Source organism: Mytilus edulis, chromosome 14 (assembly GCF_963676685.1).
Source record: "Mytilus edulis chromosome 14, xbMytEdul2.2, whole genome shotgun sequence".
In the NCBI taxonomy this organism is placed as follows: Eukaryota; Metazoa; Mollusca; class Bivalvia; order Mytilida; family Mytilidae; genus Mytilus; species Mytilus edulis.
The window spans coordinates 11,761,643-11,833,731 of NC_092357.1; the positions used below are offsets into that span (position 1 = coordinate 11,761,643).

General features: G+C 31.5%; 2 protein-coding genes and 1 long non-coding RNA gene across 3 annotated transcripts; 2 read left to right on the top strand and 1 right to left on the bottom strand.

Annotated features, from left to right (window-relative positions):
- Positions 1-19,699: 19,699 nt before the first annotated feature.
- On the top strand, positions 19,700-30,542 carry LOC139503980 (protein mono-ADP-ribosyltransferase PARP9-like). The gene is made up of 4 exons (XM_071294028.1): positions 19,700-19,825; positions 20,418-20,856; positions 28,615-29,217; positions 30,322-30,542. The coding sequence occupies exons 1-4, from the start codon at positions 19,787-19,789 to the stop codon at positions 30,540-30,542; spliced, it is 1,302 nt and encodes a 433-aa protein (XP_071150129.1). The 5' UTR covers positions 19,700-19,786.
- Positions 30,543-40,918: 10,376 nt separating this feature from the next.
- LOC139503120 (uncharacterized) lies at positions 40,919-47,299 on the bottom strand. Its single transcript, XM_071292848.1, has 5 exons — positions 47,225-47,299; positions 46,220-46,279; positions 45,269-45,346; positions 44,267-44,326; positions 40,919-43,711 (listed from the first exon to the last, which is right to left on the bottom strand). Exon 5 carries the CDS (start codon positions 43,704-43,706, stop codon positions 43,101-43,103), a length of 606 nt encoding a protein of 201 aa, XP_071148949.1. The 5' UTR covers positions 43,707-43,711; positions 44,267-44,326; positions 45,269-45,346; positions 46,220-46,279; positions 47,225-47,299; the 3' UTR covers positions 40,919-43,100.
- LOC139503121 (uncharacterized) lies at positions 41,300-44,566 on the top strand. Its single transcript, XR_011659032.1, has 2 exons — positions 41,300-41,368; positions 44,288-44,566. It is a non-coding gene; the product is annotated as an uncharacterized lncRNA (long non-coding RNA).
- Positions 47,300-72,089: the final 24,790 nt, after the last annotated feature.

Consider the following 72,089-nt stretch of genomic DNA (forward strand, 5'->3'; position numbering starts at 1 on the left):
TATCTCCAACCTATTTCATTTCAGGTCTAATCGCAATAGTGTTCTTTTGAAAAGTAATAAAGGTAAATTTAACATTTAAGAATTAATAGAAATCGAGCTATCAAATAAAAATTCAATGACAAACCTGACTTAATTTTAATAGTTGTGATGTAATTGTCAAATACTTTGTGAGGTAAGTGCTCAACTAAATATGACAACTTTCTCATTCTATTTATCAGAAAAGAAGATAAATACAATAGTTCAGAACGATACTCATGGTAATATGAGACATTGTCTGCCAATGAGTAGAGTATTACTTTTTCGGTTTAAAAAATAACGATACGAACGGACAAACATGCATATAAACTCTCAATATATACATGGCTTGCTATTTTTTATTTGCACAAAACGCGTGTTTCGTCTACAAAAGACTCATCAGTGACTCTCGAATATAAAAAAGGCTATATACATGTAAGGTACGAAGTTGAAAGAAATTAAGGTAAATAATAACACACTATATATAAATGAAGATAAATATTGAGATATATACACCGTGTTTATTCTTGGTAATCTACTGCTTTAGGGGAAGTACCAGTTATGTTGAGATATAGACACCGTGTTTATTCTTGGTAATCTACTGCTTTAGGGGAAGTACCAGGTATGTTGCTCATGGTAGTTACTTTAACATTACCACAAGGAAAGTTAACTGTCCAATGAAAGCTTACTTTATATCAAATATAGAGTTTTTCATCAACACGAATAAAACAATTATTTCAGATAAAAAGAACACTTTGATTTGATGCGGGACAGACGACAGAAAAAATGCAACCATAGATCAGTTAACACAATGTTTATTTATTTTCTATGCTGTTGTTTAAAATTTTGTGTTTCACCACTATATGTGACCTCTACGTAATAATAGCTTGCAGTTTATATTCAGTGCGGGATTTGAAAAGAACCAAAAACCTTCAATCGGAAAACTGGCAATATTCGATAATCAAAATCAGAGAAGAATACTTGATTCAACTATGGGGTTTTAACTTAAGATTTCCAATTTAACTGACAACCCATGTTAATAAATAAACTAGTTTGAGCAATTGGCCACACAAGACTCAAGAATGTTTTTAATTCACCCTGATCAACATTCAGACCCGTATACTGAAATTTTACTTGCTGAATATCAACCTATCAATACTAGATTGGCTTAAAATTAACACAAATAAAATAGAGGTTAAAGAAAAATGTAAAGTAAAACAGTTTTATATGCACTGAACTGATAACAATCATATATAAACAGCAATAAACAAATATTCTGTTTAAATTGTCCGTCTGTACATGTTACTTCTCATCTTCTTATTAATGTTCTCAGGCATGTTATACATCACATCTCTTGGTATAGAACGTTTGGCATTATATGTAGTTCAATAAAGAATACCAACCAAACCTCAATAACGTTTCTATTTTATGAATATCAGCGTTAAACATCTATAGTAGATTCAACATGTTGCATTTGTACACACTGTAACCGTGTAACCAGTGCCTCTTACAGCTTTTACGTTCTCTTTCGTCTCTTTGTGTTACACTCGTTTCTTGATCTGTGATGCTCTAACAGGCTGATAATTTGACGAGACTCTCGCATAAATCCATAGTGAAATACAGTCAGGCCACGTCCATCTCTGGATTTTATATTTGCACCATTGTCGAGTAAAAGTTGAATAATTTCTGTATTTGATGCTAAGCATGCTTCCATTAGAGGAGTCAATCCTGATGAAAATTTGAAGTTTACAGAAACTCCACCATCAATCAACAACTTTAATAGCTTCGTTTTGTTAGTGAGAAGAGATTCGTACAATTTCAGTCGGATTTCGCCCAATTCCTCTTTAATATGCGTTTTCATGATGTAATAGAATCTACAATGCTATTAGTATAATGTCAAATAGTCTAAAATGTCTTCAATTTATAAGTAGATGAAGGTTAGGTGATAATTGTCCGTATTGAATAGCGATCTTGATTGGCTGATTTTAAATGATATTAACCAACCCTTTAACGGAAACTGAATGAGATGTTAGAGGAATGGCTGAATGACAATGGATAGATAAGGTTTTAACTTTTACTAGGTTTGAATTTCAATTCAGGGAGTTTAAACATAGCAGAAGCCAGATCATCTGTAGATGCTCTATTCTCTTTGATATTGTCCAATTTCCGTCGTGTTTTTTAGATACCGTGATCATTTCTCAATTTAATCAATACATTTGAATTTGAACATCGATACATTGCTGTTCTCCTAAATATACAAATGGTGCCATAACATTTGAAGAACGACAATTTCCGCAATTTAAAATAGAAAAACATAGGTTTCAATATATTTCTGGTACTTATATTCTAATTTATACTTGCATAATACCTATCCAAGCTTGTTCGAAATTGCAATGCATGCAACATATTTTTCAAATATATTTCCCCAGGAATTGAATGAACAATTATAGCATGTATTAACCAAACAAGCAAATTCGTCATCCGTTTTCAGGAGGAATAAAGTACGGTTTTATAGCAACATTCCAAGCAGAAATATAACTGTTATTGATGTAGCTTGTACAAATATTTCTTTTGACTAACACGTTTGGGTCACAAGATTATGTAGTTTGTTTCACTGTCCCAAACCCAGATCCCGTTATCACGTGACATTTCATTATTTTGAAGCTAAAGATGATTGATTTATTTTCAGAAATAAGGGGAAATGAGACAATATACCACCAAAGACCAGGAACAAGAGAAATTGGTGATCATTATCCGACTTTTCACTCGAAATAGGCACCGATGTCTAAACTCACTAGCGACATGCTTACAAGTCAGGAGCCTGAAAGTCAGTGGTTGTCTTTTGTTTATGTGTTACATATTTGTTTTTAGTTCATTTTTGTTAATAAATAAGGTCCTTAGTTTTTCTCGGTTGAATTGTTTTACATTGTCAGATCGGGGCCTTTAATATCTGACTATGCGGTATGTGATTTGCTCATTGTTGAATGCCGTACCATGACCTATAGTTGTTAATGTTGATGTCATTTTGATCTCTTGTGATAAGTTGTCTCATTGTTCTGGTATTTTCATCAAAACACTAAGTTTGCTAATTTATAATTTACAAGCTGCAATAATTTAATGTCTATAAATTGTTAATTTTGTCCTGTTGACAGAATCAGTCGTTACGTCAAATATGTCATTCAGCCTAATTCACTGGTGAAAATTTGTATTAAGTGTTCCTAAATTCCATCTGCACCAGTGGTGTCTTTTCGCACTTTAAATATATTGCCATATAATATATTATTTTTTCTTGATTGGTGATAATCACCTCTCTATCATCATTCGATCTTGAAACATTACATGCATGTCTTGCCGGTGTGAAACATAACTTGTCAAAGTAGGAAAAGCAACCTGTTCTAGATATACAGTAAATAAACATGCATTATCAAATAAAAAGACGACATAACTATTTGATTTGCTTTCCTTTCAATACGAATGTGTTTTTAATGTTTGTAATAAGGTTCCTTTGTCAAGCCAAAATTCATGGAAACATGTGTATCTATGATATTATAGGTTTGATGTAAATTTTGGTAACAAAATCATTAACTTAATTATTCGACAGTTAATTCAAAGATTTGCTTAATCAAAATCCAAAACTTGACCACAAACACAGCATAGCAAACGAGATGGGATATATAAACATCATAAAATGAGACAGAAAGAACCTACCATCCACAAACTCGAAATATATCGTGCTTTTTATGTAGGTGTTTCCCATGCAAAAAAAAAACGGAATTAAGAAAAACCAGGAAAAAATAGATATTGCTATTTATATATGATTTAAGTACTTTCTGGGATGTTCGGCAGTTTCGTCTTTTGAATGTAGTAAAATTCCACTTCCAATTAAAGGAAACAAGTTTATTTCATATCAATTCACAGTTTTATATATAATTCCTTGTTTTAATGACTAACAACTAATGTATCTGTGTTGAATTCGTCGGTAAATCAATTCAAATAGAAACATACATCATTTTCGAAATAACAAGATCAGGTATTTAGTATAAATGAAGAATGTGATATGTAACAAGAGTAACTTAATAAGATTTCAGATCTAGCCTTGAAACGATAATTATATTTAAAAAGAGTAATTTAATAAGAACTAACTTTTTTTTCAGGTCTAGCCTTGAAACGCTAATGATATTTAACAAAGGTAACTTAATAAGAACTAAATCATGTCAGGTCTAGCCTTGAAAGGCTAATGATATTGAACTAGAGTAACTTGATAAGAGCTAATTCATGTCAGGTCGAGCCTTGAAACGCTTATTATATTCAACATGAGTAACTTAATAAGAACTAAATCATGTAAGGTCTAGCATTGAAAAGCTATTAATATCTAACAAGAGAAACGTTATAAGAACTAAATCATACTAGGCTAGCTTTGAAACGCTAATGATATTTAAGAAAAGAAACTTAAAAAGAACTAAAGCATATCAGGTCTAGCCTTAAAACCCTAATAATATTTTAACAAGAGTAACTTACTATGAACTAAATCATATCAGGTCTAGCATTGAAAAACTAATGATATTCAACAAGAAAAACTTAATAAGATCTAAATCATGTTAGGGCAGCCTTGAAATGCTAATGATATTTAGCAAGAGTAACTTAATAAGAACTAAATCATGTCAGGTCTAGCCTTGAAAGGCTAATGATATTGAACTAGAGTAACTTGATAAATGCTAATTCATGTCAGATCAAGCCTTGAAACGCTTATTATATTTAACATGAGTAACTTAATAAGACTTTAATCATTTCAGGTCTAGCCTTGAAACGCTAATGATATTTAACAAGAGTAATTTAATAAGAACTAAATCATATCATGTCTAGCCTTGAAACGCTAATGATATTTAACAAGAATAACTTATTAATAAATAAATCATGTCAGGTCTAGCCTTGAAACCCTTATGATATTTAACAAGGGAAACTTAATAAGAACTAAATCATATCATGTCTAGCCTTGAAACAATAATGATATTTAACAAGAGAAACTTAATAAGATCTAAACCATGTCAGGTCTAGCCTTGAAACGCTAAAGATATTTAACAGGAGTAAGTTAATAAGAACTAAATTATACCAGGTCTAGCCTTGAAACAAAAATAATATTTAACAAGAGAAACTAAATAAGACCTAAATCATATCAGGTCTAACCTTGAAACAATATTGATATTCAACAGGAAAAACTTAATAAGAACTAAACCATGTCAGGTCTATCCTTGAAAGGCTAATGTTATTGAACTAGAGTAACTTGATAAGAGCTATTTCATTTCAGGTCTAGCCTTGAAACGCTAATGATATTGAACAAGAGTAATTTAATAAGAACTAAATCATATCAGGTCTATCCTTGAAACGCTAATGATATTTAACAAGAGTAACTTAATAATAACTAAATCATGTCCGGTCTAGCCTTGCAACACTAATAATGTTTAACAAGAGTAACTTAATGAAAACTTATTCATGTCAGGTCTAGCCTTGAAACCCTAATGATATTTAACAAGGGAAACTTAATAAGATCTTAATTATGTCAGGTCTAGCCTTGAAACGCTAAAGATATTTAACAGGAGTAAGTTAATAAGAACTAAATCATGTCCAGTCTGGCCTTGAAACGCTGATCATATTTAACAAGAGTAACTTAATAAGATCTAAATCATATCAGGCCTAGCCTTGAAACGCTAATGATATTGAACAAGTGTAACTTAATAAGAACTTAATCATATGAGGTCTAGCCTTGAAACGATAATGATATTTAACAAGAGTAACTTAATAAGAACTAAATCATATCAGGTATAGCCTTGAAACGCTAATGATATTTAACAAGAGAAACTTAATAAGATCTAAATTCTGTCAGGTCTAGCCTTGAAAGGCTAGTGATATTTAACAAGAGTAACTTCATAAGAACTAAGTCATGTCAGGTCTAACCTTGAAACGCTTATGATATTTAACAAGAGAAACTTAATAAGAACTAAATTATACCAGGTCTAGCCTTGAAACAATAATAATATTTAACAAGAGAAACTTAATAAGAACTAAATCATATCAGGTCTAGCCTTGAAACATTAATGATATTTAACAAGAGAAACTTAATAAGAACTAAATCATATCAGGTCTAGCCTTGAAACATTAATGATATTTAACAAGAGTAACTTACTAAAAACTAAATCATGTTAGGTCTAGCCTTAAAACGCGAATGATATTTAACAAGAGTAACTTACTAAGAACTACATCATTTCAGGTCTAGCCTTGAAACGATAATTATATTTAAAAAGAGTAATTTAATAAGAACTAACTTTTTTCAGGTCTAGCCTTGAAACGCTAACTGGCTAATGATATTTAACAAGGGTAACTTAATAAGAACTAAATCATGTCAGGTCTAGGCTTGAAACGCTAATGATATTTAACAAGAGAAACTTAAAAAGAACTAAATCTCTCATGTCTAGCCTTAAAACCCTAAAGATATTTAACAAGAGTAACTCAATAAGATCTAAATCATGTCAGGCCTAGCCTTGAAACGCTAATGATATTTAACAAGAGCAATTTAATAAGAACTAAATCATGCAAGGTCTAGCATTGAAAAACTAATGATATTCAACAAGAAAAACTTAATAAGAACTAAATCATGTCAAGTCTATCCTTGAAAAGCTAATGATATTGAACTAGAGTAACTTGATAAGAGCTATTTCATGTCAGGTCTAACCTTGAAACGTTTATTATATTTAACAAGAGTAACTTAATAAGATCTAAATCATGTGAGGTCTAGCCTTGAAACGCTTATGATATTTAACAAGAGTAATTTAATAAGATCTTAACCATGTCAGGTCTAGCCTTGAAACGCTAAGGAAATTTAACAGGAGTAAGTTAATAAGAACTAAATCATGTCCGGTCTGGCCTTGCAACGCTGATCATATTTAACAAGAGTAACTTAATAAGATCTAAATGATGTCAGGCCTAGCCTTGAAACGGCTAATAATATTGAACAAGAGTAACTTAATAAGAACTAAATCATATCAGGTCTAGCCTTGAATGCTAATGATATTTAACAAGAGAAACTTAATAAGATCTAAATTATGTCAGGTCTAGCCTTGAAACGCTAGTGATATTTAACAAGAGTAACTTTATAAAAACTAAATCATGTCAGGTCTAGCCCTAAAACGCTTGTAAGATTTGGCTTAATTTTAATAAAAAAAACCTCCACACCCGACACACTTTCTTATTTCACGTTTTATTTAGCAACACAGGGTATTTAGCCTTTTAATGTCATACTTGTTCAGAATGTTACATATGATAATTAAACACGCATTAAACTCATTTTAATGGTTTAGCCCAGTTTCCTCATGCGGTTTTTATCAAGTTTTTTTTAGACTTTCAACAAGGTGACATATCAAATGGTTTTAAAGGATAACATGTTAGATGGAATCACGTTATCAAAGTACCATTTTCTGACTTTTAAATTCATAATTCAGACTGTTATCACATATAGTAATGCTAATGATAGTTAATTTAATTCTTTGACAAAGCTAATATCAATAAAACTGGTATTGTTGCATGTAACAACTTAAAATTTCAAATTTTCGGTTATTTATAATTTATCTTTTGAAAGTCTGTTATCAGTCATGTAATATTGTCATTTCACCGGTTTATTTAAAATTGTCATACAGCGCGAGATTCGGTTAACCACAATACCAGGTTCAAATAAACTCATCATATATACCATCATCTTTTACTTGAAATGTCCTGTACCATGTCATGATTATGGCAGTTGTTATCTAATAGTTCGTGTCTTTGTAAGTTGCATTTCGTTTGTTTTTGTTGCACTTCTGTGTTTCTGTTTTACAGTTTTTTTCCATTAACAGTTGATGTGTTTCCCTCTGTGTCAGGACATTTCGGCAGTGGGATTTATTGACAGTGATCTTATATATCATATCTATTTTAACTTCCTTATCAACTTAATTTTAGCATAACTTTGTGATATTTTATATCTGGAGAGTCGATTTTTATAAATTTGGTCCCAGTAAAAGGATCTTTCTAATGAAAAAAAACCAAAACAAAGTTATATCAAACCATGCACGGTTTTATATATAATTCCATGTTCTATTTATTTTAAAAGATGTATCTTGCTTACTGTGAAGAATTGGTCGGTAAATCAATATGATTAGCGAACTAAATTATTTTCGAAATCGTCAGTACAGTGACAGCTGTAAATATAGAATGTGTCTTTTACAAGGGTAACTTAAAAGTACTAAATCATATCAAGTCTAACCTTGAAATGCTAATGATATTTAAATTAAAATCTTTGTTTGAAAATTAACATACATATATTATTTTAATATACGTGTTTTTTAGACCATATACCAGTTATACGTCAGATCATGTCATTGCAGATAGGTATTTCATATAAAAAAATGAAAATAACCTAAGGATTTTGCTGGATATTAATCATTATATACCTATAGGGAGTTATTTCCTTTCAGAACGACAGGTCATTCTTTTTCAGAATCAACCATGTTTCAATGAAATATGCTCAAAGGCATACAATAATGACCTGTCTGAGGTCATTATTATCCTTGATAAAAATGCAATCCATAATTTACTTCAAAACTTTATTCATCTGATAGTTTTTTGTTGCCGATTTGGAAATTTATTTTTTTAAAGTTCAATCGAAAATTGATGTAAAAGAAACCTTCATTGCCCGCATTTTAATTTTAGAAACAAATAACGCGTGAAGTTTTGTTAATTTAACGCTACAATAAAGAAATATTATCATATATGTAAGATGAATTTTAATATAGACTTTCATAAATAAAAAGCCAGATTTAACATACTCGTGTGTTAGATTTTGCAAATCTTATTGAGTCTCACTGAATAGGTTGGTTGATTTTTGGTTGCTTGCTTAACGTCCTGTGGAAAATATTTCATGCATGTTCAGGACGATAAACGCTGAATAGGAAATCATACTGTGATCTACATGTAGTTATATTCGCCTTTGTGTCAGTTCTTAACTGTTTAAAATTTATGTATTCCTTTTACTCTATCAAATGATCAACTAATAAGATAATCTTATATTCTATTGAATAACATAAACGTAACTCAGAAAAAGGTCGGGTGCGGAGGGTATATAATTATATCCTGATTATCGGTTAATACAATGTATTGCTATTCAAAAGACAATCTTTCTGATTTTTTCATTCGATTCAATTAAAATTGTAAAAAAAATAACCACTTTTCCGCGATAGAAATAATATTACAAATAGAAAAAAAAGCATACCCCTCCCCCTTTTCCATTAACTAAGTGGTACAATAAATTACTTACAATGTGTCTTGTATTTGTCATACACCCTTATCGGATGGTAACAATACATTTGTGTCTTACTTCATGCAGTTACAGTAATTTTTTTCTTGTGTATGGATAATATTTTTAAAAAGGTTTATATCTAGATTAAGTAGTGAGTTTTATTTCACATTCTAAATAAGCCGTAGGGCGTATTAAAACCTGAACGCATTAGAAAGGAATATCCCACTTTAGTGTTGTCGGTAATATAGGATACTACAATTTTGCAAATCTTTATAAAAAATAATATTTTTTTGACGGTATATAAGTCAGATAATGCATATTTTAAGGTTTTTCTTGTCGTAGAACACACCTCGGGGTGTCAGGATTGCTCAAAGAAAGACCTCCCTACGGTCGGTCTTTCATTTGATCAATCCTGACACCCCTCGGTGTGTTCTACGACAAGAAAAACCTTAAAATATGCATTATCTATAACAGAATGCTCACAGCTGAAAAACTTTCAGATTTTATATTGAATTCACCGATAGAGAGATTTAACCTTTTAATGTCATATTTGTACATTACAAATGATAATTTAACAATCATGGATTAATTTTAATATCTTAACTCAGTGTCCTCATGCTGTTTTTTTTATTAACTCTTTTCTCAAGGTTTAATTTGACTTTCATCAAGGTCTTGTGAAATATCATATGTTATTAAATGGTAATAACTTAAGTCGAATTGTACTGTATGTTGATCTCTGGAGGTTATAATTCAGATTTTCATCACACCTAGGATAGATAATGTGACTTCCCGAACTACACTATTCACCGGATTTGTTATCACATAAGCAACACGACGGGTGCCAAATGTGGAGAGGATATTCTTATCCTTCGGGGCACATGAGAACACCCCTAGTTTTTGGTGGGGCTCGTGTTGCTTATTCTTTAGTTTTCTACGTTGTGTCATGTGTACTATAGTTTGTCTGTTTTTCTTTTCATTGTAGCCATGGCGTTGTCAGCTTATTTTCGATTTATGAGTTTGACTATCCCTCTGGTGTCTTTCGTCCCTCTTTTATATGTTTCATATCACACATGTGAGAATGCAATAATGCTTGATATCAAGTTATTTATAATTTCATTATAATGATAAACGAGCCATCGGTCAGTTTATCATTACTATTTAAATAATTAAAAATAGTTCTTATATAATCAAACATGTATGATACATGTGATAGTGTAGTCGTTTCATATTATACAACGATATGTATACTATGTAAATGTGCATGTTATGAGATATGACTTCACCCATAATTTGTTTTTACAATGATCAACACAACGGATGCTACATGTGGTTTATTGTCGATTGTTTTATCATTCGTTGTAGTAATATTATGGGTTGTTGAAAACAACAGCAATTTATCTTTGTTCAAAACCTTATTAATCGTTTCAAACGCAAAGAAACCTTACGAAATCACGCACATCGAAAATGAGTGCAACCGGTTGCATCTACGTGTCTCTAAATCCCCTAAATTCAAAATATCACCCTTCACAATTTAATTATCATTCAGCAATCCTTTTAGGAACTTTTTTGCTGTAACGCCTCAATCGTTTTCCTTTAAGGATTGCTTGAAATAATCTAGAATCATCCAATGGAAATCTCTATTGAAAACTAGAAATAAATACCTCAACTTCTAGACATGCATGTATAGCAGACATTTAAGTATATTCTACAATCTACTGACAACACTGTGGATTCTATAGCATGATGAAAAGACATATTAAAGAGGAATCTAGCGCAATCCGACTGAAATTGTACGAATCTCTTTTAACAAACAAAACTAAATTATTAAGATTGTTGATTAATGGAGGTGTTTCTGTGAACTTCAATTTTTCCTCAGGATTGACTCCTCTAATGGAAGCTTGCTTAACATCGAATGCAGACATTTAAAATCCAGAGATGGATGTGGACTGACTGTATTTCACTTTGGATTTATGCGGGAATCTCGTCAAATCATCAACCTGTTAGAGATTAAGAAATGAGTGTAGTATAAAGAGTACGTAAGCGAACGTAAAGTTTATGTTGACTGAAGATATGAGAACACCTTTGAATAAAAAAATAAGTTTCGGAGAACATCGCTAGATGGAAATGAGATTCCGGTTTTAGATCAAGAAATTATTGTAATACAAAGAGACGTAATACATCGTAACGCTTTTGTTACAAGGAGCTATAAAGACACTGTTAACAATACATTTAGATAACAGAACATCTTCGACTGAAAATAAAATCCTGAGTTCAGATGCAATCAACGTTATAGGAAATATTGTGCAAATGCTACCAATTAAATCTGCTATGATTATTCAGCGCTGACACCTGTGAGAGTTGTTTGCTCTATGGTCGGGTGGTTGTCGCTTTGACATATTCACCATTTCCTTTCTCAATTTTATTTTATTGCATTGAATTTTATTTGGTCTGCTGTTAGACAAACATATGCCAAAAACAAATGCATAGTGCTATACAGAAAAGATATGGCACAGAACATATGAATACAAAAATGAACTTGAAGTTACAGTTGAAGACGTTATTACTGTAAATAATTGATTTTAATCAGTTTAATGAAAATAAAATTGTTTTATTTTACTCCTATTGTTTACTTCTTTTTTAATGTGTGTTGCTATTAAGTTAATCAGGTATATATATATATATATATATATATATATAAAATGACTGAATAAATAGTCAACGATCAATATATATATATATATATATATATGTATTCCTTTTGTCTCCGTATATCTTATATAAACATTTTAACAAACTGACCACACTCTAATTTATAAGTTGGCGCAAATCAAAGTCGTGCTCCAATGGCAAACAATTTTGTTGCAAACGAAATGAAACAACAGCAAAATTATTTGTCCTTTTCATCATTTTAAATAAGAACAACACATTAATTAAATATTTGAAGCATAAATCTTTTCGATACAATTGTTTTAAATCACTTAAAATGAAAAAGATCGTCATTGTTTAATCAGTTGCTATATATATATGTTATTTGGCACGCGTCAAACGGTTCATTGATTTTCGGCATATCAAAGAAAAACCGGCACGTGTCTAAATAATGTTGAATATCTCGTTTATTTATGATTATTTTTCTGTAAAATTTGAAATTTATGCATTAAATATCAATCTCTAACATGATATATAAAAATAATACATATAAAAGCACTCCTTCTATTCCTTAGTGGCATTGTATAGTCAAAGCCTTAGTGCACTAAGGATTCCTTAGCAGTGTTAAGACGTACCGAAAAAAACACAACATCCGTCATTCTTTAAGAATCATAGAAGGTTAACAACTAGTTTGTTTCCCGGCCGTTATTGAAATTCTTGACAATACCTAAATGTTTGTATGTTCCGAAGGCATACTGAATGTTTTACGGAGGGGACCAACCTAGTCAGTAACAACGTACTATTGTGAATTATTTTTCTGATAATAATCTTTTAGACATACATTAAAAACGGTGTCATTGATAGGCAACCATGAACACAATGAAAAATGAATCCGTGAAAGTGTTTCATGTTTATTCCATTCAAGTAAAGACTTGTTATGATAATACCATATATTTAAGTAATTTATAAAAAAAAAAAAAACTAAAAAAAACAAAACAAGATTATATCTTTAACTTGTAAATCCAATTTCAAGTTTTAAAAGTTCCTCAATTTAAAATAATACATGATATATTTGCGTGATCTTATATTTGTTTAATTAAAATAATGCCTTCAAATACATGTAATGTTTATTTTTATTCAATTTTCCACAAAACATTTTAGCTTAGTTTAAATGAAATTCAGAACAGAGAATTCGAACACTGTTGAAGAGAATATACATATTCGTGTTAATTCGCCTCAGTTTAATTTGTTAATTCATGTTTGACATTTAACATTTTAATCCGCAATCCACATTTACCCGACAATCTTGTATATTGTATTTTCTCAATGAAATAACATAACGTGCATGTGACCATCAGAAACTAAGACAAAAATGATATTTATAATGGTATTTATCAAAACTTAAATATTTCGAAATATCTTAGTAGCATAGGAATTTGACCAATAAGCGAAGAATTATAATCTACCTAGGATTTACAACCAAGGATTTGTATAGTTTCTTTTCAATAAAATATTGTTGGTGTTTTTGGCGACTATAGCAGCAACATTGACGTTATTAAATAAAAAAATTAAATTTTTGCTATCTGATAATTATAGCCGCGGGTTAAAATGTTCATTAAAATGTATAATATTATACTATAATGGGCATTTTAGAATGGCATGAAGTTCATCTTCAATAGTAGAGCTGCAACACATGTCATCTCGTGGACTTCTTTTCTTTCATACTTTCCAGTTTCTATTTTTTTAGTGGAGCTACCCCACATTTAAATTTTGCAAAAACACATTTGTTTTTAATTGACAGAATATTTTTAACAAATACCAGTTGGCCAACAGTATATTTTTAAGTCCATTTTCGCTCAGTTGAATAGAAATTCCAATTTTAACTCTTCTGTCGTAGAAATGTCAATATCATGTTATTGTTTGTACGTACAACATGTATCATTATATCAAAATGTGTCAGTCCCAGCCAAGATTCACCGAATAACCACAAAATCTTTACAGATGATAAAATATTTACACAAAAAGTCATGAATCTGTATGAACGTTATGTACGATGAAGTTAATTAAGAGTCTACAAGAAAGTAAGTATGACTGTAAATTTTATTTAAAGTCGGAACATACATATATATTATATATATATACATATACTTTAACCGCTCTATAACCGACTATCATATAAAAACCGCAATGTATGAACGTTACACAATTAGAGATGAACGTTTCACAAATGCACGTTATCTGATCTACACAATTATACACGATTGACGAACGCACGATACACGGTTAAGAATGAATGTTTGATGAACGCACGATACAGGCACGATACACGCACGATACACGATTAAGAATACACGATGCACGCACGTTACACGGAAAATACACGGAACGATGAATGATGAACGCACGTTTGGTACACGCACGATACACGCACGATGCACGCACGCAACACGCACGATGCACGCACGATACACGATGAACGCACGGAATAATGGTCAGTTTGAATTTTAGAAGGTCTGTATCAAGCATGTGGATTTTTTTTCAGAAGAGATCTATGTAAATTCAATATTAAAGAGAATAAAAACCTGGAGTTGTCGTTCTTCTCCGTTGAAAGGATAGATAGCACACTGCTTCATTCAGCAGTTGTAAGTGGAGGGTAAAAACAAATAAAAAAGGGGGGGGGGCAAAAGGAGGTCCCAGGGGGACATTGTTTTTTTTTTATTAATAAAAACGGTACATACGAATGGTTAAAAACGCCGTTTTTACAATATGAATCAATTGTTTAAAAAACAAAAGCAATTGTAAACGGGGTTCCCCCCCTTTAAGAAAAATGATTGATTGATTAATGTGTGTGTGTTTGTTTGTTTGTTTGTTTGTTTCATTCTTTCTTTCTTTCTTTCTTTCTTTCTTTCTTTCTTTGTGCAAGGGGTTCATATTATTATGTTACACGGTTAAGTTTTATATTTAGTAAGAAAAGTTTTTATTTTATTTCAGGTCCCGCGCGCGACTTTGTGTCGCGCTAGGTTGTGGCGTCACGTGACGAGGCTTTATAATAGAGACAACTAAGTATATTTCTTTCTTTCTAGGGTGAGACGTTAGACAGACAACATGTATATAACGAGGGAATACACACGATGTATATTTCTTTTGTCATTGTAGGAAATTGACGTTTCGATCACAGTTCACGAACAGTGCATGCTTTGGATTTAATTTATCCTGTGTAACTTTAAAACACGATTATTCATTTTTTTTCTTACAATGTACATTTCTCAATAGCAGCTTGTAACACATTTATTATTATAATATGGGAGCAGACATTTTTTGTAGGATTTCATTGAGATTAACGGACCTAGAGAGTGATTTTTACGGCATTGCAATTCTTTTCTCTACGGAAATTCTTGGGAGGTAGCTGCACCACGTTGTATTGTGAAGTTTTAATACATGTATGTCCTGCTGACTGCAAATTTTGACGTCGATTGGACTTGTAGTTTCAGAGTATATCAGATAACAAGCATGTGGATTTTTTTTCAGAAGAGATCTATGTAAATTCAATATTAAAGAGAAAAAAACCCGGAGTTGTCGTTCTTCTCCGTTGAAAGGATAGATAGCACACAGCTTCATTCAGCAGTTGTAAGTGGAGGGTAAAAACAAATAAAAAGGGGGGGGGGGCAAAAGGAGGTCCCAGGGGGACATTGTTTTTTTTTATTAATAAAAACGGTACATACGAATGGTTAAAAACGCCGTTTTTACAATATGAATCAATTGTTTAAAAAAAAAAGCAATTGTAAACGGTCTCCCCCCCTAAGAAACATGATTGATTGATTAATGTGTGTGTGTTTGTTTGTTTGTTTTTTTCATTCTTTCTTCCTTTCTTTCTTTCTGCAAGGGGTTCATATTATTATGTTACACGGTTAAGTTTTATATTTAGTTAGAAAAGTTTTTATTTTATTTCAGGTCCCGCGCGCGACTTTGTCTCGCGCTAGGTTGTGGCGTCACGTGACGAGGCTTTATAATAGAGACAACTAAGTATATTTCTTTCTTTCTAGGGTGAGACGTTAGACAGACAACATATATATAACGAGGGAATACACACGATGTATATTTCTTTTGTCATTGTAGGAAATTGACGTTTCGATCACAGTTCACGAGCAGTGCATGCTTTGGATTTAATTTATCCTGTGTAACTTTAAAACACGATTATTCATTTTTTTTCTTACAATGTACATTTCTCAATAGCAGCTTGTAACACATTTATTATTATAATATGGGAGCAGACATTTTTTGTAGGATTTCATTGAGATTAACGGACCTAGAGAGCGATTTTTACGGCATTGCAATTCTTTTCTCTACGGAAATTCTTGGGAGGTAGCTGCACCACGTTGTATTGTGAAGTTTTAATACATGTATGTCCTGCTGACTGCAAATTTTGACGTCGATTGGACTTGTAGTTTCAGAGTATATCAGATAACAAGCATGTGGATTTTTTTTCAGAAGAGATCTATGTAAATTCAATATTAAAGAGAAAAAAAAACCGGAGTTGTCGTTCTTCTCCGTTGAAAGGATAGATAGCACACTGCTTCATTCAGCAGTTGTAAGTGGAGGGTAAAAACAAATAAAAAGGGGAGGCAAAAGGAGGTCCCAGGGGGACATTGTTTTTTTTTTATTATCAAAAACGGTACATACGAATGGTTAAAAACGCCGTTTTTACAATATGAATCAATTGTTTAAAAAAAAAGCAATTGTAAACGGTCTCCCCCCCTAAGAAACATGATTGATTGATTAATGTGTGTGTGTTTGTTTGTTTGTTTGTTTCATTCTTTCTTTCTTTCTTTCTTTCTGCAAGGGGTTCATATTATTATGTTACACGGTTAAGTTTTATATTTAGTTAGAAAAGTTTTTATTTTATTTCAGGTCCCGCGCGCGACTTTGTGTCGCGCTAGGTTGTGGCGTCACGTGACGAGGCTTTATAATAGAGACAACTAAGTATATTTCTTTCTTTCTAGGGTGAGACGTTAGACAGACAACATGTATATAACGAGGGAATACACACGATGTATATTTCTTTTGTCATTGTAGGAAATTGACGTTTCGATCACAGTTCACGAGCAGTGCATGCTTTGGATTTAATTTATCCTGTGTAACTTTAAAACACGATTATTCATTTTTTTCTTACAATGTACATTTCTCAATAGCAGCTTGTAACACATTTATTATTATAATATGGGAGCAGACATTTTTTGTAGGATTTCATTGAGATTAACGGACCTAGAGAGCGATTTTTACGGCATTGCAATTCTTTTCTCTACGGAAATTCTTGGGAGGTAGCTGCACCACGTTGTATTGTGAAGTTTTAATACATGTATGTCCTGCTGACTGCAAATTTTGACGTCGATTGGACTTGTAGTTTCAGAGTATATCAGATAACAAGCATGTGGATTTTTTTTCAGAAGAGATCTATGTAAATTCAATATTAAAGAGAAAAAAAACCCGGAGTTGTCGTTCTTCTCCGTTGAAAGGATAGATAGCACACTGCTTCATTCAGCAGTTGTAAGTGGAGGGTAAAAACAAATAAAAAGGGGGGGGGGGGCAAAAGGAGGTCCCAGGGGGACATTGTTTTTTTTTATTAATAAAAAAGGTACATACAAATGGTTAAAAACGCCGTTTTTACAATATGAATCAATTGTTTAAAAAAAAAGCAATTGTAAACGGGGTTCCCCCCCTAAGAAACATGATTGATTGATTAATGTGTGTGTGTGTGTTTGTTTGTTTGTTTGTTTGTTTCATTCTTTCTTTCTTTCTTTCTTTCTTTCTTTCTTTCTTTCTTTCTTTCTATCTGCAAGGGGTTCATATTATTATGTTACACGGTTAAGTTTTATATTTAGTTAGAAAAGTTTTTATTTTATTTCAGGTCCCGCGCGCGACTTTGTCTCGCGCTAGGTTGTGGCGTCACGTGACGAGGCTTTATGATAGAGACAACTAAGTATATTTCTTTCTTTCTAGGGTGAGACGTTAGACAGACAACATGTATATAACGAGGGAATACACACGATGTATATTTCTTTTGTCATTGTAGGAAATTGACGTTTCGATTACAGTTCACGAGCAGTGCATGCTTTGGATTTAATTTATCCTGTGTAACTTTAAAACACGATTATTCATTTTTTTCTTACAATGTACATTTCTCAATAGCAGCTTGTAACACATTTATTATTATAATATGGGAGCAGACATTTTTTGTAGGATTTCATTGAGATTAACGGACCTAGAGAGCGATTTTTACGGCATTGCAATTCTTTTCTCTACGGAAATTCTTGGGAGGTAGCTGCACCACGTTGTATTGTGAAGTTTTAATACATGTATGTCCTGCTGACTGCAAATTTTGACGTCGATTGGACTTGTAGTTTCAGAGTATATCAGATAACAAGCATGTGGATTTTTTTTCAGAAGAGATCTATGTAAATTCAATATTAAAGAGAAAAAAACCCGGAGTTGTCGTTCTTCTCCGTTGAAAGGATAGATAGCACACTGCTTCATTCAGCAGTTGTAAGTGGAGGGTAAAAACAAATAAAAAGGGGGGGGGCAAAAGGAGGTCCCAGGGAGACATTGTTTTTTTTTATTAATAAAAACGGTACATACGAATAGTTAAAAACGCCGTTTTTACAATATAGCACAGGTGAGACATTTGAGCTTGTTCACTCTTGTACATGATTAGTGGATAAGCAGCAAATAAGATTTTGAATTATTAGTTTCATTCATCAGGAATCAAACCAACAATTTCAAGAATTAATGAAATTTATGAGTATAATTTCTTACATTAATTGAACCCTGAATGAGAGTACATGTATAACCAAAATTTGCATGAAAAATATGATATTTATATAAAAATAAGAAGATATGGTATCATTAACAATGAGACAACTCTCCACCAGAGACCAAATAACATAGAAGTTTAAAACTATAGGTCATATATAGGTCTAACAGCCTGATTTATGAACAAAACAATGAACGAAAAAGAAATGTGATATACAGCATCAACTGACAACCCCTGAATTACAAGCTACATTGTACTGACTTGAGACAGGCACATACAGAATATGGCCTGGTTAAACTAGTTTGTTGGCCCCAAACTCTCCTCTTGATTTTTTGTCTGAAATATTGAAAAAAAAATGAAATCACTATATTATAGACTTCTTTTACTATTTGAAGAGTTTTTGATCAAGATAATGATTTTATATATGAAAAATTTCATCAAGCTGACATAAGTTTCCAGCAGAAACATTATTTGATTGTGTAAGCTTATGTATATATGTCTGCAGATTTTTACTTGTGTACAAGTATGTTAAAGATATGACTCGATCAGCATTTTAGGATGTGACATTCCTTCAATTTGTAGAATTAGATAGATAAAGATGTGAGACCATGTCACTGTCATATATGTATATCACATTAGCATAGTAAATTGTTCTTTTCCTAAAAATGCATGTAATATCTGCTGCTGGACATTAATCATCTTTCCACCCACTTACCTATCTTAAAGTCCATAAGCAGTAATTCAAATAATATTGTGCTGAGGCAGGTTAACTTAAGAAGGATGGGGTATGGGCCCCATCTTTTGGAGCTACATATGTGGTTAATGTATAGTCTTTTAACATATCCCACTTCTAATGTTTCCCTTTTGGAAGATCCCATTTTTTTCAAAATCCTGGATCCTCGTATGTAGTGTCATCTTGTTTAAAGTAAAAAAAATTGGAAGAATATTCTGTTTGATTAAAATGAAATATTTTCAGAGACAAACATGCTACTTTCATGAACAAAGACAAAGCTGCTCAGGTTGCCATGCCCAAGGTATGAAATGTACAATTCTTGCATTATGTCCTGTTTTTGACTTGCAGTATATATGTTCAATGATAAAGTGTGCCATTAACTATGAGGATCAAAAGTTTCCTTCTTTTCAAAAGTGGCATATATTGGAGAGATGTAAAATGGATTCATGATTTTTAAAATTATATGTCATATACTGCATTTATATAAACTTAATACTAGTTAAAAAGAATAAAGAAATTTATAAAGCCAACAGATGCGTAAACGTATCTCTTAAAATGTTAAGGGGCCCCAGTGGCCGAGTGGTCATAGTAGTCTAATAACTGTTTCACTAGCCTGTCAACACTGAGGTTGTGAGTTCGAACTCTGCACATGGCAGGTTCATTCGACTCCAATTTTAATTGACTAGGATTGTGACATTGTTAGTTTTCCTGCCAAAAGTTGTTGTTTCTCTAATGACACTGTGGCTTCCTCCATCAATAAAAACTGACCACCAAGAAATAGCCAATAATACTGAAAGTGGTGTTAAACACCAATCAATCAATCAATGTTCAAATTTTTATATTTTATTCAATTTTATTTGAATGAAATTATTTTTTAAATGTTTCGTTTTTAGGCTAAAAAACTATCTGACAGTTTCATACAATCAACTAACTGCCAATCTTTCATTACAAAAGAAGAAATAGTCATCAGAGTGTATGTTGGAAGTATTCTGAAACTTAATGTGGAAGGTATAGTAAATGCTTCAAATGGAACGTTATCTCATGGAGGAGGAATTGCTGATGTTATATCTAGGGCAGCAGGTTATGCCTTTCAACAGGAGAGTGATGCATACATACAAAGAAATGGCAGTTTGAAAGATGGAGAGTGCTGCTCAACATCTGCTGGCAATCTTCAGTACAAGTGTGTTATACATGCCATTGGTCCAAAATGGTATGATTACCCTACCGATAAACGGCAGTGTGCCTCTGTCTTACAAAGAACAATTGAAAATTGTTTACATGAAGCAGAAACTAATGGTTTAATATCAGTTGCTGTTCCATCTATATCTGCAGGTGTGTAAATTTATGGTTTATGTTGTGAACTTACTTATTTACAATACAAACGGGTCGGGGCGGATAAAATCTTACAGGGTGTTCACAACAAGTGTTTGTCTCATTAAACAATTACCACAACTTTAGACACGGCAATTACCTTTTGTGCAAACAACATGTAAAAATACAATACTTTATTATCAATACACAATAAATATACAACAAGTTTAGTCACACAGGAATACGCGAATAAATAATAACAAATGAACAATCAACGTTAATGTGTTTGAATTGCTGATCGCGCTATATTTAACAGGGGAAACTAGGATCTATAAATAGGGCAAAGTATATATTTAGAACTTGATGCGGAGATCAGTAAAATAGTGTGTAAAATGTATGTGGTTTACCTTTTATAAAAAATAATACAAGCTTCTTATTCTTCAACGTGTACATGAGACAGCTTCTCTCTTTAAAACTAGATAATCAATTGCTGGGCGGAAGTTGACGTCAACAATGGGAAAGTGAAAGTACGGGAATAAATATAACGTAATGTCATGTAAATTGTACTTTAACAACACTGCCCTCCCTTTTCAAAAAATCATATCGCCCTCGAAATTAAAACATTACATACATGTATATATGTATATATGTACCTAATTTACAGTAAAAAATAAAATCAACAATAACGACATTAGAAAAACACAATATGCAAAATTTCAAAATGTCAAAATCACCTCTTCTCTAAATGCATATTCATAACAATTAAAACATAGCAATATCAACACATTTAATCATTAAGCAATAAAATATCAACATATAAATATATATTGTTCAAACATTGTCAAATATATTTATACAGTTTATTAATAAGCTCTGACTTATACGGTTAGAACACCACAATTTTAATCTTCCTATTTATTTTCCAGTTTTCTCTTCTTCTGTGGCAATGGTTGAGTTATTTCCTCTTCTGGCTGTCTCTTCATGGCAAGGACCTTTGACTTCCAAAAGTTTGCTTCCTCTCTTAGTTTTAATACCTTTTTTTCTCTGGTCCTTCAGTTGTTTTTCAAAATCTGCTATTTGATCAGTTTGAGTATCTGCATCTTTGGTTTGCATGGAAGTTTCTGTGTCTGTTATAATTTCAACAACTTCTTCTTGTACATCAATGAAGATCCCAAGATAGTTGATGGCAAGATTACCGCATGTTACATTATAAGGCACAGTGTTCTTCTTTAGAAATGTATTAACCTTACTATCTATAACGTCAGCTGCTAGTTTTGAATGGAGTTTATATTTCTTTACATGGTTCTCCAAACGGTTTAAACTGTTACATTTGAAATGGCATATGATACAAAAATAAGGACAGTTATTATATGTTATGTGATTGAATTGAACGTGCCAGATGACTTCTTTTTAAGAACTCATCTCATCTCCACATTTCTTAAAGGTGGCTTGGTCATTTGCATCTTCCATCTGCAATAAACAAAACACAAAACACATGGTAAGTATCAGTTACTTTGAAAAGAGTCGAACAAGTTATCAGCTACATGGATAACAACTGTTGTTTCACTTTTTTAACCCAGGATGGAAAAACAGAAGATTCATATGCTCTTAATTAGGTTATCAAAATGGATATAACAACTTTTTCTGTAATCTCTGATTTGATAAACTACAGGACTAAGTTGTTTAATCACTACAAATGGACCATTCCATGGACTTTCAAGCTTTTTAAAAAATGGTTTCTTCCTAAATACAAGAGATCCAACTAAAAATGGTTTATCAATTATTTTCGTATCATGGTCTAGTTTTTGCTTTTCCACTGACTGTTTAAGATTTTCTCGAGCTACATGGTATATTTCTTCCATATGAACTCTCAAATCATCAACGTATTCATTTGCAGATTTCTGGGCATTCTGACGGGGTAATTGGATACAGTTACTTATCGGGTAGATTCACTTCTCATCCTAACATCAATTTATTTGAACTAAAACCAGTGGAGGGATGAACAGTACTTCTGTATTCACTCATTCATATTGGAATATAGAAATCCAATTTCTATTGTTTTCGTCTACATAAAATTTAATAATTTTTCCTAATGTTTGGTTAAATGTTTCAATTAAGCCATAAAAGAGGGACAAAAGATACCAGAGGGACAGTCAAACTTGTAAATTGAAAATAAACTGACAACGCCATGGCTAAAAATGAAAAAAAGATAAACAGACAAACAATAGTACACACGACACAACATAGAAAACTAAAGAATAAGCAACACGAACCCACCAAAAATTAGGGGTAATCTCAGGTGCTCCGGAAGGGTAAGATGATTGGTGAAAAGGGGTTGATTTCGTTTAATGGATATCAAGGAGCCTACACAATTATTGGAATAAATTGCTTTGAAAATTAGTCCCTTGATCAGTATGGATTTCAAGCGGAATTCCGAATCTAAAAACGAACTGATAACAAGTTTCTCGGCAACGTTATGGCAATATTGGTTAGGCAATTGATAGGCTTCCATCCATATGTTAAAGTGATCACCGATCACTAATATTAACCGATTGCCAGTTTTGGATTTGGGAAATGGTTCCATGACATACAATGCTACTCTGTCCATTGGATATCCATCCTGATAATTCTGCATAGCTGCCTGGTTTTTATTGATTGCTTTCCGAAGTTTAAAGCATGATGAACACTGTCTGATGATATGTTGCTTTATATCTTTCCTCATTCTGTACCAATGAAAATGTTCCTTTATCTTCGTTGTTGTTTTCTTGATGCTAAACTGAGCAGAAAATATAGAATCATGGCACAGCGTCAATATTTCAGACCTTAAAATCTCAGGAACTAACAACTGATTTTTGGTACATCAGTAGGGTTGTTTGGAATTAATCTTTGGTACAATACACCATCCATAATAATATTATTCCAGTTAAGCCAATAATTCCTTTTGGCAGGATTAAATCTAGCAACCTGTTCTCTAGCTTGTTGTTGGTTCTTTTGACTCCTTCCATGTAAATAAAGGGCCAATATCATTGTCTTTCCTCTGTATTTCTTTCATTTCAGAAGCAGTATACTTCTGTAACCAGTTGGCAGGTTTTCTTGCTTGTTTAATACTACTTCGTGTTACTGCACGAATTGATCCAATGTCTTTAATATTGTCAACTTTATCATGGAACTCAGTCCAGTCATCTGTTTCGTCTTCGTGTACAGGAAAAGAATCAGTCTTTTCTTGACAGTGCATCGGCATTAGTGTGTTTTATTCCAGCTCTATGTTGAATATCAAAGGTGTATTGTGACAAAACTTCGTGCCATCTGGCTAACTGGAATTGGGGATTTTTGCACTTGAACAGCCATCTTAGAGAACTGTGGTCAGTTCGTAGTAAAATCTTGTTCCCTAGAGGAAAATGTCTGAACTGATGGACAAATGTGATTACTGCCAGAAATTCTCTCCTCGTGACATTATAACGTTGCTTTGCTTTATTTAATTTCATTGAACCAAAGGCAATGGCTTTTTCTTGTCCATCTTGTACTTGTGACAAAACTGCTCCTATGCCTACATTAGATGCATCTCTATCTTAAATAAATGGTAACTGTGGATTTGGATATGGTAAGACTGGTGTTGACATTAAAGCATTCTTTAGTTTAGTGAAAGCTGCTTCACAATCTTTTGTCCATACAAACTTGACATTTTTTCCTGTGAGCTGAGTCCGCGGTGATGCAATTTCACTAAAATGTAAAATTATAGTAGTTGCAAAGACCAAGAAATTGTTGAACTTCTTTGAAATTTTCGGGAATCTTCCAACTTGAAATAGATTCTGTAATTTTTGGATTCGGTTTAATTCCATCTTGACCAACAATTGGTTTCAGTCCAACATCTCTAAGTCTATTTAAAACTTCGTCTAATTGTTTGAAGTGGTCTTCCAAATTGGAGCTGCATATAATGATGTCATCTAAATATATTAAAAGTGTTTTCCATTGAAGTCCAGTAAATACTAATTCCATGCATCCTTGGAAAGTACTAGAAGCATTACATAAACCAAAATGCATCTTGGTGTATTCAAACAGCCCATATTTTGTTGTAAATGCTGTTTTCTTACGATCTTTTTCATTCAGCTCTTTCTGCCAAAATCCACTTTGAAGGTCAAAACAGGAAAATATCTTTGCAGATTACAGACAGTCAAGGCACATATCAATTCTTGGCAATATATACGCGTCCTTTATTGTCAAATAATTTATTTTCCTATAGTCAACGCATCATCTGACAACACCATCGTACTTACGGACTAAAACCACAGGTGATGACCAGGCAGGTGAAGATGGTCTAACAACTTCAGTTTATATTTGGTCTCTTAAATATTTTTCTTCCTCCATTTTGAAAGCTTGTGGTGTCCTTCGTAAAGGTTGGCGGACTGGTGCTGCATGTACTGTGTCTATTCTCTGTTTAAGCACAGAGCAAGATCCAAGTTCTGTTTTCGATTTAGCGAAGGCATCTTTGTGTTTTACGAGAACATTTGCCAGTGTTGCTTTTGATGTTTTTACAACTGTTCTGAAATATATTCTGGGAGTTCTGAACAAAATTCATCTACTGTATTTTATCTTGATGATGTAAACACGTTTTCATATGTGTCATGTGTTTTTACGGGATCATGTAATCTACAAATTTTTGGTATTTTCGTCATTTGGACATCTGTCATATCAACAAAGTCTGTCACTTCATCCACAGTTCCCTGCAGCGTTCCTATTAAAGTACCTTCTTCAATTTTCAATGGACTATTTTCCAAGTTTATGAATCGCACTGGTATAGACGGTATTTGTGTAGAAACCAATCCTTTCCCAGCACGAATTTTGGGATTGTCGTAAATTACTGGTTCAAACAAGGCATAATTACTTTTAAATATCTCTGTATCTGGTTCTGGTATTTGTATGATCATCTCTGATTGAGCTTTATGGAAATGCTCTTATTAAGAACAATCTTTAATACTTATCTTCTCTTCTCTTTACTTCACATGGATAGCAAATGTCTTTTATTTGAATTCCACGTTTTGTATTTACCGTGATGTCCATTTCATCAATAATATCACAACCAAGAAGCAAATCTTCATTTAAACGAGCTACATATACTGGCCAAGTAAAACGCAGTGGTTCCAAACTCATTTCTATCTCTGTAATACGAGTTGCTGACATCTTTTCTCCCTCTTTAGCTACTAACAATCCACGTGTTGCTGTCTTCAACTGAAGATGATGTTCTTTTGCAAAGGTTCCTATAAACCTTTTCACTGAGCACAGTGACCTCAGCACCTGTGTCAATTACCGCTTTTAACTCATAATCATCTATTCTAACATACGTTTGAATAACTGCTGATTCAACTCTGTCAATACATACACTATTTTCTCCATCAACACTATCATCGGAAGATTAGTTGTCTTCAAAGTGTTTCTCTGTTAAAATTCCAGAAGTTAAAACAATAGGTTTCTCATTCATATCAATTCTATACTGATTCACAGCATCAACCCTGGACAAAACTGGTTTTTCAATATGTTTATTCTTGCTACATTGGTCTGATTGCTTACTGATAACTTCAACATCACTGCTTGAAAGGCCTAAACCTTCAGTAGTTAGATGTTTCTCAGAAGAGTTTTTCTCTGAGGTTGCAAATTTTCTTTTTAAACAATTTTCTTCTGAACATTCAATTTCCTTCTTTGGAATTGATTGTTGTCTGTTCTCAATAATTACTTCATTACTCTTTGGGTCTAGTGCTTGGCCTACAGGCACATCCCTTTCTAGTTTAACGGATCGAAAGTTATTTTGACAGGTGCATATACATCTCTTTGTTGGTTTTCTCCATGATGGCTATTTTTCTTTGGTTCCCATTTGAAATGACTAATTCTATAACAATTATAACACCATTGTTATTACTCTCCATTTTCTTTGCTTAATTGGGCTGCTTGATTATAACATCTTACGTCACATTAAGACCATAAAGGAAATGCTCAACAGTCAATTCCTCGAATAGCTGAGTCCCTTTACTTTCTGGGTAAGCTTTACTTATCAGGTTTAAAACTCTATGAGCAAGTTCTTGTAGGCTTTCTTTGTTCTGCTTGTGAAGATCTTGGAGTGCTGCTCTGTGTTTTGATTGTCACCGAACCTCTTCCTCAACTCAACAAACAAACTAAAAATATCTGTCTGTACTGCATTTGGGATCCTTTAAGCAAAGTTGAAAGCTTCATTTTGCAAACATAATAACAGTTGTGTTACTTGCTTCTGATTGTCCCAAGCGTAGCTTCTTGAAATGAACTGGAATTGACACCAAAATGATTCCCATTCAGTTTTGCCATTATAAACAGGAAGTCTATGTTGTGGTTCATTTGATGACATACGACCTATATTTGATACCTTGGAATATGTGTTTTCTGGTCAACGATGTCTGTCATATCTCGAGTACATATTATCAGCAGTTGCTCTTGGATATTCTGTTCCTCGATCTGCTTGTATAATTTCTGGTCGAAAATTTGTCTGAGGTTCAGCATAATTACTTTTGGTATGAGTATAGTCAGGCATATTTCTAAGTAATTGTGAATATCTTGTGTAAGTTTCTGGGTATTCCGTAAATCTTTCATGATGCGTTCTATCAGAACTTCGAAATGTCGATTGCCTATGATCAGGGTAAGTATCAACATACTGATATCTGCCCACTTCAGAATAGTCCATGCTCTGTTGTTCGTGTCTAATCATTTCATACCTCTCCCTTTCAACAGTGCTATGAGTGCTTTGATGTTCTTTATTGCTTTGACCAGATGTTCTGTATACATTTCTGTTATCTGAGTGACCAGTACTCCAAGTACTTTGATATGTTCCTATATTTTCCGATGGAACAGTTTTCTCTGTACTTTGATTTATTGGTCGCCTATTGTCAATTGAATTGTTAGTATGTAAGGTACTTTGATGGGCCTCCCTGTTTATTTCCCATCTAGGAATTATATTCCATTTTCTCATTGTGGTTATTTCTTCTTCATTCATAACTATCATTCTGTCCTGGCATGGTACTTTCATCAGCGAAAATTGGTGTATTACCTCCCGAAACATGGGTCATTGTTTCAATTTCATTTGTTGCTGAATTTTGTGGTACGTTTTCTTGATTTTTATTCAATATGTGTGAATCCGATTCTGAACCTAAACAACTTCTTGGTTCATATAAATTTCTAGGTCTTTGAACCATACAGTAGGTAACTGACGACTTCTGAGCATCATTCTGATTCAAATGTATACTATTGCATGAACGTCGAATTATATATCTATTTTCAAACGACTTTGAATGAAAAAATTATTTGTTTCTTACAAACTTCTCGTTTGTTATTTTCGTAGTATTTCGAAAGGAATATAAATTCGCAGATTATTAACAATTAAATTAAAAAGTCTTATTCTTTATGTCTAAACACGATACTTAAATCACGGTTTATTCAATATTATTCACGTCTGAAAAAAATAAAACCTAAAAGCTAATACAACCTTCAAAGGATTTGAAATGTTTATTGAAATACCAAAAACGATCATATACACAAAAAAAAACAACCTTCAAAACCATAGCTAAATCAGCTATAAAAAGTCTAGCCCTACAGTTAGATTTCAAAACCAAAAGCTAAATACGCTTTTAAAAGTTGAAAAAACTATCAAATCAGCGGAACACAATATTTCAAAACCAAAAGCAAAAACTGCCTTGAAAAGTTTTGAAATTTGAATAACCACATTTATTTATATTGACTTTCTAATACCTATTTCTTTTGCAGGTATTTATGGTGTACCAAAAGAAATATGCCGCCAAATGTATTGTCAGGCAGTTATAAGTGACAGCAAAAAGCAAGGGAAGTTAACTTCATTGAAAGAGATACATTTTATTGACAAAGACCAAGATATGATAGCAATGGTACAGCAAGAGTTCAGTAAGCACTTAACATGTATTCAACAGAAGCCTTCAACAGAACCAGTAGGTCAAACACCAAAGAAAAAAGAATCAACATTCAACAAACAATACATGACAAGAGTAGGATTTAAAGTTCAAATTTTGGAAGGCGATATTACAAAATTGAGAGTAGATGCCATTGTGTGTCGACAAGATGAACAGTGTCAGTCAAGAGGAATGATAGCAAGAGCCATAGAGAATGTAAATGATAATGTTTACAAAAGAAATGTGACTGGAATGAAAATGATACAGAAATGTGAGGTCAGATTATGTAAGGCATCCCCTAAAACACTGCCATTTACGTATGTCCTTCACACAGTACCACCAAGATTTGACAAAAATTCAGCAAAGGACAGTTCCAAGTTTAAAAGAGAACTACAGATAATCATACATAATATAATAAGGTTATCGAACGACAGACAGGACATCAGTACTGTAGCAGTACTGTCCTCGGTATAGGTATGTTTATTTACTACAATGAAACATTGATATTTAAAAATGCATGATATGAAAAGATATTGGTAATGCCTTTGAAAATTTGCTTTGAAATAGATTTGTGCACATAACGGCCACAAAACATGCTGCATGTCCCCGTATTTTCATAATGTCTATGAATACGTGGCTAGGGTTGTTCCAAAATATATCGGATGGAGGATGAGAGGCACTCAATTTGATTAAATGTTGGGGTTGCATTTTCCTTAGAACTATGTAAGAATTATAAGTTAAATGATTTTCTTTTTTATTTTATTGGTGTTTTGGGCCTTATTCTGGAACAGCCCCTCAACATTTTGCAATATTTAGTATATCTATTGCTAAACAAGCTAAATACATTTTCACCAAGTGGTATTAACAGAAATTCTTTTCATGCTTTTAAAGTAAAATATAATTATAATATTACAGTTTAACGTATTCAAAGGATTTTTTTTTCAATTGTGTGTTTTTAGGTCACCTGGCCGAAAGCCTAATGAGCTTTTTTCATCTATTGTCGTCTGTTAACTTTTACAAAATTCTTCTCCTCTGAAACTAGTGGTCCAAATTTAACCAAAGTTGACCACAATAATCATTTTGGTATCTATTTTGAAATACAATATAACTGATAACCCTGCGTGCCAACAGAGATGGCAGACATAGCTAAAAATAAAACATAGGTGTAAAATGCAAGATCTACGAATTTGTAAACTCTTAATAGAGTTATTCCTCTTTAATGATACCTACCGTGCAAGACCCTCATGGGTAGTCAAGGTGTTAAAAACCACTGTCTTTGTCTTTAATGATAATTTTTACTAGAAAGTAGCCATTGTTGAAGATGGAGTTGAGCACCACAGGCTGAGATCTTTAGAGCCTCTAGCTTAGATTGAGGATATGATGCCATGGCTCTATTATGCTAAACTTTTCATGCCCTCGTTACTAAAGAGTTCAAAATGGCAATACTATTAATACCATGATAGGAGGTTGCATTGATTATTGGTTTTAAATGCTATTAATTTTATCCAGTATGTTTTAAAATAAATTATTTAGTCTGTATATTCTTCAGGTACTGATGGCCTTGAGACCCAATATGCAATCTTTTCATCAGTTCTGGCAGCTGAAATCATGAAAGCAACACAGTCATCATGGTTAAATTCCCAAGAGATCATTATTGTCACTAGTGAATGGGGAATGGCTTATGCAATAGCAGAGCAATTAGACAAAGAGCAAGGCTTAACTCAAGTTACATCTTTTCAAAGAAGTAGAAGGCGTCAAAATAAAGAATAGGAAAAATAATAGTACATTAATAATATATTAAGTGCTAAATATATTAAGTTGGATATAATAAGTGCTAAATATATTAAGTTGGATATAATAAGTGCTAAATATATTAAATTGGATATAATAAGTGCTAAATATATTAAGTTGGATATAATAAGTGCTAAAGTGCTAAAAACAAGGAATTATTTGAATCTAGCATTAATTTGAATTCTAGAAAATTGATAAGAAATGTATGATGAAATCTAACCCAACTAAATAGGATAAGCCATGCATGCATGGCTAAGGGGGTTAGTAAGTTCATACTGAATTATCAGTTAAAGTAACTTTGAACACTAAAGTTGGGTTAGTTTTCATCATACATTTCTTATCAATTTTCAAGAATTCAAAATTATTCCAGATTCAAATAATTTCTTGTTTATATATTTAAAGTGGGAGATGATAAGTGCTTAACATTTTTATTTGGAATAAGGAAGAGTTAAATGTTTTCAGTTGGGAATTCATAAGTGTTAATTGTGAATTTAAGAGGGAACAGAAATCTGAGAATTAGTTAGGGAATATCTTGTTCTACCTCATTTCAATTCTTCATCAAACTCCTTTTACAAGTTTTTGACATATAATGAGAATTTACTTTGATCTAAAAACAGATAGGTGGAAACTGTGAACAGAAAATATGACCAGGGAAAGAAAGAAAAGACTGTTTATTACAAGAAACTTTTTTACTACATTTACTATCAAACTATATTTGTATTTGAAACGCTTTTGACCTTTTCAAAAATTTCATGACAGTTTTAAATTATAGATAACAAGACAATGTTCTTGAAAATTTATGAATATCTGATATTACGTTATTAGATAATGTAAATATATTATAATTGTACATGTACAAGATATATTGTATTCAGATGTGCATTCGTTTATGAAAATTGTAGTCCAATAATTGTTTAAAGCTTAGTTTAAAATTTTATCTTGCATACTGTTGAACAGAAAAAGTCGGAAAGTGGCAGGCGCTCTTCTAACTTAAAATAAATAATCTGAAAAGATTTAATGTGTATTTCAAAAACACATTGTCATTAGGGGCAAATGATAGTTTTAATCTGAAAAAAAATATATTTTTAGTTTTCATTGTTCGCAGTTTAAAAGAAAAATCATTCATATCATTACTGTTGTATCTTTTTTTCACCTTTAGTTGTAACATAAAATAATGTCCTTGTTCGTGAAATCTTGTCATCTCCATCTGAACAATATTTCACTATTAAATGCTGTCGATGACAATATTTAATCTAATTATATCTTTCCTAAGAAATCATCCGCAATGACATTGTGAGTGTTTCTGGAATATTCAAAATATTTTTCATGAAAATTATATGTATAACCAAAACAATACTGCGATCATTGAGTATGCAGGTTTGTTTTATAAGCATTCAATTAAAACACTTTAATGATAGCATTATCCAAAATATTAAATGTTTATAACCTCCTTTTCATGAGAAAAAATTTCAAGAAAATCCATCTATGAAATATAGTCTCAATATACACAATATATATAGCCTTGGATAAGCTCCCTTTCACAAGCCTTTCACAAGATTTTATTTATACTATCCATCTATGGACTATAGTATGTATATGGACTGTATTTCACAGGAAAATTAGTTCTTTACTGGACATTATTTCGTAGATGTGGACAAAATTTCATGATACCGAGTCATAACATATTGTCTTAAGGGGAAATATTTCTCAAGACAATGTTTTGCATTACAGAACTATTAATGTTACTACTTCTACTACTACTACAATTTCATACAAAATATATCTGTAACTATTACTATTTTTTGTCAAAACCATCCCATCATATTATATGCCTTCATATCTGATGCATTATAATTTTACTTCAAACGTAGCTAAGTTTTTCATGATAGCATTTTTATAAATCAGAAATAAAGCTGATAAAACGTTAATTTTTCTTAAAGGATGTCTCGTTTAAGGTGGTACCTAACACTACAGGGAGATAACTCTGTAAAATCAGCTAAACGTTTTAAATACGTTGTGTTGTAAAGGGAATAATAAGCTTTTGAAAGATTAAAATTGGTGTTTCTCAAACTGCTATATAACCAGTGTAATTATTCTGACAAAACGGTTTGTTAAACATTTTTGAAATTTTTATATTTTTGTTAAAGGGTCAAAGTAAATACTTTGTCAAAATTTTATCAAAGTAAACTCGCCCAATTAATTTTAGTGCAAGTGTTAGGTACCACCTTAAAGTAATACTCAAGTGCTCGACACCCACTAAGTATATCCACTTACAATACTTAACGATGACAAAAGGAACAGTTATCAAAGTTAAGTACTTTATTTAGATAATTATACATTTTATTTTAGCTTTCTCAGTATTTATCATTTTCTAATGAATATAACACTTACATTGTGTTGCGTCCGAAACGCATGTCAAGTATTTACATTCAAAAGGAAAATTTGCACCAAAAACAAATCAAAGTCAAGAATATACAAAATTATGTACTTGAACAAGAGAGTTACAATTGTGATAATTGTAACGAACCATAAATTTAGGAGCTGTGAGATGAACTGTCCTAGAACATTCCGTAAAACAATTTAATTAAAACACTTTAATGATAGCATTATCCAAAATATTAAATGTTTATAATCTCCTTTTCATGAGACAAAATTTCAAGAAAATCAATCTATGAAATAAAGTCTCAATATACACAATATATATAACCTTGGATAAGCTCTCTTTCACAGGATTTTTTTTTTATACTATCCATCTATGGACTATAGTATGTATATGAACTGTATTTCACAGGAAAACTAGTCCTTTACTTGACATTATTTCGTAGATGTGGACAAAATTTCATGATACCGAGTCATAACATATTGTCTTAAGGGGAAATATTTCACAGGACAATATTTTGCTTTACAGAACTATTACTGTTACTACTTCTACTACTACTACAATTTCATACAAAATATATGTAACTATTACCATTTTATGTCAAAACCATCTCATCATATTATATGCCTTCATATCTGATGAATTATAATTTTACTCCAAACGTCGTGAAGTTTTTAATGATAGCATTTTTATAAATCAGAAATAAAGATGATGAAACATTATTTTTTCTTTAAGAAATTGTTGTTAAAAGTAATAATCAAGTGGTCGACGCCTACTAAGTGTATCTACTTGCAATACTTTAAGATGTCAAAGGGCATACTTTCTCAATATATATCATTTTCGAATAAAAATAACACTTAACTTGTGTTGCGTCCGAAGTGTATATCTAGTTTTAACATTCATAAGAAAAATTTGCATCAAACCCAAATCAAAGCCAATGATATGTTAAATAATGTACTTAAACAAGATAGATACAATTGTGATTAAATCTAACTAATCATAAAGACAATAAAAATCAAAACCAAGGAGTAAACAAAGACTAAAAAAACCAAAGGACATTTACATCAACAGTTATAAATATAAATAAGAAACAACACGATCTCCACTAAAACCGGGAGTGAAATCAGGTGCTCCGAAAGGGTAAGCATTTCCTGCACAGTATAATTTAGGAACTGTGAGATGAACTGTCGTAGAACTGTCCATAGAACAATTCCACTTACACCTGAAAAGCAGTTCCTGACAAAAGCAGTTCTAACCAGGGACTTTCTATACTAACGGGACTCATCTCTTTTGGTTTTTCACTGATTACTCAGCCGCCTGTTTAAAGCTACCACGCAACAATAAACTTAGTTGAGAAAAAATTAAGCTGCAATTTCAATCTTACATATTACGAAAACGATAAGAGTTTGCTGCATACATATAGCGTATAAAATGTTCCTCTCGACGAGCTCTACATTCTATACAATAAGCCCATAAAGGTCCGTCTGTTTGTTCAAAAGATACGACAGGATGATTCTTAAAAGTATATAATTGTGTGTTTATCTTCTTAATGGTTACAGATATCAACCTACTATAAACTGCAAAAATGATCAGTAGTTTAAAACCTTCAATTTGAGGTCAATGGCAGGTCATGATGAAATTTGACCTTGACCTTTAAAGTGAACTATGACCTTGACCTCTTATATTTGAAAGATTAAGTGGTGTTGAGTTCAATGGTGGTAGTTCTATGTCTCTACGACTTCCGGTTCTCAAGTGTTGTATTGCATCGTTTATTTAATGATTCATTGTGACCTTCATGAACTTCGGACTTGTTCCAAATTTTTCTACAATAATGTTCTTTAACTGCAGATCATTTATCATTTAACAGATATCTATTGTCGTTTTAAAGATATTGCAATTTGGAATTAGGCGAGCGGAGGCATGTATTTCTGAATCAACAACAGCTTACCAATCAAAATATTTCAGAAGTTGAAGAGTTTAACATGGTTATATGTTTGACCAAATACCAAAAACATTCAATGAAAAATGTACCCAAAAAAATAATTTCAAATTTTCATGTTATGCATTGGATTTGTAAATTTCATAAGTTCTATTTTTATATTAATTGATATTGCATAATTTTTGGCACTTTGCCGAATGGGGTTATTTGATATATCAAATTGAAGGTCTTAATGAGCTCTACTAAAAAATGAAAATTTTAAACCCCCTTTCTTCCAAGTGGGAAGAGTGAGGTCATTTAGTGCGAAAAATCAAACTTCTCAGATGGTTAGGTTGTCGCATATCAAATGGAAGTCCATAAAGCGTACATTTCAAATATCAAATTGACGTCCCCAAAAAAATGGGTTGGGTGGGGTCATTGAATGCAAAAAATAGATTTCCATTTAAGATAAGGTTGTTGTATATCACATGAAGGTCTTATCGTTTACTTTTCAAATATCAAATTCCTGTCCTCGTAACATGAGTTGGATGGGGTTATTTAGTGCAATTATCAAACTTTCTAGAACCTGGTGTTGTCGCATATCAAATGAAAGATCATCCAGTCTACATTACATTTATCATATTTCCAATCTCTAAAATGTAAGGTCATTAAGTATAAAACGCGAAAAGTTTCAGAAGGTATGCTTGTCGTATATCAATCGAAAGGTCTTACAAAGTACGTTACGAAAATATGAATTTTACAGGAAAGACCTTTCAATTGTGTTACAAACAATTGAGATACTAGTTGTATAATTATTATTAGTTGTATATATAAAATTTAATTAATAGCGATTTAAGATGACAAAAAATATAAGATTTTGAGAGAATGAGGAATTATTAAACTTAGACGTATCGTTTTGACGAACACCCCAGTCGTGTAAAAGGGTTTACATATCAAACAAGATGGCGGCTACCCAAAATTCAACGAACAAATTAAATTGCTCAAATATCAATTTTTAATAAAAACGATCCGAGAAATCTCGAGAATCCCGAGAAAATCCTGAAAAACAGCATTTTGCAATGACGAAATGTATAAAATTTCATAAAAACGATCTTTGTTTAACTTGAACATATATAAATCATTTGTAGTTATGAAGAATACTTCGTAAATGTGAAATGATTTGCCGTAAAGTCACGTGACATTAGATACGGCCGAGATGAGTCTAATTTTTTGTATAGATATCGTTAGAAGCGACCAGTCCCGTTAGTATAGAAAGTCCCTGTTCTAACCTAGAACTGATTTTGACAGTTTTACAGTAGTACAGTTTTTGATGTCAGTATTTGGAAAAGCATAGACTAGATTCTAAAAGTTTTATCCTAAACAGATGTTGATACATTTAAGGAATGACAAATATTTTTTTGGTCTATGAAGAAATAACATAAAATTTTTAATGCACACTGAATAAGTATTTAAAGTGTGAACCACAGTTTTTATGTTATTTCGAAAAGGCAGAAAAAAATATTGCAGTCATTTCTTATAAATTTAATTCTTAACTCCATTTTAAACCCGAGTAAATCATGCAAAAAACGTTGATGACGTCACGGTCACATGACAAAATTATGTCTAAGGGATGATAAACAAAACGACGTCAGCCAATCAGAAGACGCGTTGCATCCAAAATTAAACTATTTCCCCATTGAACTATTTAGAACAGCTATATCTATTCATCTATCCATCTACTTATCTATTACATTCAATTATTTTATTTAAATTATTTGTTTCTTCTTTCCTTCTTAAAATAATGTTTAAAAAAAAAGTTTTATGAAGCTATCAATTCTTTGATTTTTTTTCCTATATTTTGTTTAGGGTCCGCCGACTTACAGAAAAGAACCGAAAAAGTACAAAATAGGACCAAGAAGAACCAAAAATAACCGAAAAGGACATCAATTTTTTTTTTATCGAAGTGGACTAGAAAATGTTTTGGTTAAACAAGGGAAATATCAAATTGTAAATCATTTAAGTCTATAAATGAAAAGATTTTTTCCATAAAAGTTTCTTATTATTATTGAACCTTATTGCGACAGGATTACTTCTTAAAGGTGGATGATCCTTTCTGTATATAGCAATAATAGTTATGAAATTTTCAAACTGAAAAAGTATCACAACAGCAAAGTTAATATATAATAGGATAGGCCAAGGGGAAACATCGTGCAATGCAAGATTATTTATTGTTGCAATTTGATTTCATAGAAAAAGGGGATTGTTTGGCAAAGAAGATTTTTTTTATTGATTTTTTTATTACGAAGAATTGTTAACACAATCAAAATATCGGGTATATATAGATATAAGAATGTGATATGAGTGCAAATGAGACAACTCTCCATCCAAGTCACAATTTATAAAAGTAAACCTTTATAGGTCTAAGTACGGTCAACACTGACGGAGCATTGGCTCAAACCGAACAGCAAGATATAAAGGGCCCCAAAATTACTAGTTTACAACCATTCAAACGGGAAAACCAACGGTCTAATCTATATAAAAAAACGAGAAACGAGAAACACTTATAACCATATCAACAAACGACAACTGCTGAACATAAGATTCCTGACATAGGACAGCTGCAAACAGTTGCAGCGGGTTTAAACGTTTTAATGGTACCAAACCTTCTCACTTATCTGAAACAATAGTGTCACATCACAACATAAAAAGACACACTATAAAACGTCAATTGAAATGGCTTAACTCAATCAAAGGACGTAGGTTCTTTTTGGTTTTTTTCGGTCCTTTTCGGTTCTTTTCGGTTCTTTCTGTAAATCGTTAGACCGATTTTATTATGTATCTTCATTTTCATAAATTGATCCATATAACTTCATATAAACTATTTTATGAGATCTTTGCTATCTGAAAGAAACAGGTACTAAAATTGCCATATTTACACGAAAATATTGCATCATTTAGGAGGATTTGCTCGTTGTCGGGACAACTCAGAAATATCTGAATACTGAAGAAACTTAACTTTTACTTTATTGTACCTACAAACTTTTACAAGTGTAATCTTTTCTTAAAAATTATAAAAACTAAAATTAAAATTTTAATCTGTATCAAAACTTTGCTTGAAAGTTTCTACTATTGTGGATTCATTTATTTTCGCGGGTATCAATTTTCGTCGATTGCTGAAAACTGACATTTTCTTAGATATTTGAGTTCTCTTTATACAAAACCTATTGAGAATATGTTATTCGTTGAACATTTGAATTAGTGATTTGCTTGTAACCACGAAACCCATGAAAATTGTTACCCAACGAAAAATAATGAATCCACAGTAATTCTTCAAAATTAAAAAAAATAAATTACAAAAATACGGAATTCCGAGGAAATTTTAATACGGAAAGCCCCTAATCAAACAGCTAAATCAAAAGCTGAAACACATCAAACGAATAGATAACGTTACCATATTCCTGACATTTCACAGGCATTTTCTTATGTAGTGTATATTGATTTAAATGATGAACGTTATAATAGTTACAAATCACATATGAGCCATAATTGCTTTGCATCTTGATATAATGATTATCCTGTAAAAGTAGTATTACAACTTAAAAGCCTTCAAGTGAGTCTACTTATAAAACTTTAATAGCAACATTTCCTGGTGGATATCTAGAACAGATATAAATAGCTTTATCTATTGGTATAGTTTTAATGGTTATTTATCTTAGTACACATATAAATCTATATGATGAGTTTATTTAGTATATACTTTCTTAAACAATATAAGTTTTCTATCTTTTTGTCTATATTTTTAAATACCAATAATGTTTGTTCGTATAATTATTTAACTGAAGTAGTACTATTTATTTATGATTCATCAAAATTATATCAAACAAAACAGTCATTTTTTTTTTCTTTTTTCCGCGTATGACGAAAGTTAACAGTAGTAGTATTCCGGTGTTCAAAGGTCATAATTTGATCGAGAGAAAATAAATCCGGGTAACGAACTAAAATCGAGGTAACCACATCAACAATAAGGGAAAACAACGAAGAACAGGAACACTGAAGAGAAAAAAAAAAACCACTTACATACATAGAAACGAATAAATCTTGTGCCAAGATTTCCGTTAAAATACTAAAAATATATTATTACCTAATAAAGAGCATTTTACTGTTTTATTAATATTTCCATATTATTTGCTATTTTTCTACCATTTTTTGTTCCGTGGTCTTTTGCACTGGAAATTCTTGTTCTATTGCACCTGTGTGCAGTCTATTGCACTGACCTGTTATGACCTCTTATTCTGAAATCTGATTAGTTGAAAGGTATTCATGTTGTCCAATCAAGTTGTGTCTTTTAAACGTTCTTGGCATAGCCGTTAAATTTTGAAGAATATTTGATATGTTGACTTGAATGATTTCTTGTCATTTAAATTACTCTGATTGCATGTCCGTTTTATTGAATTTCTTAAGTATTTGTTGTACATGTATGCTCCTTACACATTTTAATTAATACAGTTGTTACTTTCATACTCAGCTTTCAGAAGTTTTATTTCTAAGAATTTAATAGAACTGACTCAGTATGTATTAGGTAATAAAACAGATCAAAAATATATTTCCTTGGTATGAAGATCAGCTCATTGTTCTATTGCCCTCAGCCGTTGGCTTCTGACAATGGAACAATAAGCTGATCGTCATACCTCGGGAAATATCCTTTGATATATTGCATAGTTACATAATAAATAACTGTATATTAGGATGTTGTACTAACGATTAAATGATGGTAGGTAAATGTTTAAAACTAAATTCTCATAAAAACGTCGAATGGACTGACTAAAGGAAAAGGAGTTTGGTACATCAAAGTTGATAGAAGAGTTAGAAGACGGGTGCCACTTGTTTAGCAGGAATTGTTAAAATTGTATAAACACTTGAGTTCTCCCCTATTTTTGATGGGGTTCGTGTTGCTAAGTCTTTAGTATTTTTTGAGATGTTTTGTTATTGTGTTCCTCCCTTTGTTGTTTTTACTTTTGTCAATTGCATTGTTTGTTGTCATTAAACTTATGATTTTTATATGAATCCTCCTTTCTTCTTTCCCAAAAGCGAATCCTTCACATGTTCATGTTCTCGAATGTTTGTATGTCAAAAAACAATGAAAACTACACGTCTATATAATTTTTATTTCTATATACATAAAGCACGAAACATATATTTACAAACAGTCATCTAAATGTACATATAGCAATCGAAATGAAAAATTTAAGATAAAAAATAGCAAATTGTGACACGAATTCCATTCACAAAGCACATGAATTCACACCCTGTTGTTTCTTGAGTTCGTGTGGATCAGGTTTTTAAGTTTTATAAGTGTTTGGAGAACTGCTCATCCTTTTGTCGCTTGTAAGTATTCCTGCGAGTTATTGTCTGAATATTTATCTCGGATTTTCTAAACTACATCGATACAAATTAACCATGTAAAATTCTGATTGTTTTATAAAATTCTCTTATAACTAAAATGACAACTTTGTATCACTGTTCAAAACATGAATTGAATCATACTTTTTATTTCAACGGTTCAAATACATTGTTTTCAATTTATTACCACTGAATAAAGATTGTGCATACAAAAACATGTTTGTCATAAACAGTAAAAATATCTACACATCACAGTCAGCAAGACTGCCATTGACAAAAGCAATAGTAAAGCTACAACACTTTACAAAGCATAATAAACTCATCATAGATACCAGGATTAAAATGATTTATAATTGCGCCAGATGCGGGTTTCGTCTCAAAAAAACTTCTAAAAGTTTTGCCAAATACAGCTAAGGAATTTACTGTTACAAAATGATAGAAATTATTTTAAATTAAGGAATGTATCTCCCTCATGCAAAGCTCTGATTCCTTTCACGGATTTGGCTATACTTTTTGAACCTTATGGATTATAGCTCTTCATCTTTTATATAAGCTTTGGATTTCAAATATTTTGGCCACGAGCATCACTGAAGAGACATGTATTGTCGAAATGCGCATCTGGTGCAAGAAAATTGGTACCGTTAATTTTATTATCTATTCCTGAGGTAGAAAAGCCTTAGTTTTTCAAAAATTCAAAGTTTTGTTAACAGTTAGTTTATAATTATGAACATATCATATAGAAGTGCTGACTACTTGGCTTGTGATACCCTCGGGAAAATAAATCTCCACCAGCAGTGGCATCGACCCAGTGGTTGCAAATAAACTCATCATAGATGATAATGAGTAAAATCTATCATTAATAAATTCAAAGATAATTCATTCAAATTAGCATTACAGATAGTAACAAATGTACAAAGTAGACATATGCTTCTACAAAAAAAAAAACAGTATAAATACATTGTTTTCAATTTCACACCACCCAATTAAGTTTCCTGCTTACAAAACACATGTATCCTATATACAGTAACTATATATACACATCACAGTCAGGAAGTGTCCCATTAACAAAAATAGTAGTAAGGCTACAGTATTTTATAAAGGATAAAAGTGAGTAAAATCTATCATAAATCAAATCAAAGATAATTCAGTCAAATTATCATTACAGATAGTAAACAAATGTACATAGTACATATATGCTACGACAAAACAACTTAGTATACATACATAAATTGTTTTCAATTTAACACCACCTAATAAGTTTCTTGCGTACAAAACACAGGTTTCCTATTGACAGAAAAATGGTGAAGACATTTCAGCAATATTTGAATTGACAAAAGCAGTAGTAAAAAGTAAAATCACAAAAATACTGAACTCCGAGGAAAATTCAAAACGGAAAGTCACTAATCAAATGGCAAAATCAAATGATAAAACAGATCAAACCAATGGACAACAACTGCCATATTTCTGACTTGGTACAGGCTTTTTCAAATGTTATCCTGCAATACATTTTAAAGAATAACAGAGAGTAAAATCTAGCATAAATCATTTCAAAGATAATACATTCAAATTATCATAACAGATATTTTTAAAAATGTACAGAGTAAACATATGCTACTACACACAAAACATTACACATACATTTTTTTTCAATTTAACACCACCTAATAAAGTTTCTTGCATACAAAAACACCATTTTACAGTAAAATTATCAATACATCTCAGTAAGCAATTTCTCAGTTGACAGAAACAGTAGGAAGGGTACCATGCTTCATTAGGATTATCAGTTAGTAGATCCTATCATGAATGAATCCACAGATAAAATATCTTAATTGCAACCGAAAGAAGGTTTCATATGATCGAAACATTACATTGGCAGACAATGATGTAACTTTCAATGTTATCGGTGACGAAGCAGCCCAACTTAGCCCTTCACACATCACAAGCAATGTCAACCGATCTATAGGTTCAACCTATGACATCACTGGAAATAACATTTTTATAATTGACAACGACAGTTCATAAAATTCAAACAATAGCTAAAGGGTTTACAATCAAAGATTTAATTTTCAAACTGATTAAGTTTTAATATATGTGTGATATATTGTATCATCTGATAAAAAATCTAAAATGGATAACAACAAATATTTGAAAATGTACAGAGTAGACATTTGCAACTACAAAAACAGTAAAAAACGACCATTTCTATTTTACGTACATATTGTTTTTATATCTGATCATAGATATAATGTAAGTATACACGGCATCGAAAACTGAACAAACTTTTATAAAAAATAAATATATACAAATACATCAACAAATAATACTTTGTTACATCATAGATTTTACAACACCGCATAGAATAATTCAAAAACGTAATCATAGGACTCCAAAGAGAGGAGAGCACGTACATTGACATTGTTATAAACTCTGGCCATGCAAAATAAACACTTTAAAAAGGAACTATAATAGCAATTCTAATTATCATATAGAATATTTCATAAAATAACCAGTACGTGTCTACTATTATTTTAACAAAGGATAAAAATCTTGACATGCACAAGAAGCTCTTTGATTTGTTAACTTTGATCATGAATGATCAAAGTCAAAGCCCACCAACAAAATCAGTCAAGAGTTTATATGTGGATCCTGTAAAGGCCTCAATTACAAAAATGTCAATGTTGCTACGTTAAGTGTTAACCTTTCTGAAACAAACATAAATCTTTCAAAAGAGAATATAAAAAACAGTTTATAATAAAGTATGCCAATATCAAAAACACTGACTTCCAAAAAACCATAACATAGCGTTTCTTATTGTTTTTGTTTAAGAAATGTTTTATTATCAGATGGGTTCATCAACTATTTCTTCCAGATGAATACTTTTAAGACTCGAATACAGTCTCGATTCGTTAAGACTGCTTCTTTGCAATGATTGATAGACATTTGTATTGATACTCCTGCTCTCCTCGTCCGTCTGAATCCCATCTGCCGACGAATCACTTGATATATCACCATCTGTCAGATTTCTTTGTTCAATATGTATACTGGTGAGACTAGAATACTGTCTTGATTCGTCATGCATATTTCTGTGTAGAGATTGATAGACATTTGTATTGGTCCTCCTGCTCTCCTCGTCCGCCTGAATCCCATCTGCCGACGAATCACTAGATATTTCACCATCAATCAGATTTCTCTGTTCTAATGGTGATACAATGATATTTGACATTTGGATTTCCTCAATTTCCACATATTGTGCATCGTTCCCTCTATTTGTGGACACATTTCGACTGATGTCTGCTCTACGGGCAACGTTATCACCGTGGGTAATAACATTTCGGGTTTTGTTTCCTCTTTTATATGTTTTACGAGCGCAAAAGCATGCGATACCGGCACTGAGAAAGAATAAAATGCCACCTCCACTAGATATAAAGATAACGTCTGTAGTCATTGTACCTACAAAAACAATACAATCTGATGTAAAATAATTTGATTGAAATCAATAGTTTACTTTTCTACTTTTGATATAATATTAACGGCGTCAAGAGGGCCATATTCAGTATCTAATAAAATTTAAACGAAGAAATAAACCCAGAATTCTTATAATTGACTTTCATAAACATTGATTAATCATATGGATATTATATCTCAATATGGTCGATATAGTCCAGCAAGTCTATATTCCATCCATTCCGTTTCTCATCAAATCAAAAAGCAGAAATGTTCCATTTTGTTATTAATTTTTAATCTTAAGTCAATCAAACAATTAAAAAGCATGGAGACAGATCGGATTTCAATAGATTTAGACAAAAGTAATTGGTACATTCAAAGTATTACAATAAAAACACTTCATATAAGAATAATTTCAGAACAATAAATAGTGATGCATGAAACAACATTTATAAACCCCAAAACAGCAAAGAACTATAATGTAAAAATAAACTGTATGCTGATTAACGTTAAGTATTAGTAAATTTTTGTTTTTTGTTTTATTATAAACTCTGACCTTACCTGTTGTACTTTCTGTTGTAGTAACAGACGATCGATAGGATACTGTTGCCGTTTGTGATTCTGACAAAAATGGAAATAAGATAGAATTCTATAAAGACAATAACCAATTAATTATGAAATAAAATGAGTAAAAACATACCTTTGGGAAACAACAATTCATCAACAAACAGACAATAGCATATTTAAGGGATCAATTTTTAAGAAGAAATGAAAGTGTTAACTACATGTACACCAGTTTCAAACAATATTTTAATGTTTGCACGGAAAATGCTTCCCTCATCATGCTTTTGTGGATGGTAAGTATTAAAAAAGGATGAAGAAATGAAGAAAAAGAAATGATATTGCAAGCAATCAAAACATTTACAAAAAAAACCCAAACATGGCAAAGATTTTATTACAAAACATGGAGATATAGCGTTATAATGAGACAAAATAAATCAAATCAATTTCTATTCTATTTATTAAATTTTGTAAAAATCTTGATCGGCTTAGGTTTTGTTTATGTGTGTGTGGTATCATTTATGTTATTGCATGTGTAATATTACTACATACAATTTATAAACACACAACATATTGTTCAAAAGAGATATAATGGATTCTTACTTTTTACACGGGAAACTTATGTCTAAACAATCTAATCTGGTTAAATATACGCTAGTCATTCCTTTTAATGATATTAAATTGAACTAATTTTTATTTCTTAATTTGTGTTTTATTTAAGAAAACAAAAACAAAAACTTGTGTGATTGGTAAACACTTTAAGCTTTTTAAAGTGATACTATTGCATGACGATATAGACTAAGACTGTAGGTACTCTTGCAAAGATAAATAAGAAAAAAATGGATATGAAGGGAATGTTGTTATATATCCAGACAGTTCCATCTTTATTATTAAATCTTATTTGTGTGAAAAATCTCTCAATCTGGACCCATGATGAGAACGACCAACCGACATTACAATTTAATTGCAATCAACGAAATAAATCATAAACTCTGACCATACCTGTTGTACTTTTTGTTGTACGTGCTGAATACTCTGTAGTAACAGACAATGGGTAGGATTCTGTTGTCTTTTGTGTACCTGACAAAAATATGAGTTTGTTTTTTTAAAAGCAACAATCCACCAATCATGAAATTGAATGAGTAAGAGCATATATTTGGGAAACAATAATTTATCTACAAGCTGACAACAGCATATTCAGAAGAAATGCAATAGGCTTCAATTGTTTTTCTTTACCGGAAAGCAAAGTAGCAAAGTGTTAATTATACCAGTTTCAAACTATATTTCAATTTTGCACGGTTTATGATTCCCTTAGCATGTCTTTTGGATTGTTAGTGTTAAAAAAAGATGACAGAAGAAAAAGATAAATATTTTATATGGCTTGGATTCAAATATTTATAAAGAAGTTTGTAAATATTATTATACCTACAAAAAAATTACAATCTGATCATGGCACTGATGTAAACTAATTTGATTGAAATCAATAGTTTACTTTTCTACTTTCGATATAATATCAACGGCGTCAAGAGGGCCATGTTCAGTATCTAATAAAATTTAAACAAAGACGAAACATAATTCTTATTATTGACTATCATAAACATTGATTGATTATCTGGATATTTTATTTCAATATGATTTCGTCCAGCAAGTCTATATTTCATTCTTTCCGTTTGTCATCATTCTTCAAATTAAAAGGCAGAAATGTTCCATTTTGCTATTAATTTTAAATCTTAAGTCAATAACGCAATTAAAAAGCAAGGAGACAGATCGGACATTACTACATTTAGACCATAAGTAACGGTTATTTTCGAAGTATTACAATAAAAGCACTTCATATAAGAATTAAAAACCAATTGTTCATAGAACAATTGAAAGTCTTTCCACATCAAAGAAATTTTGATGAGATAGTTTCTTCATACTGATGCAATAAATAATAGTAAACTCTGACCTTACCTGTTGTACTTTCTGTTGTAGTAACAGACGATAGATAGGATACTGTTGCCGTTTGTGATTCTGACAAAAATGGAAATAAGAAAGAATTTTTAAAAGGCAATAACCCATTAATTATGAAATAAAATGAGTAAAAACATACCTTTGGTAAACAACAATTCATCAACAAACAGACAATAGCATATTTAAGGGATAAAGTTTTAAGAAGAAATTAAAGTATTAACTACATGAACACCAGTTTCAAACAATATTTTAATGTTTGAACGGGAAATACTTCCCTCATCATGCTTTTATAGATGATGAGTAATAAAAAAGGATGAAGAAATGAAGAACAAAAAATTATATTGCAAGCAATCAAAAAATTTACCAAAAAAAAACCCAAACATGGCAAAGATTTTTATTACAAAACATGGAGATATGGCGTTATAATGAGACAAAATAAATCAAATCAATTTCTATTCTATTTATTAAATTTTGTAAAAATCTTGATCGGCTTAGGTTTTGTTTATGTGTGTGTGGTATCATTTATGTTATTGCATGTGTAATATTACTACATACAATTTATAAACACACAACATATTGTTCAAAAGAGATATAATAGATTCTTACTTTTGACACGGGAAACTTATGTCTAAACAATCTAATCTGGTTAAATATACGCTAGTCATTCCTTTTAATGATATTAAATTGAACTAATTCTTATTTCTTAATTTGTGTTTTATTTCAGAAAACAAAAACTAAAACTTGTGTGATTGCTAAACACGTTAAGGTTTTTAAAGTGATACTATTGCATGACGATATAGACTAAGACTGTAGGTAATCTTGCAAAGATAAATAAGACAAAAATGGATATAAAGGGAATGTTGTTATATATCCAGACAGTTCCATCTTGATTATTAAATCTAATTTGTGTCAACAATCTCTCAATCTGGACCCATGATGAGAACGACCAATTAACATTACAATTTAATTGCAATCAACGAAATAAATCATAAACTCTGACCATACCTGTTGTACTTTCTGTTGTACGTGCCGGATACTCTGTAGTAACAGACAATGGATATGATTCTGTTGTCGTTTGTGTACCTGACAAAAATATGAGTTTTTTTTTAAAAGCAACGATCCATCAATCATGAAATTGAATGAGTAAGAGCATATGTTTGGGAAACAATAATTTATCAACAGGCAGACAGCAGCATATTCAATAGGCTTCAATTGTTTTTCTTTACCGGAAAGCAAAGTGTTAACTATACCAGTTTCAAACTATATTTCAATTTTTGCACGGTTTATGATTCCCTTAGCATGTCTTTTGGATTGTTAGTGTTAAGAAAAGATGACAGAAGAAAAAGATAAATATTTCATATGACTAGGAATCAAATATTTACAAAGAAGTTTGAAAATATTTGAATACAGAAAATTGGAAATTTTAATATACTCATTAGTCACAGATCATTTGATTTTCGTGGGAAGGCAGGGTGTGGGGAATAATATCAAACCAAGCATGAATGTTCTTTTTACAGCCAATCCAATGTCATTAGATTAACATCATATGTATGTTTCAAACATATGCGAGTGAAATTATGTCTCATAGTTTAATATTCCTACATTTAATTATAAACAGACTACACCGAGCTCAGAAGTAATGTAATAGATTGGTTTTTTTTTCTGAACACAATCTTATTTATTTGTAATACTTCCTATTAAACATAGTGGAGGCAAAGTAGTAATGCATAGAGGTACTGTTGTCTTCCCTTACAGGAACAATGTTTAAAGAAAGAAATATAAAATTAAACTGTCAATTGTTCTTGAACAATTGAGAGGTCTTTCCTTTTGTAATGTAAAATACATGTTCAAATAGACGTAGAATGTATTGAAAAGCTTTAAAACACACTGAAAAACCTTTAAATAAGGTTAAAAACACTAAATTCGCTATATGGGATATGACCTTGACCTTTGACCTTTTGACCTTTGTCAAGGTCATTAGTCCCCAATGTCATTGCCGAAGAGCCCATGGGTCTAGGACCTTTGGTTATATAGTAAAAGCTGATTTTGTCTTTCCAAAAACCTAAAACAGGTATAATGCCCCTTAAAAAAATGTCAAATCTCTTCGGTCAAAATGTAACAAAGTTGCGCCGTAATGACCCAAACATTTTCCACTATTCAAAACTTCTGTAAGTATTATGGTTTCTGAGATTATCCCATAACAAGGTGATAGGTCAAAGGTCAAGGTCAACATACAAATTTGACCTTGAGGTATTTTTCAAAGATACATGAATTGATGATGAATGGTGAAGATCCTAGGTGTCTACGACTTACGGTTTCTGAGTTTTGGTGGTCAACCGACACCGGTTAATTTTCATAGGGGCATAACCCTACCAATGAGTCGTTGAATCTTTTCGATCCAAATGTAACGAAGAACCGGGGTCTGGTCCTGAACAAATTTCACCCTTTGTTTTCTCTCCACCTTTTACGGTTACGGTGTTGGAACGATAACAAGGTTTTTTGGTTTCGGAGGGATAACTCCGAACCGACAAAATTTTTCGACTAACAGGGTGAGTTCCGGATAGGTATTCATGACACGAATACAAAGTGTGAATATGAAAGCGACACGTCTTACGGTTACGGAGGCTAACTTCGTCAAAGTTTGGCGGAAAAAGAATAATAATAATTAAAAACCAATTGTTCAGAGAACCATTGATGGTCTTTCCACCAGTTAAGACCTTTTTTATATTAAAATATTAAAATTTGGTTTAAAATGTCATTTTTAGCGCCAAATGACAGCTTATCGAACGCTTATTCAAAAAATATATGGTTTCTATAAAAAAAAATATCGAAAAGGGAGATAATCTTTTACTTCCGGTTTAAAAAGTTTACTTCCGGTATTGTTTGATAGTTTACTTGACACTGATTCCAAAAATATATGGTTCTATATACTTTCACTTTGATTTAGTACAAAAAATACCTACTTCCGGTTTACAAAAGGTCACTTCCGGTTGTGTTTTTTAAGGTCACATTGCTTACAACTTAATGCAAAAAGTCCCGTGGCTTTATCATGTGTACATATGAGGTAAAAGCAAAGGTCAAAATCTAGAACGTTTAATAAGAATATGACCTTGAGCTCAATTTCAAGGTTATAAACCAAGGACCTCAAATCAAAAGACTCTAGTCCTCTACTTTATATTGTTAATGAGTTATATTACCATACGTATGATATTAGATATAAAAATGGGGAAAACTCGCGTCAAATGTCTACGTACCCTTTCGACTAAAATTTATGTGTTACGACATGTCGTAACTAACAATTGTGTGAAAATATTTTGTCGATATCTTGTATGATTACTGAAAATAAGAGATAACAAGCCAAAATCAAAATTTTAATCATGACCTTGACCTTTGACCTTGACCTCATTTTAATTTTTTAGACCAAGGACCTCAAATCAAAAGACCCTAGGCCTCTACCACTTATGGTTTTCCAGTTAAAAATGCATACCACTTATATCAAATATAAAAGGGGAAATAACTCTCATATGGAGTCTCCGGATAGCTTCGGTCAAAATGAATCAAATCATCCTGAGGATATAATGAGCAATTTGGTAAAATAAATTTGTCGGTTTCTTATACGGTTGCGAAGATTAAGCGATAACAAGAAAAACAGTGTTCGGGGAGATAACTCTTACATGGATAAGATTTTGGTTACTAGCTGTCAGTTTCAAAAGCGTATTAATTGTTCGATATCATATACCATATATCTAAGCGACATCTTGCGAAACAAAAAAACTGCGAAGGAAAGAAAATTAGGCGGAAGAAAAAAAAAAATAATAATCAGAAGAAAACCAATAGGTCTTTCCACGGAAAAGTGGAAAGACCTAATAATAATAAACAGAAGAAATACAGTAAGGTCTTTCCCTTTTGTAAAAGGAAAGACCTTAATAAATCCTTGAGAAAAAAAAATATAAATGTCAAACAGACCACTGATCACAAAGATACAAGTGTTGTGAAATAAACATAGAACAACTTAAGTTAAAACACTACAAAATGAACAGAGAACAACTTAAGTTTAAACACTATAAAACGAACATAGAACAACTTAAATTTAAACACTATAAAATGAACATAGAACAACTTAAGTTTAAACACTACAAAATAAACAGAACAACTAAAGTTTAAACACTACAAAATGAACATAGAACAACTAAAGTTTAAACACTACAAAATTAACATTTGCACCTGTCCTAAGTCAGGAATCTGATGTACAGTAATTGTCGTTTGTTTATGTAATTTATACGTGTTTCTCGTTTCTCGTTTTTTTATATAGATTAGACCGTTGGTTTTCCCGTTCGAATGGTTTTACACTAGTAATTTTTGAGCCCCTTATAGCTTTTTGTTCGGTGTGAGCCAAGGCTCCCTGTTGAAGGTCGTACATTGACCTATAATGGTTTACTTTTATAAATTGTTATTTGGATGGAGAGTTGTCTCATAGGCACACACACCACATCTTCCTTTATCTGTATAGAACAACTTAAGTTTAAACACTACAACAAAAACAAGGAACAACTAAAGTTTCAACACAAAAAAAAAATAAACATTGAACAACTAAAGTTTAAACACAACAATATGAACATAGAACAACTAAATTTCAAACGATACAAAAAAAATAAATTCAACTAGAAATTACATCAAGAATAAAATAATTATTAAGAGAAGGCTTTACGTATAATATATAAGTATCGAGATGGCTAACAATCCGAAAAAGAAAGTCAAAGGGCTCGAACTTCAAATTACAGTATTGTGTATATTTTATGTTTGTTATAGTTTGATCTCTGATTTTGGAACGTATAACAACGAATTACAGTATAAATCAATTCATATTATTCTTTTTAAAACATTAACGGTACCAATGTTACTGCACTAGATGCTCATTTCAACAATTAAATCCTCTGCAACTATTAGGTATTCATCACATTCGCACGACACTTTATACATTATCCCTTTGTTTTCACTGGCAATCAAACCACACACACACTTCTTCTTTTTTGTACAACACATTGTTTCATTGAATGTGATAGTTTGTGCAACTGGAAGCTTTACTTTGATACCTGAAAATACTTTTAAGTTTCATTTGCCTTGTTTCTGTGCCAAGAATTTGCCACATGCTGCATGCAACTGGTTTTCTCCTACACCGATATGTTTATCTTGATTTATTTCCAAATATTAGCTGGATGATATTACCTTTGCAGCTGGTGAAGTTATGATAAATTAACAGGTTTGCTTCGCCATCACATCTTGCATAGAAATGTCCGAAGTTATTATTCTTTTGAAGAAAGTCCTGGAATCTTTTCATTATACACATTGAGCAATCAAAAGGAATACCTTTTAGATACCTGTTTATGCAAGAACAATATTAATATGATTCTCTGTTATGCATTAAATATCAATGAACGTTAGTTTCTAAATAATACAGAAAGAACATCTCAATTATCTACGAAGTATACATAGTGCAAAACGACGTCGAGTATAATAGTAATTGATAACATCCTACAAATATATCAATATCAGCACGGTTGAAAAAGCTTTATCACACCTTTTATCTGTATTACGTAACGCCATCGATTGCAGTCACTGTTGCAAAGGCTTTATCAAAACCGTATTCTGTATGACGTCATGTCAAACCTATAATCTGTATGACGTCATTTCAAACCCCCTTATCTGTATGACGTCATTTTACATAAAAAACATCTACTTGAGATATATGTATATAATAAAGTTTATCACATATTTGTTATGAATACCTTAGGTTTTGCATATGCAATAACCTCAAAATTGCCCGGGGCAAAAAGAGATATTGATATTGTGCCCTGTTCCTAATGACGTGACGTCATTGCATCCTTAACGAAACGTTTGTGGTAAATTGCTTAAGATTTTACCTTTTATGTATCATTAAATTGTTATAATTGACCTTTTTGTTTTCTCTTTTCTGCAGCACTTAAACATGTGATAAAAATTACTGCATAATAACAGGCCTTGACATGATAAAAGTAAAAAACGTCAAACTAGAAAAGTACCGTCTGTTTGATACACAACTTAATAATAAATTAATGAAAAATAGGTATGATATATAGAGAATATCATATGGCTTTTTCAATATCGCATCCGTATCAACCCGAGACACCAATATAATCCCAAGAGCTAAAGCCTCGAGGCCGATATGGGAGTCTCGGGATGATACCAGGGCCAATATAGAAAAGGGCATGTTATAATCTATACGTATATGATATGGCTTTTTCAATAGCACACACCGTATCAACCCTCAACCAATATAATCCCTCGAGCAGAGCTCTTGGGATTATATTGGTGTCTCGGGTTGATACGGATGCGATATTGAAAAAGCCATATGATATTCTCTATATATCATACCTATTTTTCATTAATTTATTATTAAGTTGTGTATCAAACAGACGGTACTTTTCTAGTTTGACGTTTTTGACTTTTATCATGTCAAGGCCTGTTATTATGCAGTAAGGGTGTTGTATATCGTTGAAGTACGTTCAGGGACTTGTAGTTTGCAACTTGTATATTAATCTCAAATTAATCTAATCTCTTAGTAGCTATACTAAGTTTAATAAGATATTTCCACTTTTCTGTGAAAAGATCTATTGAATTGATTTTGTTATGATTATTACTTTTTTGTTCTTCTTCCGCCGGTGTTTGGTTGTTTCGGAAGATGTAGCTTAGGTTTTTTGCATATTATATCGAACAGTTATTTCGACTTTGAAACTTTTTTGAAAAATTTATTATTTAAAAAAAAAGTACAAAGTTTAATCAACTCCAAATGTATATGAATAGTGCAGATGACTACAATATTTATTCAGTAGCTTTATATAATCTTTTATTTATAATTTTAGGGCAAAATACAAAAATGTAAAATTGATAAATTCCAAATTTGTACGTTTCAATTATAAGTGAAGACGGTTTTCACGCTTTAAAATATATTCAGTCAAGTAGCTTAAAATGATCTTTATTTATGAGCAAAACACAAGAATTCCAAAAGTCCAAAAAGCAAATATTTTTATTGTTCTGGAAATATATTTTACTAATGAAATGTACAAATGTTTAGTAACTGATTGATATTTGTTTCTCTTTTTTAAAAAATTTTGATAATAATAATGTAATCCCTGTATCTGTAAATATATCCACCTAAACAGAAACAGGTAAACAACGCCGTTGACAAAATTCCTATTCCCTTAACATGTTTCATCAAATCAATAACATACAATACCAAGGTTTATTTTATTATACGTTTAAATTGTACATTTTACAAGGAATACAGTATCTGGAAAAAAGACAATTCTTTTCATAAAGATCGTTTAAATCATTGCCATAGCATGCAATAAAATACATCTTTTGTTGAATCAAATTACTTACAATGTCTTCAGAGCCGACAATCTTTTGAAAAGATGGACGTCAAGTGTTGCAATTTTGTTGTAACTTAGGACCCTGTAAAATAATATTTCTTGAAAAGTATTTCTGCATACAATATTCAAAGTTTATTCAGAAAATTCAAGTACCTTAAAAACTAGATCATTTATTGTTGTAGTATATCGATTTGAAAAACTGGTTGTTATGTTGTATACATACATACAGACAGTTATAATACAAAAAATACACAAGAATGACTTAACTGATTTATGCAAAATATAAAAAAAGAGAAAAAGAAATAGGAAAAATGATAATCAATATTTAGTAACTCTATATCATTTTCATGTTATGCGTGGGTCAATGTTAAATTGAAGAAGTCCAAGGAGTATAGATTTTACTGTTATTGGAATATGTACTACTAATCAACAATTTGGAAATGTATAGCACATGCTCAATATTGCTATTCCTCTATAGTAAGCTTTGATCTGAATTTTAACAAGAATTTTGTCTGTTCAAGTCAACTACCTGTCATAAACATATACAGGGTAAACTCTGTTTTGAAAAAAATGTATAGCATCCTAGAATATCTTAGAAATTCAGTAACATAATGCTTAACGTTATTATTTTTGATTTCTTAAAATTGGTACAGTCAACATGTAATATCAAACTTGATTAACTCACATTTATTAATATTAGTTGGAATATATATATATATTTGTAAATAGATAAGTTAAACAATTGAAATATCAAATCTAAAACACATGAAGGCAAACAATATATATTTGTGTGATCAGGATCCTTAAAGTATATATAGCCGTAAAATCTCGAAGATATTCACCTCAAGCGTTGCTATGTTATTGTTGGATAAAAATTTACAAAAATAATATTTTTAAAAACGTATTTCTGCTTGAATTTGTCATATCACTGAATGACAAATATTTACCTTCAAAATTGAAGAACAATGGAAACGTACTATATCTGCGTGAAAAGTGAGTTAAATATTGCATAAAAAGTAAAAGATGTTTATAACATAATGAATAGTTATTTTTCATGTATGAATAAAATGATACATCATAAACATATTAAGGCTAACTCAAACGCCTGGTCTTTAGACAATTTTACTGAATACTCAATACCAAATTCGAATACAAAATCAATTTTCTTAGTAACCAAATATAACAAACAGATACTTCGACATTAGTGAAGCTGTACTTTAATAAGGTTCTTATTAACTCAAATATCATAAACATCATTCCATCATCTCCATTCCGAGCTGTTATAAGATAAAATTACACGAAGTGCAATATTAGCAGACAAACGTTGCAAAATGCTGCTGGCAGAAATATCACGTTTTGATTTATTACCAAAGTGGTTCTTATTAACCTAATTACAGCATACCTTAATAAATTATATTTGTCACAACGATTTCCTTGAATGTTTGATTATCATATGATTTTATTTTGGGACCTGATATTGCTCTAAATTTGATTTGATCTTCTCATTATAAGTAACTCACGAAGTAATAAGACAAACGGAAAACCGTTATATATGGAAGGCCATGACTGCCTTATGTTGATGATCAGCATTATATGCAGTGATCACAACATGATATGCAGTGGTTTCACCATTATATATGCAGTGCTCACAACTTAATATGTATATACTCTAAATATTAAAAACATATATATTTATACACATATATAATTGTGCATTTAAGATTGTTTTTTATTAAATTTATGTTGGTCAGCGATCTTATTCGAAATAGAATTTTACTTAAACATATACGATTTTCAATCTTATTTTAAAAAGGCATGGCAAAGCAATTTTTAGTGCAAAATAACTATTTTGAGAATTGTACTCCTTTTAAGTATAAAATTCGGACTATGCTTTACATAATAAGTTGCGACAATTTTCCAATTTTTACCCCGTGAGTGATCCAAACACAGGAGAAAGAATCCCCACAGAAACAATCAAGATCCACCGTCAAAGTAACGTTGCCAGGTAACGAAAAATATTCAGATATGAAATTTTCATCCTCTGACATTGATCCTACCATGGGATATGGAAGAAACATTTTTTAACAAAAATAACAGAAATCCTCAGACTATAGACAAGTTTGTATGTGAGAAGAATTAGAACGCCAAAATCAACAACGAGAAGAATTCACATTAAAACAATACTACATTGTAGTAGTTTTCCATTAATATAATTATATTACAATTATATATTGACATAATAACGATTGTCGTTTTTTGTGCTTCTGTTATGGTGACAAAAATTTTGTGTGGACCTTCAATAAAATCAAAGAAGTGCTCACTAACCAATTGCTTTCCTCTTTAGTGTGTTGTTGCTATCATCTGGATTTTATTACAAGTTTTAATCAGAATCATTCGTGCGTAAAATATAGGTGAAGGCGACCAACTTTTTTTTCAAGGTGCATTGTTATCAAAGATGTGCGATCTAAAAAATATCATTCTTCTATGACTATATCTAGTTGATTAGATTTTGTATCTTAATGCAAAACTTAACCAGAATTACTTTAGATCAAGATGACTCTTTTTTCAATCGACAATCGTTACTATCCATCTGATGAGTTAAGCCTTTTTCAACTGATTCTTATAGTTCGTTCTTATGTTGTTCTGTTTCACCACTGAGTCTGTCCCAGGTTAGAGGGAGGGTTGGGATCCCACTTACATGTTTAAACACGCCACATTCTGGAGCCTGTATTTCAATGGTTGTCGTTTGTTGATGTGTTACATGTTTGTTTTTCGTTTATTTGTTTGTACATAAATTAGGCCGTTAGTTTTCTCGTTTGAAATGTTTACGTTTGTCACTTAGGGGACTTCTATAGCTGACTATGCGGTATTGGCTTTGCTCATTGTTGTAGACCGTACCGTGATCTATGGTTGTTAATTTCTGTGTCATTTGGTCGTTTGTGGAGAGTTTTTTCATGTCAAGTATACCACTTTTTTTTATATATTAACCGTGCATGACAGACTGACAAACAAACGTAGTAAATTTTTTATCTACTCCGACAAAATCCATTTCCGAAGAGATGATAAATATACATTGTAAAAATGAAAATGTTAAACTGGGTCTAGAAAAGGTGAATTTTTCTTCTGAAAGTTTATATCTTTATATAAGGCTGCTGATCATATTTAGACGACAAACTACTTGACGTGCTAAAAAGCTTGTACACAATTTGGAATAATTGATGTAATGTTATGTTAAACACCTACAGTGAAATGTTTTAAACTGCATTTTTCATATCTGGTTGATACTTAATCATGTAAAATTGCAAAAATCTGAAATTCGATGCCAAATAATGACTGTATCATGACATAAATAAGCTAGCGTAATATGGGACTTAGGTCTTATAAAAAGCTGACTATTTTATTCAAAATGTAATTAAGCTTTTTTAAACGGAATGACCGACTATAAAGTGGCACCTTGCTAAAGTTCTCCAGTAGGAAATGAACTCGAGGCATAAATCATACAAAATTTCCTTCGATATTTCATGAACTTTTTTCAAAATTTAACTAACATTATGCCATGCGTATTTCTTATGACGAACATAAATATTTTATTCATTCAACTCTTAGTTTCCTCATTTCCTCAAATTGAACGATACATAAATTAATAAAATTATATCTATCCAACTTGCAGACAAAAGCAGGTGTTTTTTTTCTACAAATAGGACACATTACAAGAAATTAAGAATTCAGATGACGTTAAACTGTCTTGCTTATTCCTCGTTATTATTTCTTTGAAACGGTACGAATTTAAATCAAAACAAAATGTATCCTATTTAATGAATTGTGAAGACGGCTTTCAAAAAGAGAAAAATAAATTATTTTACTTGATATTCAGTAGCTTCATCTATACTATTAAACGAGAAGACCTCATTTTGTTTGTCGCTTCTCTTCCTTCCAAAATAAATTAATCAGCATGCATCAGTGTTATATACATACCATGCATACCATGCATAGTCGCATTTGTCATCTGTTCTTATAATTATTCAGTTTGGGTTATTTTTGGGAGAAAAACGAAAATAAAGACGCCCGGGTATTGTGTCCGTCATCAGTCCAAATTTTAAGTCAAACAAGACTTCCGGTTTTAAACCTGCAAATACTTTTCAAAAGAGTACTCGGGGACAGGACAATAATTTTCACATAGATAGAGACTCTCTATAGAATAAAGCAGTGATCGCCGTAGAGAAGAAACTTGAAATTGATATTTATTAGCAAATACACTTTATTTAAAATATAGGTATGTTCATAGTATACAGAATAAAGTTAACGGTACCAATTTTGTTGCACCAGATGCGCATTTCGACAATACATGTCTCTTCAGTGATGCTCGTTGCCAAAATATTTGAAATCCAAATCTTATATAAAAGAAACGCGAAAATAATCAGGAATTTAACAGAAAAGAAAAACAACGAACTTTTAAAAAAGGGAGAGGGCTTAAAAAAATGTCCTGTCTCCAAGTAACTTTGAATTACGATACCTTTTCTGAAATTCTCCAGCATAATTTTTTTTACTAAAATTCTCCCTACAATAGTTTACATAATTTTAACCAAGCTCTAAATGACCGCGATTTCGCGGATGTGTTCTAGTGTAATTCGGATTTTTATATAACGGGAAAAATACAAAATGCAGAGTTGATAAAATCAAAGAGATTTTTTTTCTATAGTTCTGAAAATAAATATTACTAATAAAACAGTACAAATATATAGCACCATATCTATCAAGCTATTTCTCTTTCTTTATGTTTCGTTTCAATTTATCTAAGAATTATTTTATCTCTGCTGCTGTAAATTGTCTTGTTCTACACATACACAGGAAAACATCTCTTTTGACAAAATCTGTATTCCCTTAGTTTGTTTCAGCAATTAAATAACATAAAATCTAGAGGTCCTTATTTATTATTCCTTTGAAATATACAGTTTATTTTCAATACAAAATTAAATTGAAAACAGTGTATCTATTTGAAAACTGGTTGTAATGTTTAATACTGTTGTAATACTGACAGACATGTAGTATATCAAAACTAGCTATTGTTAATGTATGACTTCGCTGATTTATGCAAAATAAAATACGTTGGTATTCGCCTTAAAAAAACATAATAAATCTAATCTTCGGACAATTTAGAAATTTGAAAAACAAACAAAAAAAAGACCATATTCAGTGTTGGCATTCATTGTTTCCCATATCAAAATCCTATTTTTGTACTCTTAATCTAGAGCAGAAATATTTGTTAACTTAAATTGATTTTATAAAATGATGCTGACAAAAATGTCATTCCATTGTCCTTGATTCAGTTATCTAGGTTTTTCGTATCAACCACATTGAATCGGATACCAAACACTTATATTGTGCACAATTGGTCCATTTGTATTTGTCTTATCAAATTACTTTCGGGATCTATATTGGTCTTACAACGGTATACCTATTTCATTCATTCAAAACAAATTTCACTTTTGCAAATTGGATACAATTTTAGAACTTCTATGGAAGAATTATGTTATTAATTTTGCACTCGATTAGAAGTAGAATTTAATCGATATATATCAATATTTGTTTATAAACAAGTCTGAATTAAAAACAAAGTTCAAACCAATGATTGTGTTGGATAAAAACCGTAATTTTTATACGTGTGCATGTAAAAGAAATTTCGTTGTAGAGGGGTCTAAATACAGCACAAACAACATTTTCCAAAAGACCAGAAAAGTGAAAAAGTACATTTTTACAAAACGCATTTGACTATTTATAATTCAACAGTTTGATGCATATTCTAGGAATACTGCAAAGAGAGAGGAAAACAATTGACTGTCGATATTTAGTACCTTTATTTATATCTATTTTCTGTCCAAAGTGCAAAAATATTCTTAGAAGTAGTACCAAATTAAATCATTACAATATTTATACGGTTATATGAATAGTGGAGACATTTTTCAAAAAGAAATAAACAAATGACTTCAATATGTATATACAGTAGCTTTATATAATCTTAATTTTCATTTTGAGGCATAATGCGAAAAATGGCAAATTGAAATAGTCAAAATAGCAAATATTTCTTTCGTTCTGAAATAGGTACTGATGAAATCAATTGATCAAGAATTTTATAATATCTGTTCCTACAAACTATCTTGTCCTAAACAGATAAACGGTAACGTCTCCGTCAAAATAATTTCCACCCTTTCACTAATATAATTAATGTAATAACATGAATCAAAGGTCCTTGTCAGTTATTCCGTAAAATTGTACATTTTACATAAATTACCAAATTCAGTTGACACAATTAAATAATCTCCGTATTCATACATATAACATCCGTAACCCATTAATCATATTTTGTGAAATTGGTTCCTGCTTGTGTTTTCATCAACGGAATTGAGGGGAATCTATATTGGTCCTTAAAGGGTTTCCCTTTTTCACTCAGTAAAAACTAATTTTACTTTGCAAATTCGAAGTAAAATTTTAGATCTAAAATGGAACAATTATATAAAAAGTAAAAACACAAAAATACTGAACTCCGAGTAAAATTCAAAAGGGAAAGTCCAAAATCAAAAGGCAAAATCAAAAGTCCAAACACATCAAACGAATGGATAACGACTGTCGTATTCCTGACTTGGTACAGGCATTTTCTAATGTAGAAAATGATGGATTGAACCTGGTTTTAAAGCTAGCTAAACCTCTCAATTATATGACAGTCGCATCAAATTCCATTACATTGTCAACGATGCGTGAACAAAACAAACATACTCAAAGAGTAAAAATGTCAAAAATAGGGGTACAGCAGTCAACATTGTGTTATCATCTTAATCACTATAAAAACACACATGTAACGAAGAAGCACAAAAAGGCATACATCAAATTTAACATCCTCATTTTGCTTATCTTATACGATTTTATTTATCTATGTAAAGTCTACCAATAAAGGATGGAAGGTTTTCATTACTGGTGTAAAATTGCGCGTTTGAAATTCGCACAGGTAGACATAAAATAATTTTGTCGTTCAAAGTATGACGGCATACATAAATGCAGAGTCACGTAAAGTAGATATAACAAAAAACAGACTTAACAGTAAAAGTAATAATAATAAATAAAATAGTTGTGTGGTTCAAAGTATGACATAAGTATGATACATCAGTACAGAGTCACGTCAAATGTATATCATCAAAAACAGACTTAACAGAAAAAGTAATATTAATGAATAAAATAATTTTGTCGTTCAAAGTATGATGTTTTACATAAGCACAGAGTCACGTCAAATGAATATCTAAAAAAACTGACTTCACAGTAAATTTAATATTAATAAAGACAAATAAAAGTATACTATAACACGTTATTAAGATGATAACCAACGTCAGTACGCAAAATCTATACTCAAAGACCATCTTGTATTATTTGTGAAGTTGATACGGAATATTTATCAACAAGTTCTTGGTACCTTCCGATGAACTTTTTTTTAGAAAAAGGACGAGACGTTCTTTGACACACCCCTGGGTCATCAACTTTCAGCTCAGACACTGGTGACGTTTTACAAAGTCTGAATAGGAGCTGCAAGCTCTTGAATACCGAATAAGTTGGGAAATGTATATTCCATATGCAGGTGAAGTTGGTATATTACTACTAAGGTGGGGAAAATTGATAATTTCAAAATTGAAATCATCTCGTTTGTCATAGATTCTTGTACTGAGAAGACTGTGTATGTCAAATTCGAGGTATAAGTCTTAAAATGAGGCGGAGGAAGCCGTGTCTGTTGTCTCTTTAATTTCTAGTTCTGGTGGGTATATTAATGGAACCCAATCAGAAAAGTTCGGATTGTTAATGGAAAGAACATCATCAATATATCTGAAAGTGAAATTAAATAACCTGGCTTCTTTGATCTTCCTGTTTTTGACAAGTGTCTGAAGGAACTCCGATTCATATGAAAATAAGAAGAGGTCGGCAAGGAGAGGCGCACAGTTCGTTCCCATAGGAATGCCGACAATTTGTTGAAAAAGTCTACCTCCAAATTCAACAAATATGTTGTCAATAAGAAACTCCAGCATACTGATCACTTGTTCCTCTGTGTAGTATGTTTTACCCTTTTGTTCCTTATAAACAAAATATGCCTAATGATATCCCAAAGTGATAAATTTATAGCGTATGCTACCATTTTAATGTCTAATCTATTGTAGTGCAAGCATATTTCAGACAAATTTTGCATATACTGCTACAAGCATGAAATTTGACATAAACCTTCCTCAACTACTACTCTATTAATTTAGGCATTTGAAAAAAATATCCCAATTCCGGTAAAATCCAAAATGGCGGACAGTATATTTAAATCAGCCCAATATCGAAGGCTTGTATGTAAAAAGGTGTTTTTATCATGCCACTATCATCATATTTTGTAAAACCTTTGTTATGTACTACAATCAATATGATATATTTTATGTCTTCAAAAACCCTACTTCCGGTAAAATCCAAAATGGCAGGCATTGTAATAAAATAAGCTTATTTTTTAGGGAGGGTAATTGAAATGTGTTTTTAACGTATTTCTACTATCATTTAATTGTTCAAGAACCTTTCTTTGGTGCTTTTTAGCATGGAATTATAGAAAATATGTCTTTGAAACCCTTGCTTCCGGTAATATCCAATATGACGGACAGACATAGTAATATCAATTATCTATTTCAATATTCCACTTTTTCAAAATGTTAAAAACGGTTTTGTTTGTAATGGTCATTAAACTTTTGGCTTTAAGTTATCAATACCACTAATTCTCTATAATGTTTTAAATGTTTTCATAAAAAGATGACACTTCCGGAAAAAAAATATGACGTCCATTTCAAAGATGTAGAGGTTTGGATAGATTATTTAAAACAAAATATACTAGAATACTAAAACATTTTTTTGAATTAATACTTGTTGGTCACAAATACATGTTTATTCACAATCACCATCACACAAAGCAGTATACGGGAGACCCGATTTTCCACATTTACAATGACGGCAGCATCCTTTCTTACATCCACAATTAGTCTTCCTCTTCCAAAAACAGATGTTTTTTTAATTCGTTTTCCCCATCTGATAACTTGTTCGATCTTACAGTTAAACCCCGTATCATTCTAGCAATGTCATTATCAAATTCATATCTGTTGATGTTGGCTGATCAACCATCATTCTACATGCTAAAGTCACATCTTCAAACGCCATCTATTTCACCAACGCAGTCTTTTTTTTCCTTTTTAAGGAATCATGAAATCGCTTTATGCCTAGTGCATTTGAAAGGTCATGAATATATATATATCTAAAGCTTTTCCCATTCCCAAATGCAAACCAAAGTTTATCTGTCCCCGTATGTCAAGGCATAGCATAAACAGCAATGACAGCAACATCAGTATCGACTGTTCTAACCATGACTCATTTAAGTCTGTGTTTTAATGCATCAGACACATGCATTATGATTCTAGTGTCAGCCTCTTTATGTAAACATGGTGCTAAACTTGAAAGATCATCATGTGGTGGACAACGCAGAACATCCTGAGTATTCATTGCTAAAACTACCTTTTCCTCAAAATTTTATTGAGCAAGCTGCTGTGAATGTAAACTAAAAAGTTCTTTGTCATTGTCGTCATCTCTCAGAAAACCTTGCCAATTTTGATGAATATGTTTTGACCCTGGACTCGTCTGTGTATTCCATTTCCCTTAGCTCTTGCTTCTAGTAGCAGCCTTCAAACTATTGTCTATGTACGCTTCCGAGACTACATCCACTGTTGTTACAGTTTCAAGGTGTTAACAAACGAGTATGCTGATTTGGTATTATGTCCTTACCTTAAGAAACTATTGTCTATGTACGGCCCCGAGACTGCATCCACTGTTGTTACAATTTCAAGCTGTTAACAAACGAGTATGCTGATTTGGTTTTATGTCATTACTTTAAGAAACACCTTGAAACTATAACATGAGTGGATGGTGATATTACTTTTTCACTATTCCGTGACATAGGGTTAGACGAATTATGGCTTGTGTTTTTGGGTGGGCAAACAGCTTTGGATAAATATCTATCCATGACCTTTCCAATGCACAAGGCAATGAGTGATCACATGCCTTTACCGGTTGTGATACGGTTCTCTGTTTGCTTGAAAAGGGAAAAAAGACTGTGTGGGAGACATTGATGGCATTTAAAGATGTGACTTTAACATTAAGTATACTGATTAATCACCCTAAATCACCGCGGTTTTACAGTAAAATCGCATAAACTGATCAGATGGGGGTAACGAAGCTATAAAATAACTATTTGTGCAAAAAGGAAGACCAATTGAGGCTATTCCCTCAACTTGGTCTAGTCTTTTACAGCATGTAAAACGTGCAATGTATCATGGCGGGTGTGAATGAGTAGCAAGCTTGGAATTAATTCCTATGCCAGACGCTTATGAATGGCGAAGGGACAAATATGATCCATAGGAACCCCTTTGGACAACTCTTTGTGACGCCTCTTCATCTTGTCAGCAGCTTGTTCATTCTGAATGCAAGAAAGGATGCCACGTTCTTTGTAAATGTGGAAAATCAAGTCACCCGTGCACTGCTTTATGCGCTTGTAGAGGTGATATAAACATGTATTTGCGGCCATAAATTAGTTATTCTAAAGATGTTTTAGTACTTTAGTGTCTTCTTTCTTTAACTTATCTATTCAAAACTCTACATCGAGGATACAGATTGAGGACTCATCTCTGAAATTTTCACAATAACGGGGTTTTTTTTACCGAAAGAGTTAACGTATTGCATATTGTTAATCGTTCAATTTTGATTAAATTTGTTTTTATACAAATAAGGCCGTTAGTTTTCTCGTTTGAATTGTTTTACATTGTTTTTACCGGGCCTTTTATAGCTGACTATGCGGTATGGGCTTTGCTCATTGTTGAAGGCCGTGCGGTGACCTATAGTTGTTAATGTCTGTGTCATTTTGGTCATCTTTTTTATATTTGTATTAAACATTGTAAACATCATAGTGAATTAGCAGTTTTTGAGATAACTTCAAGCCAAATGTTTAGTTACAGGCGCAAAAAAAAAAATACCCACTAATTTAACATTTTGAAAAAAGTCGAATATTAAAATCAAAATTTGATATTTCTTTGTCAGCCATATTGGATATTACCGGAAGTTGGGATTTTAAAGACATATAACCTATATATTGTATCCATGAGAAGCACCATAGAAAGGTTCCTGTACAATATGATAATAGTAGTAATACATTCAAACACATTTCAATTACCCTTCCAAATAAATACGCTTACTGTAGTACAAAGTCCGCTATATTGAATTTTACCGGAAATAGGGCTTCCTACGACTCTCTAAATATAGCCAAAAGTATCACATAAAAAATGTTTGTGCCGAATATAATGGTAGTAGCCTTCGATATTCGGCTGATTTACGTATACTGTCCGGCATTTTGAACTTTACCGGAAGTGAGACAATTTTTTGAAATGCCTCCCTATCTGAAATCAAAGAGTAATACTAGAGGAAGAGTTGTTCCAAGTTACATACTTGTAGCAGGATGTGCACAATTTTTCATGAAGCCGCCATAATATTGTGACTATTGCACTCGATTAGAATTTTTAAATAAAATAAAAATTAATAAAAATATTATTCATGTATATTTTATGATAAATCATATCTTGTTTATTACCCCCAAACAAGACAACTTAGATTAGATGAAAGTCAGAGGTAAAACGACTTATTTCTTGAAACGGTATCCAGGTTAATCAAAACAAAATGTATACATATTCTAGGAATATTGCAGAAAAAAGTGAAACACAACAACCTTATGTCATTTTCATGTTATTTGTTGGTCACGGTCAAATTCCATTAATCCAAAGAGCAAAGATTGTACTGTACTACAATTTTCAAATGTATAACACCGGATCGATAATGCTATTCCTCTGCAGTAAGGTTTGTCGTATATGCTAAAATAAACAACCTTGTCCTAAACAGATACAAGGTAACCTCTATTTTGATATATTGCATACCACCTTAGAATATCTTAGAAATATAGTAACATAATTCTTAACATTATTATTTTTTCAAAATTGATTTATATTTTAAACTTATTTTTGACAAATAATTTATAAATTCATTTATGAGTTGTATTTTTTACGGTTTCTATTTTGATTCTTTTAAATCATTGACACATAAACTTTGTTTTTAATTTTGTTTATATATACATGTACTTGTATCGATGTGTTTTTACGTATTGTAAAGCGCTTAGAGTAAATGTTTATTTAGATATGCGCTATATAAGCACTGTAAATAATGGTTATTTTTGATTTCTTGAAATTGGTACATTAAACATGTTATACCGAACTATATGAACACACAATAATTAACATTAGTTGGAATATATATATATGTTTTCAAAAAGATAAGTTAAATCATGGAAAAAGCAAATCTAAAATAAATGAAGGCAAAAACTTTTTTTTTATCAAGTTACTTTAAATATATAAAGAGCCGTCAAATCTCGAAAGATATTCACCTCAAGCGTTGAAATTTTATTGTTGGATAAAAATCTACAAAATAAACATTTTGATACGTAATTCTAATTGAATTTGTCTTATAACTCAATGCGTACATATTTACCTTCAAAATTAAAGTGCAATGAAAACGTGCTATATCTGCTTGAAAAAGTGATTTAGATACTGCCTAAAAACATTTTCTTAGTGACCGTTGTTACAAAAAGCACTTCGATATTAGCTGACGCTGTACTTTAATTAGGTTGTTACACTACTGCACACCAAACAATTAAAATTCTATTAAAATACCATTAACCAACCATTATATCTCATGAATCCCTAAAAATCGCCCATCATTATTTGTCAGATAATAATTGATAGTATTGTAAAATATTCCATTATAGTAAAGATTAATGGCAAGCATCAATGAAGTTAAATTAAATCAAATCAATGTTATAACTTCTTTTATTTTTAATGGCCATTTATTAGTACAAGACCTATACAAGGACCCATTACTTTACATAACTAATGTATTAATGCCCAGTACTTGACATGATTTAAATGTCATTATTTTAATGAAAATTAACGAACAACGATTTATAAATGAATGTCTATTACTTTACATGACTTTTATATGAATGCCCATTTCATATGTTTTCCATACTCCTAGCTATAGCTGACGGGTACTTTGTTACTATGTAATAATTTGGTTTGTTGTTGTGCTTTCCACAGTACCAAAGTTTGAAGCCAGGGTCAAACACTGGATTTGTAAATGTTTCTATGCATGCATGAGAGTTATTACTTGAACTTGAACGTTTTTGATGAAGGAAGTAACTTATTCGTCCAAAAAAAGAAAACTTTCCAGAAGAAACCTTCACTTCTGGATTTCCTTTCAAAACACTCAAAAAACGAATCGGTTTTCAACATTGCTGATTTGAAACGATTCTAACTAGAATAATTAATGATTCTTCTTGTAAAATGATGAATTTCATGATGGAAATAATATTTTTGAATGCTGCTGTTCATCTGATTACATTCTCCTTCACAATTCTTATGTAGAGTTCTTTTTTCAGATTTAGATAAAACAACTAATTCCCAATCGAAAAAAACAAATAAAAAAAGTCTTGTATTGCTTATGTTGCTTCTCTAGCAACTATATATATATAAATACAAATTGAAATTGAAATCACATATTATATAATAATTTTATATATCATTATATGTGACTATAAAAGCCTCCTTCTATATAAACCCTGATAAACCAACACTACAACTCCAACACAACAAATAAAAAAAAAACAGGAGAGAAAACACGATATACATGTATTCATATTGCTTGTAGTGCAAGATTCCAATAAAAAATTATACCCACAAACCGATCACAAGGCACCGTCTCAATATAATCAGCTCAAATACGACAAACTTTAAAGAAAAGCTATTACTTGTAAGGCCGATCGCGCAGACAATATTTTGAAAATGGATTAAACTCGGTATAATTTTACAGACCTGAATTTCCAGATAATGTTAATCGAAAGTTCCGGAAATTCGGGACCATCACATTTTATCGTTTTTAATATTTTATATTCACTGGAAGTGACATTTCTTGGATATTCTAGGATACAATTTTGAAAAAAATATATATATTTGCCAACTTGAAATGAAATCGTATCTTATTATATCATTTCGTTCAGATATTACTGGAATATTTTGCATCAATCGTCACAAAAAGATAGGACTTTGTAATTATGTCTAAAATTATTAGACAGCAATGAAGTTTGCATGCAAATGTTAGTTCCCCCCAAAATTTGCTCTCAAAGTCCTGACGTAAAAAATGGCGTCACAGAAAAATAAAATAGATTTACAAGACGTCATTTTTATTTGGACTAGTGTACACTTTGCACGTTTTTTGTATACCTGTCGGACAGTTTTCACTTGACCTCGACCTCATTTCGTGGATATGTGAACAGGGTTAAGTTGTCGTGGTTATGTCCATATCACTGGCAGTGGCCTGCCTAGTGTCATCTGACTTTGATCATATTTTCATTGTACAGTGATCAAAGTTGGGTTTTCGTGTATTGGTCTATTTTTAAAGGGGGAATTCGGATGGCACTCTAGATTGGACCCCACCATGCATAAATTTAAATATTTCCATTAATTACTCAGGTTATCTTTCTAAAATAACCACCACCAATCAAGTTCAATTAGAAGAGCCTTCGAACTTTACCAGTCCCTGTTATTAATTTCGCAGTTCCTTCCGACCCTCCCCTTACACTTAGTAATAGATCGGCCATAATATATACTTGAATTATAACTACTTAATGAAAGTATTGTAAGGTGTGTAGATTTGTCTGGCAGGTTTCATGATCATCTGCTTTAATATGCATATGCCAATCATGTGAATCATCAAACCATTAAGTAACTAGCCAGTCATAAAAGTGTTTAATTTGTGGCTTGTAAAAGTTAAATGGCCATTAACATAATAAGACGCCATACAAGTACAAAACAGCCAATAAAGAAGAAATGATCTATCGATTGAGATACTAAATGGCCATTGGGCCAGTCCAGTTAATTTCTGACAGGTGGGGATGGATGGGGAGATATTTTTTTATACCTTTCAGAAAAAAATATAATAAAAAACTACCTATCAGATCTAAAAATTAAGACCTATCAGATGTAGAGTTTCTGTTGATATTGGGTGGATGGGCTTTCATGGGAAAACGTTACCTATTAGAATGTTTTATTGCAAGGATTGTACCCATCAGAATTTTAAATACAATACCAGATAATGCATAATACGAAACTGTCTACATTCCAAAGTATCCCTTAGATCTGACATTGCTCTCAATAAAGCACAAAGGTGTCAGTATTCACCTCAGAAACTTACAAAACCTTTGAATAGACTTATTAAGAAGGGATATAATTACGATACTGTTGTCAAGTCATTAAAGATTGCATATTTTGGCGTTAATATTGAGTCACTGATAAGGTCTTTGCATCGGAACTAAACACATTTATTCTAAAAACAGTTGTTGGCATGACACGGGTTATGTTCTTCTTATATATGTTATGATGGTATGATACTAAACCCCTAACGGGAAGGATTGTGCCTGATGTTCATATGATGAAATCATAATCTTTCAGTCAGTTTAGTTGAAGTCTGGAGCTGGCATGTCAGTTAACTGCTAGTAGTCTGTTGTTATTTATGTATTATTGTCATTTTGTTTATTTTCTTTGGTTACATCTTCTGACATCAGACTCGGATTTCTCTTGAACTGAATTTTAATGTGCGTATTGTTATGCGTTTACTTTACTACATTGGTTAGAGGTATAGGGGGAGGGTTGAGATCTCACACACATGTTTAACCCCGCCGCATTTTTGCGCCTGTCCCAAGTCAGGAGCCTCTGGCCTTTGTTAGTCTTGTATTATTTTAATTTTAGTTTCTTGTGTACAATTTGGAAATTAGTATGGTGTTCATTATCACTGGACTAGTATATATTTGTTTAGGGGCCAGCTGAAGGACGCCTCCGGGTGCGGGAATTTCTCGCTACATTGAAGACCTGTTGGTGACCCTCTGCTGTTGTTTTTTATTTGGGCGGGTTGTTATCTCTTTGACACATTCCCCATTTCCATTCTCAATTTTATTGGCATTTTTGTAACCCCTAAGATGTAACTATTTTTAATTATTTACTGGTGCAAGACCCTCAGAAGTTTTTTTGTGTATAAGTGTACGTGTCAGAAGAAAAAACCCAAAATTTCACCCCTAAGATGTATAAACTTTACACCCTTCAGAAAGGAGCATCCATCCCCTTTTAGCAGATATTAACTGGAATGGCCCATTACATGCTTCTATAGATGTACCATGACTTTTTATACCAATTTCAATGGTTATTTTTTAATGTCCACTATTATGACTATCTAGTCGTTTCCATTGCCATTTAAATGCAGGAATGGCTATTAAAAATCCAATTGAAATAATAGTGCTATCAATTACGATTACATTTAATACACATTAAAATCTTGAAAACAGAATTCATGTCCATTAACAGTTATAAAATAAAAATAAATGGCCATTATATTTAGTTTCCATGGTATAATTTTATAGCCATTATCATGATCATCTGGTTTATTCATGTCCATGTATATCTTCATGAAAACATTAAGTACTTATAATTAATGGCCATTATTCCAAGTTTCATAGCTTTATTAAAGGGTTATTATTCATTGTTTAATGGCAACGGTATCCAGGTTAATCAAAACAAAATGTATACATATTCTAGGAATATTGCAGAAAAAAGTGAAACACAACAACCTTATGTCATTTTCATGTTATTTGTTGGTCACGGTCAAATTCCATTAATCCAAAGAGCAAAGATTGTACTGTACTACAATTTTCAAATGTATAACACCGGATCGATAATGCTATTCCTCTGCAGTAAGGTTTGTCGTATATGCTAAAATAAACAACCTTGTCCTAAACAGATACAAGGTAACCTCTATTTTGATATATTGCATACCACCTTAGAATATCTTAGAAATATAGTAACATAATTCTTAACATTATTATTTTTTCAAAATTGATTTATATTTTAAACTTATTTTTGACAAATAATTTATAAATTCATTTATGAGTTGTATTTTTTACGGTTTCTATTTTGATTCTTTTAAATCATTGACACATAAACTTTGTTTTTAATTTTGTTTATATATACATGTACTTGTATCGATGTGTTTTTACGTATTGTAAAGCGCTTAGAGTAAATGTTTATTTAGATATGCGCTATATAAGCACTGTAAATAATGGTTATTTTTGATTTCTTGAAATTGGTACATTAAACATGTTATACCGAACTATATGAACACACAATAATTAACATTAGTTGGAATATATATATATGTTTTCAAAAAGATAAGTTAAATCATGGAAAAAGCAAATCTAAAATAAATGAAGGCAAAAACTTTTTTTTTATCAAGTTACTTTAAATATATAAAGAGCCGTCAAATCTCGAAAGATATTCACCTCAAGCGTTGAAATTTTATTGTTGGATAAAAATCTACAAAATAAACATTTTGATACGTAATTCTAATTGAATTTGTCTTATAACTCAATGCGTACATATTTACCTTCAAAATTAAAGTGCAATGAAAACGTGCTATATCTGCTTGAAAAAGTGATTTAGATACTGCCTAAAAACATTTTCTTAGTGACCGTTGTTACAAAAAGCACTTCGATATTAGCTGACGCTGTACTTTAATTAGGTTGTTACACTACTGCACACCAAACAATTAAAATTCTATTAAAATACCATTAACCAACCATTATATCTCATGAATCCCTAAAAATCGCCCATCATTATTTGTCAGATAATAATTGATAGTATTGTAAAATATTCCATTATAGTAAAGATTAATGGCAAGCATCAATGAAGTTAAATTAAATCAAATCAATGTTATAACTTCTTTTATTTTTAATGGCCATTTATTAGTACAAGACCTATACAAGGACCCATTACTTTACATAACTAATGTATTAATGCCCAGTACTTGACATGATTTAAATGTCATTATTTTAATGAAAATTAACGAACAACGATTTATGAATGTCTATTACTTTACATGACTTTTATATGAATGCCCATTTCATATGTTTTCCATACTCCTAGCTATAGCTGACGGGTACTTTGTTACTATGTAATAATTTGGTTTGTTGTTGTGCTTTCCACAGTACCAAAGTTTGAAGCCAGGGTCAAACACTGGATTTGTAAATGTTTCTATGCATGCATGAGAGTTATTACTTGAACTTGAACGTTTTTGATGAAGGAAGTAACTTATTCGTCCAAAAAAAGAAAACTTTCCAGAAGAAACCTTCACTTCTGGATTTCCTTTCAAAACACTCAAAAAACGAATCGGTTTTCAACATTGCTGATTTGAAACGATTCTAACTAGAATAATTAATG

Bases quoted from the DNA above. Each gene is read 5' to 3' on its own strand.
- LOC139503120 (XM_071292848.1), bottom strand. From the start codon at position 43,706: ATGACTACAGACGTTATCTTTATATCTAGTGGAGGTGGCATTTTATTC.
- LOC139503980 (XM_071294028.1), top strand. From the start codon at position 19,787: ATGAACAAAGACAAAGCTGCTCAGGTTGCCATGCCCAAG. The intron at 19,826-20,417 runs GTATGAAATGTA...TTTCGTTTTTAG, and splicing joins CTCAGGTTGCCATGCCCAAG to GCTAAAAAACTATCTGACAG. The intron at 20,857-28,614 runs GTGTGTAAATTT...TTTCTTTTGCAG, and splicing joins TGTTCCATCTATATCTGCAG to GTATTTATGGTGTACCAAAA.